This window comes from Platalea leucorodia (assembly GCF_965183815.1).
Source record: "Platalea leucorodia genome assembly, chromosome: 9".
Lineage (NCBI taxonomy): Eukaryota > Metazoa > Chordata > Aves > Pelecaniformes > Threskiornithidae > Platalea > Platalea leucorodia.
This window is the reverse complement of record NC_138831.1, coordinates 49306719-49364209: the sequence shown is the minus strand read 5'-3', so window position 1 is coordinate 49364209 and position 57491 is coordinate 49306719. Positions and strand designations below refer to the sequence as shown.

The following is a 57491-nucleotide window of genomic DNA, read 5'->3' as shown; positions in this document are numbered from 1 at the left end:
CTGCTGTAGCTCCTGGGAACGGCCAGGTTTGGCCGCACACTTTTCACACGTTAACGCGATGATGGCTTTATGTCAGCACATTTCTGTGACGTTCTGACTTGCGTCGCTATGACTTGGGGCGCTCTAGGTTTTTGTCATTACGTTATTTTAGTGAACCTAAAAATATAACCAAGAAACTTATTTTCCAGGAGCTCTCGATCATGTTTTGGCATACAAAAGCAAGAATGTATGGCTGAGAAAGCATGATTTATAAAATAAATTTAAAAAAATCAATGTTGTGTACAGGGACTGTACTTTACGAACCCTCACTGCTTCTTTAACAGTTTTAAGGTTAGACATAGAAGTTCTGAACTATTAGCGAGCAAGGCTGTGCCCCCACACCATGGAAAGAACAGTCCATTCTGGGGAGAAAAACACCAATATAAATACGAGCTTAAAATTTCAGAGAACAAAAGCCACCTTACTGCTGAAAAAAGCTCCCACGTTGGGATTTACACTGATCGCTGCCTTGCTTTAACATCCACTTGCTTCCACCCGTCTATAAAGTACTGATTTTTCAGAAAATGAGTCTGCCACGCGATACCAGAGGACGTGTGAACCACACCATTAAGAGCGATGGGAGCAGAGGGACCCCACTGGAGAACCGGTGGCAAACTGGCGGGGTGACGATGTCCTGGGACGGCTCAGTTGGCCCTGGCCGGCTGAAACAGCGCTGGTCAGTCAGCCAGAAACACCAGCAGCCCCTGACCAACCGGGGCCGGCTCACGGGCCAGCGGTGCGCGTCACCCCCCGGTAAGCACAACCGAACGGCCTTGCTCCAGTCCCGCGGTGGTCTCTTCTGGGGTAGGCAACACGGCTTTAACAGTAATACCTACCCTTGGCTTCAGTCGGTAGCCGTTGGTCCTCCACACCAGTTCTCTTTCCAAGAGGGAGAATTTAAATTTAAAGATTCCTGTTATTTATTTGTAGATCTTAGGGGGAAAAATAGAAAATCAGAGTACTTCCAATGGCCCTATTTGGATCAACAAAGCCAACTTGGATATTACACGTGTGCAGTGCTTAAAACTATGACATTCCTATGCTAATCGTACGATAAGATTCAGGAGATAAAAGGAGTTACATGTATTTGCCTTTTCTGAACAGAGTGACAATACAATCCTGCCTCTACTGCCGAGATGCTGTAAACAAGTTTGGTAAAATTTGTGCTTCTTTGGAAGATTAATTCCTCATGTTCTGAATCCAGCAGAAGACGAAAACTCTTTTAGGGCCTGTACCCCGAGAAGCTATCTGTTAACAAGGGCTTGCAGATTCCTTCTGCTTCCTGACACAGCTGAGAAATTCTTTCCATTGCTGCTGTAAGTTTTTGTACTGTCAACAAATGCGACACATCTAGAAGAAAAGACTGCACGGTGACTCGTAAATTTGCTTAAGCGGTAATTGAAATCTCTCACGGACACCGGTGAGCCAAGAGCTGAAGCAGCACCGGATGACGAAGGTGCGAAGGTGGTGGTTAGTGGCTTGGTACTGGGTAGAAGAGTGAAAAATCAGTTTCTTTGGCAGTTCCAGCACTGACCACTGCAACCGGTGTTCTGTTTCTGTGCTTTTTGTCTTTTGCCTGAGAAGAAAAAGATCAATGCCTAGAAATGCCTTTCTTCCTTGCTAGGCAGCTGCTCCCGCGGTAGCTTCAGCACCGTCTGTGTGTCTCCAGGCGGGGAGCGGGAACTGCTCGCGAGCTCCGGCTGCGTGCAGCGGCCTGTAACAAACACGGCGCCCGTGGCTGCGGTGCAAAGGCAGTGACCTCCATCTTGTGAGGCGGGTCTCTGTCACGTGCTCTTTATCACTCATTCCATAAAACACGTTTTTTTGCTGAGGTTCCCTAACTTTTGAAGCAATACGGTCTTTTTCATATATAATGCAGACATATGAATACATCACTTGAATTAATAACTTCTTTGCAACTGTGGACAGGTTTTATACTCCAATGAGTTGATTCAGCCACAAATGAAAATATAAGAAATCGGGATTTATATAGTTATTGGAGAAATTTTAATTATATTGTTTTATCGTACTGTTGTTTAATTATATTGTTGTTTTCCTTTCTATTTTGCCACAGGATTAAGGCGCTACAGCACAACTGAATGACTAGCATTTCCAGTAACTCATGAAGTATCAATGCTATCAATGCTTTCTATGCTAAAATCAGACTTTTTTTCTGAAGAAGACATTGAGTTGCAGCTGGTTCTTTTTCTCTTTACACAGCCGTGTGTGAGGAAACGCAAGGACTCCTTTGGCTGAAACACTGAACTCCTTTGCAGAGAAGATGCAAAGATTCGACAAGTACTGAATGCACAATTATTATATATGCCCCCTATAATTGCAGTTGGACTACGCTGTAATTGCCCACATGGGTAATGCAATTATAGTTATTCTACTGTGTTGCAAAGTATGGCCTCTTTTTCTCTGAAAAGATTATTGCAAGGAAGTTTTTACTTTCTTTTAAATATTTGGACTGAACAAAGAAGAATTTTAGTTGTGAATTCTGAATTTTCATCTAGAGTTTGAATTATTTTTCTCCTTGTAACATTTTTTTTCCCCAGCAGAAAAAAAGCCTACACAAACAGATGAATGACTGGACATATCTACTGGGTTTGGTATGCAGAATTTTTGAAACACAGCAATAAAGTGTAGAACACAGTGATTGACTCAGCTGACAGTAACAGTGCAGAGTATATTCCATAACAAAACTTACATTGTCAATACTTTGTATAAAGAACCACTCTGAATTCCTTATGTTTTAATTTTCTGTGGTTTGCGAAAGTAAAATAGTATTTTTAATCAAAGTAGTCATTAATGCTTTCATAGAAACTGAAATTATGAACAAACTTCCCTATATATTATGCAAAAATGCTATATCATTCTTAATATCTTAGCCATTTCTAAAGTAGAAAAGATTAAATTACTATTTTCACAGCTTTGCCGTTCAAAGACACGCTTCCTCCATCCCATTCCAGCTATTAAGAGACAGCTCCCTCCTCTGGAGCACTTCATACTTGCATGCCAAACGCGTGGAATCTTTGAAAAATTACTGAATTCTCTTACCTGTTTTAAAGTCCCTTTGACCTATAGCACGAAAACAAAGACATTTTGAATAGACTGAATATAGAAATAAAGTCACGGGCGTATGGATTGATGCCACCGCAGGCATCATTTCTGTGTAACTGCTGCTGCTGCCGCCGCCGTACCCGGGAACCTTGGAGAGACCCAGGAGCTGGGTGGCCTCTGGGCTTTGCTCAAAGCGTCATAAAACACCTTATTTGGGGTTTTTTTTGTTGTTGATTTTTTATAATGGTTGCCACAGTGATCTATATAGGCATACTGAATGACCAGTTTTCTTTTATATGATTATATAGCACATTTATAATGTTTCAAGAGTGTTGTAGGGTGGTTTGAACCTCTGTAAAACAAACAGATTTCACTTCAGTGTATTTGCAACTGAAAATTAAGCATGTTTCCCTAGCCAAAAAAAACCCCTGTGTTTTGGGAATTTGAACATTCTTGGGGGAAGGAACTGCATTTTGCTTTACAAATAGGTGTTTCTGAAGGTGAATCACAGAGGAAAAGATAAAAAAAAAAAAAAAAAAAAAAGGTAGTGTAATCTCTGTTAAAGACTTCTGAGCAGGGTGATTTTCTGATTTTTTGATTCCACCACTGCTTGGAAAAAGAGACCAGAAATATGTCCCTGTAAATAGAAATGTATCGAAGAAGCTTGTCTTCATTACCACTTTTTTACCTTATGGAAGCCCAAATTTTATCTAGTTTCTTGCATGAAAAGGAAAACATGATTACTAGATACATTAATTGCATCACTAAATTAGCCCAACTTTTAAAACTTGATTGCCACATAAAGCTGCATATTCTCCTGCCAAAACATGTGCACACAAAATTTCATTTTTAACATTTAATACTGCTTAATCTATTTAGTGTTTAACAGAGGAATTTAAGGAAATAATTAGTACCGTATAAAAAGCCTGATTGAAGTTTGATTGAAATTGGCCAACAGGATCAAAAATTATTAGAAGGGGGCTGACAGACAAACTGACTTTCAAACAGCCAGAGATCACAAGCTTTCTTGCACATCTTGTTTTCTGCAAGAAGCAGGGATTGAAAAGAACACTGTGGATCAGATGACAATCTTAATTGTTTAGTAATATACTAAAAGCTTAGAAATTAATGTTTAAGATGAATGTATAATATAAAACTTAGATTAGATTAGCAAGGTATAAACACAAATAGCTGAAGTTTGCTAAAACCCTAAGATGTGATCTCCCACTAACCCAGCTACAAAGGTACCAGTTTTGCCTGGGGTTTATTGCATGAAGAGCTCTGCCAACATAATACTTAGAGGGTTTTTGCAGAACAAGTATTACTCCCATAGGAGTAAAACCCTTCAAATCTGGAAGTAGCCAATTATCCATTTTACCCACTTTTTATTCGCCATATATTACGTGTAACGTAACACAGGAAATGAGACTGAAATATAAAATAAGGTGCTAATTTTCTGCAGTTTTTCTATTGAAATGGCACTATTCAATACAGAAACAAACAAGTAATATCTCCATTTCACCTAAACTAGAAACCAGAAGTGTTTTCTAGAATAGAGGCAAGCTACGGGTTTGTTTTTTTCTCCTGACTTATTATTTTATCAGCAGGTGGCTGGTTATTCATTTCCTGAGGAAAAAACAATAATCAATGCCTGCCAGCATATGCTTTTCATTTAATTAGGAACATAGGACTGGAAAGAACCACCTAGGTCATCAAGTCTAGTCTCTAATTAAACACTCTTCAAAAATATTGATTAATCAAAGTTGCATAAATATGGTCGGTTTTATAACACTGTACTCCTCTGCAGAGATTCTAAGTGATCTCCTGCTTTAATCTTTGTATAGTGTTTTTTAGACCTGTCCAGCACTGTTTTCATATCTGTTACCTACCTCTTCTGGCAAAGACAAAACACCACAGGACAGAGCTCTGCTTATGCAGACCAGTTGACCTGGGTATACGGAGACGGGCCAGCCACGTCAATTAATACTACCTTCTCCCTGCCTTTGCTCTCAGAGAACCCTACTACGTTATTTCTTTTCTACTTACCAGCTGATTTTGCATAAAATATACAGGGACTTAAGGGAATTTTGAAAGCTTGAGCTTTCTAGTAAGTTCAGGTGACATTAGCTAAGTGTTTAAAATGCAATCACTTCACAAAAAAAAAAAAGGCATTAAAAGTTAAGGAAAAAAATCTAAGTGAAAAGATGTATTACACTAATAGTCATGAATCAGATATTCAGCCTACAGCCAAATCCTAATTCATTTGTTTGTAAAGATTTTTTAATATAAAGAGTGACTATTATTTTCAATGCAAAGAGCTCACGATCTAGACATTTGATTTTCAGTAATTCTATGAGATACAAATCTTTACAGTGTTTTGAGCTGGAAATTAGAAGCACTTGATCTACATTAGTATATCTTTGTGTTTATTTTCATACTTCATGTGCCTCAGGCAATTGAAGAAATTGGCCATATCTAAAAAGTTAAGATAAATGGATTCAATGCTAACAAATCCATTAATGCGTCCTCCCTTGTATTCTTGACTATAAAAGATGCTGCTGCATTTGGGAATACACATTTTAAACATTAACTGTTAAAATAATTTTGACTAAAGGATAGCACTTTTTTTTTTTAATTGGAAAGTAGCTGCCACTGATTTTCTTTGTCATATTAGAAGGAATACATTAAATTACCATAAACATTATACATCAAATTTGAATTTATAGAGAAACAAGGAAAACCAATTCATTTAATGTATTAATATTTGACATGAATTTCTCTCATTTTGCTTAAACAAAGAGGCTATAATTCAAGTCAGATACACTTCTATGGACTGACCTGTAAAAATAGGAGAACAGAATTTTTCAGATGCAACAGCAGTGCAGACCATAGCATGGAGCTTCTCTCCCATTGCTCCTGCAGTCTAAGTCCTTAAATAGCATTTTATGCACACAGCCGCCAAATCTCAGAGGGCTTAGTGTGCTTATTACACCCTAGACAACTGCAAACTGTTTCGTTTTAAATTACCAGAAGGCTCTAGCTGGTATCCGTATGGAGAAAAGCTTGGGATCACTACCTGTCCTCGAAGTCCTTTCCTCAGAGGTAGGACAGCGCGAAAGGGCTCAACATCTGCCATTTTAAATCCTGTTTCTGGAGCTGGTTCATCGTTGGGCCTAGCGACCTTAGGTGCTTCGAAGAAAACTCTCATCCCCAGCACCCTTTACCTGAAGAGGCGACGCTGAATAAAGCTCACCGGGAGACCGGGGAGGGAAGCGCCCGCCTCAGCAGCCCCACCCCGCCCACCGCCTTTTGGCGCCAAAAGCGCCGCCGCCGCCCTGCCGCGCATGCGCCCTGGCGCGGAGCCGCCGCCGCTGCCGCTCTCCTCAGCCGGCCGGCCCGGGAGCTCGCGAGACCCGCCGTTCTCGCGGCTCCTCCCCGCCGCGCTGCCCGCCCGCCGCCGCCGCCGTTCGCCGGGGCAGGACGCGGAGGCGGCCGGGAGAGCCGCTCGCTCGGGTGTGCGCGGAGCTGTTTGCCCTGAGAAGGCAGGCGGGAAGCCCTCTCCGCCTCTCCTTCCCGCCGGTGTGAGGGGGAGAGCTCCCCCTCGGTGCCTGCACGCCTCGGGGCCGCTCTGGCGGTGCGAGGGGAGCGGGGCCTCCGCGGCGCCCGGCAGGCTGCAGCTCGGGGGGTCTGGCCCCGGAGGACCCTGGCGAGCTCCGTCACTGCCCTCGCTCGAGTCCCTCCACCTCCGGCTCCGTGAGGGTTTCGCAGCCCGGAGGCAGGGATCTCCCGTCGAAGGTCGGTGGAGACGGGGCTGCCTGGGGTGTCCCCTCCTTACCAAAACTGAGGGACAGCTTTCCCTTAAAAAGAAGAGCTGTTGCTGAAGCCTCGGGAACGCAGCCGCGGTGAGACCGGGTCACCCTAAACCCGGTTGTGCTGATGTGCGAAGGTCTCTGGAATTAGCTTTGCTTAAGGAGCCGGAAAAGGGGAATCCTCCTCCAGGCTGCCTTTCGGAGCGGGTAAGCTGTAAATCGGAGGAATTATCACTCAACCCCCCCGTAGTCTTTGATAATCGAGGATGTGAGTGGCAAACAGCTGTCTTGATGAGCGCTTTGCTTAGAAATCCATTTCTTTTGTTTTATTCCTGCGACCCGTACCTACCACGCCCAAGTCACTTTGATGAGTTGGAAGATGACAAACCCGTAGTTCATTTGGCCTAGTGAGGCTGGATTGTGTCATCCATCTGTATGGTATCTTGCTTCATTTGTATGAGGCTTTTTTTTTTCTGGTTGGCAAATCTTTTTCTGGAAAAGCTGTAGGCCTATTGTGTATATAACTGATGTTTAGCTGCCTTTTCTTCTCGCTGCTTCTCTTTAAATGCATTTGGTATTTCCTGCAGGAGGGGGAAAAAAGTTTATCTGTGGCAATGATAGATCCTTTAGAGAACAACTTGTTTGATCTTCCCGATTATGAGAATACAGAAGATGAAACGTTCCCACCTCTTCCACCTCCTGCCTCCCCAGGAAGAGACGACGTCGAATGGGCTCAAGCTAATGGAGGTGAGCAACTGTGACCCCGAAAGATCCTATTTTGCGGTATAGACAATGAAACGCTGTGAAATCAATATTATTGGTGTTGAACTTCACTGCATAAAACTAGTCTTGTGTGGATAAGAAAGCAATTCGTAAATTTAAATTGTTACTGATTCTGTGCTTCTGAGCTTGTGGGAGAAGTTTATTTTTGTAGATTCCATGAAAATATGCACACAAATGAATCTTTATAAAATTCAAGCTCTTCTGACAAAATGTTGCTCAAGATAATTATACAGTGGTGATCTATAGTTACCCTTTATGACTTGGATTTCAGAAGAGGTAAGAGTGTTGAAGGTAGTCTTCCAGGGAGATGTTGGAAGATTTTGTAGAGCATATGGCCTAGGAAAAACCCAAGACACTTCAGGACAGTAGAACTTAATTATTTGTATTTGAAAAGATCTTACTGTGTACTGAACAAGCTATTAGAAAGTATAAAGATTTTATTTTAACCATTGTTTACTGCTACTCATATTTGCCTATGGTGTTAAACGTACGTTTTCCTTGATCCCTGTTTTGTCTGCTCCCTAGAAAATAGGATTTTGGATAGATTTAATTCCTTGATACGTGTAAAGGAGAACTTCTGAATTCCTGATGTTCAAAGTAACAAAAAGTAAGCCAAGAAATCAGTATGATAATTAACTGCTACCTCTGAGATGAGATGGGCAGCGGTGCCTTGTCTGTTGCAGTCAAATAATATGTACTGGCCCTGATCAAAAAGTATATGGACTTTGGGTCTTAAAAGATATGTTGATTGTGGTCACACATTGCTTCTTTCTCTGTTTTTTGAAGGCAATGCTGGTGGCTTAGGTCTGTCTGTCAGATCTATCAGTGGAAATTTCTGGATACGCCTATCAAATAATGTTTATTGATAGTTTGAGTTTCTTAACTTTTAGAAGCAGCATCTACTCTCAATACACTTCTCATCAGAAATACAATATAGAAGTTCTAAAATTAGGAAGTTTCCCTTTCAAGGAACCTACTTTGCTAGAAAAGTTGATTCCTCGGCATAGTTTGAAGAGATGGATTTATTTCCAATCTGTCTTGTGGTAGAAGTTAGGTGAAACATGCAGACGTTGCATTGTAGTACTGTGCCTGCAATGGAATACTTGTGATGCTGCCTTTTTGATGGGGTAGAAACTTAAAATTTACAGGATGCAATTCTAGTTGATGTCAGTTGCGTTATATCCTTAAAGTCTGTTGTTTTCTTCATTGGAACCAGATGGAAACCAGCAGTCACAAGCAAAAGATTCTGCCGTACCTACACGGAAAGCAGTTAAAAGACCAATGCCTAAACTAGATGCCCAGAGGTAACTTTTCACAGAATATTTCTCTCTGTGATGAATTTGGTATATGGCTGGGGGGGAATGATTTAAGGTTCCTGTGATCCCTGCTTGGTCATAGCCAAGTCAAAGATCAAGAGTTCTGGGGATGAAAGTGCCTCTCGCGTGCTGTATATCAGCCTTTTTATTCCTTGCTTACCTGTGTGCTCCTGTTACTAGTCTAACTTTCTTGAAGTCTCTTTGGGACATAGTACATGACTAATAATTTAAGATATATTTATTATTCATACATAGGACTCTTCCAGCTGAATCTTTTCTGCAGACGTAATACTATAGATTTCTTTCTTTAATAAAAGCGTGCTTAAAAATAAAACCTCAATATAATGGTGACTGTAAGGTACTACTTAAAGTACACTTACACCTGGCTTACGTACAAGCTGGATAAACTCTGTATAAAGATAAAGGATTTTAATATTTTCTTTGCTGTTATCGCTAAAACTGGTTTAAGTTGTTTATAAGCAATGGAAAGAATCTGAGCTTTCAGTTTCTTCTGTTTTAAGTATACTGAGGAAGTTAGTGATGCCACAGGCGGATGCTCTGGTCATGCGTCTAACTGGTTTTACTGGCCAATAGAGATACAAGAACTGACTTTCCACGTAATCAGAATAAAAAAGCTCCTTGGACTAGGAATATATGTATGGTGAATTTTCCAAATAAGTCTTTGGTCTTACAGAGTCTTTATGCTATTTTGTGTGTTTTCTTAGCGACTTCTAATTCTGTACCTCTTTCAAACAGAGCTCTGTAGCTTTAGGCCATTTAAAGGAATGTGAGGTGGTTCATGGGGTTTTTTTTGTTGGTTTTTTTGTTTGTTTTAATTAGAAAAAGTATGGGTTTCAAATAACTTCACCCATTTCCTATTAACAGGTTAACTTCAGAAAGAGGACTTCCAGCCCTGAGACACATGTTTGACAACGTGAAGTTCAAGGGTAAGGGGCACGAGGTAAGACATAGTGAGCTTTTGTTTTGTTTCCTGGGGCGTTGATGATTGCTGCCCATCTGATATGGGGAGAATTGATATTACGCTCCGGTTAGCCAGCTTTCTAACAGTATTTGAACATACCCTGATGGGGTTTGTAGTTGCAAATTTAAAAACAAACAAACAAACATGAATGTTTTAACAAAATCCATGTTTTGATCTTAAAACTGTTTTCCTCTACTTCAAAACTAGAATATCATGCCTGTGACTCTCGCTATTGTCCATAGAAAGGGTTTTTTTAACTTGGCTTATAATACTGCCTGCTGCATCTGGAACGCCTTTACCATATCATTTCATGATCCGTTTCCTCTGTTAGTGAAAATCTTCTGGCTTTTGTGACACCTCTATCCCGAAGCTTTTAATATTGAAGAAAAGTGTGGCGTACCACTTAAGCAAAGAGAAAGCAGTATTTTCTCTACAGACTGTCTCATTGTCTTGGATACACTTAAACATACAAAGCTCATTTTTCTTTAGTATCATTAGACTGTTGGCACGCTTGCAAGGATGCCTGTGCACCTCTGCTTTACAGAGAATATTGAAGATTAGATTTTCCCTTTACAACTGGAGGCAGTTGTAACTGAAGAACTCGGCAATACTGCTGATCTGAGTAAAAATCTTTACTAGACAAGGTTATTTAGGTGTACATTTTTCTGTGTGTTCTAAACATCAAAATAAATGCCAGCTGTGCCCGTATGGATTTTTGTTTTTTCAGTCTGGGTTCAGACCTAGGTTGTTTAAGGGCAACTTCTCAGACGCCTGTCAGGTGTTTTACAGCATATGCAAATGCTTTTCCTGAACTCTGATCGCTGTTCTTCTGATAGCTTGAAATTGCACTTACAGACTTGACTGTGGGAGGAAAGGCTACCCACGCATTCAGATTACTTAAATTTTCAAGAGACTTTCAAGCTGCAGATGCTTAATATTTTCAGAAATGTTACTGTGATGTTTCCCTCTGCAGTCTATGGACTTAGTCAACTTTTACTAGCTGGATCTCTTCTTCTGTGCTCTAGGCAGAAGACCTGAAGACACTCATACGACACATGGAGCACTGGGCTCATAGACTATTTCCAAAACTGCAATTTGAGGATTTTATTGACAGAGTAGAGTCTTTGGGAAACAAAAAGGAAGTCCAGGTACGTGGTGTTCTTGTCGGTTTCTTTGCATGCAGTACTGAAGAGTGTAAGAGGGAGGTTGAGGAGAGCAGTTATGCAACCAAAGAAGACTGAATCTGTGCATAGTGCTAAGGAGTATAATGTTATTTAAATTAACTTCTCTCTTTAAAAAACAAACAAACAAACTCTTTCCAGTATTTGAAGTATTTAAGTTTACATTTAGATATAACATTTCTTTAGAGAATTGGCTTCAACTTTTTCAGGACATCTTTAACCAAAGTAATTTGCTTAAAAGTGCTGGAACTGGTTGATTTTTCAGGTTTTGTTTGTTTTTTAATGTTTGAACCTGCAAAAGAAGATTTATGAAGAATGCAGCTTCATCTGGCTGGTGATAGATGAAGGACTAGGAAAACTATCCACAGCGTTAAAAGTTGTGGGTCAAACAGACGTATAGTGAAAGGAATATTTTTTTTTCAGAGTAATAAAGTGTATAGAGAAATTGGGAGTAGTATTAAAAACATAGCAATGTTGCAGAAAAGATTTTGTTACAGATGAAATATTTGTATTTTAATCTCTCATTTGCAGACCTGCCTAAAGCGGATTAGACTTGATCTTCCTATTTTACATGAAGACTTTGCAAGTAATGAAGGTATGCTCATCATGCTGTTCGTTCAGTAGTTCAATGCTTAAAATTACTTTACTTCCCCTCCTTCTGGCCAGAAACTAATGCTCATGATACATTTTTTTCTAATGTAGAAGACATTGTTGAGTGGTCCTCTGTTTTAAAACCAAGCTTCTGTGAGACTTACGATTACAAAACTGAACTGGTACTTGGAGTAAACATATATATAAAAAAATAAATAAGTGTGTGGTATGCTGAAAGGAAATGGAAAATGGGTATTATTACCAGCATTGTTAGAAATGTTCTTCCAAAAAAACGCCCAAACTGCAATTATTAAGTGAACATCCTGGCTTGTATTGTTCTCTTAGGAGCGGGCAGTCTGAAGAGCTCTTGGAACTTACTAATGCAGAAATCAAAGACTCGTTACACTGTTCGTACTGCTGGCTGCTGCAGCGCACTCGGGGCGTAGTGTCCTTTAGAGGGAAAGTACTCACTCGTGCTCCTGGGCGCTGTTAGGTCTGTTTGTCAGTCCTGGCGGATAGCTGCTATGGAGTATTTCTTCCTCCAGTATCAAAATCCAGCCACTTAACAAGTTGGTAATTCAAGAGTCTCTTCCCATCAGATGATGTTTTTAGATAGATTAGAAATAATTTTTTTTTAATAAAAAGAGGGAGTGGAGTTCAGCTGGTAGTTTGAAAGAAGCTTTATTAGCAGAAATGAGAGAATCTCATAGCCGTTCCTAAGGTCCTCTGCGGGTGTTCACACTTTCACTGTGAGTCTCTCCTGAAACAATTCCCTACCCGTTGTCCAGTTTGGCTGGAGGCTGGGGCTCATGTGAAGACAAGGCAGAGCTTGGGGAGGGTGTTCTGGCGGGTGAGGTAACCGATGGTAAAGCCTTGCCTCACCGGTGGGGACGACCTTTGGGCAGTTGGTGACCTGTGGCTGTCTTCGCTGTTGGCTGCATTTGCTAGAAATGGAATGCAACCGTAAGCAGCCACAAACAGTAAAGCAAATGGTTCCTGCCGACAGGGTCTGCAGAGCTATCAGATTTTTCTGTGCGATGGTTCCATACATTTGTATTTAAATGCGGTGCTGATCTGTTCTTGAACTGTGTTAGTGAGTGTCCTGCTAAAATTGGTCAGTCTTCGGTTGAAAAATGCGTAGGTATCTTACAGTTTTGAAATAAAAACTGCAGCTAGAGTATTGTATTAAAAATGAAAACCTTGTTGTCAGCTAACTTCTCTGTTCACAGGCTTAAAGTGGTGCAGAGGCACAAGCATACTTGGCCTTAGGCACTCTTGAAAGAGTGCTCTGCTTCTCTGTTGGTGGGTGAAGTTTGTCTAACAGAGTTGGACTGCCTGCATTTTGCATGTGTTAATGTTGGCAAAGGAGTAAATATTCCATAGTAGTAGCACACTGAAGTCAAAACTGGCTGCTCCATGGCTGTGTTCGACCCTCTGGCTGATTCCCATAACTAGTCCTGCCGCTTCCCAAAGGACAGTGTCGTATTCGTAGGGGTGGGAAGAAAATTATCTGGCCTTTCAGTAAGGATTGCCTGAATTTACTGTCTCCTTTTAACTGTCAAGCTCAGCTCGTGATTGCTAACTTAGTACACAGAGCTGTGCCTCAAAGTTCAGGTATTTGTTATTGTTGTGGTTTGGCATCTCTGATTAGCATTTGTTGTATACTTTGAATATCAGGTATGTGGGCCTAGGCAGAAAATTGCCCATTAAAACTAAATTACAGAATGATCTTCAGCTGTCAATACAACTGTAAAATGTAGAACATAGAAACGCTTTTAAAATGTTCTCGTGACAGATATTTAGCAGTAGATACCTCTGGGTTCAAACTGTTGATTTCTACCCTCTTCCCCCTTCCACCCCCTCATTTTTAACCAGACGGTGGAGGGGAAAGCAATGGACTGGATACAGCCACCGAAGATGCGCATTCCTCCTCTGCAAATGTAGAACAACTCGGTTCTCTGTCTGGTACAACCCTCACGGAAGAGCAACAACAGCGAATCAAGAAGAACAGGCAGCTGGCCTTGGAACGGAGGCAAGCCAAGATGCAGGGTGACAGCCAGGCCCAACACAATGGTAAGCAGCCCTACCTGAAGGGTCACTGTTGAGGTCAGTAGCCTGAGAAGCTTGTACAGCTGAGCTGCTGAGTCGGTTAAAGGAAACGGTAGCGATTTGCTTTTTCTAGTAAGTAGCAAAATGTGCAACTCTGAAACTTCAACTGTGCTCCTGTAGTCAGACTCCTCTGAAGCTAAGTCAGAGCTGCTCTCCCTACTTGCCACGCCAGGCTGTGATAGCTTTGTCCGATGATATGAAACTCGCTGGCCATCTCTGGAGTTGGCTTTCCTGCAGACTGTGATTCTGGTGATAGAAACAGCAGTTAAACACACAGCAACAGTGTTTTCTCATGGTAGGAAATTGATTTTGGTTTTATTTTCCAGCAGAGCTCTCTGCTACTTACTCGGAAGAGGAGTTTAATACCACAGTTGCTCAGGATCCCGCTGACCTTATTGAAGACACTCAAGCTCCCGCAACCCAGGCTGCTGTTACAGAAGCTGAAGATGGAGATACAGAATTGGAATGTACCGGTGAAAAGCAGTAACCGTTCCCTGTGCTTCAAATGACTTTCTTAAAACATCGGGGGCTTTCTGTTAGGTACTATCATTCTATTGAAATGTTGCTGGCTCTTTGCACTCTGGCTCCAGAGGCTTCATGGAAGTCTTCACCGTGACACCTGTACAGCTGGACAGAACTCCTCTCTCGAAGCTGCAGATGAGCAGCTCCGTACACCGGAGAACAGAACAGAGTTCTTCATCTGCAGCTGAGACCTCTAGGCAATGTTAATGAGTTTTTCAACGTACTTTCCATTTTGTTTACAATTGATGTCAAACTGAACTAACTGGGCTATTGACAGGTGAAGTTTCTATTAAAGTTGTTGTTCTGGGTTTTTTAATAGAGGGTATCTATAATAGTGGATAGTGCTATGTCTGAACAGGTGTGCTGGATTTTTTTAAACTTGCTTATTAAGTACCTGTATCTTGTTCTTATAAAATGGAAGCTATTAAATTTCAGAAGTCAAACCTGAAATTCTTGTATGAGGCTGTTGAACTACAGCCCCTCCAACCCTCCACAGCCCTTGTGCTAGGCAGACACCTCTTCAGACACGGACATCCCCTTGGGGAGCACACCTTGGCTTTGACCAGGGTAGTTACCCTCCTTCGGCTGAGTCTGTTCTCTGTCTGGAAGCTCTGTTTCGTCATCTTCCTCCAGCCTTGTTTGGTAAAGCCCTGAGCCTGCCCTCTCCAGTGGCGCAGGGTAGACTGGTGTGTGTAAGAGAAACTGAATTTCTAGAAACAATGAAGAGCACACTTAGAGCAGATGAAATAAGTTCATGTCAACAGGCGTTATTTTACGCCAGATGGGCAGCTGAGGGATTTCAATAAACCAAGATTCTGTGTTCTAGATTAGTGCAAAGGAGTTTGCTTTTTATATCCTTGTTGCTATGAGTTAAACTCACTGAACTGTAGTGGAAGATAGCCAACAGCTGTAGGGAATATTTGGGTTTTAAGAACTTAATTTCCCACCTTGTCCATAAATTAACTTCTTGAATGGTAGTTAAAAGAATTCACCATGCTGTCTTTAGTCTGGAAGATGAGATTTATCATGTATAAAATCTTTTAAAAACTCATATGCATTCATAATCAGATAAAAATAATTCTTATTTAAAATAGACATTTAGTTTCTTATTAAAAGGACTCCTGAGTATTTAAATAGACTGCTTTTTTAAAACACCCCAATCGTACAAAGTGAATAGGAGCAGAACATCAGCAAGCGGCTGTTGCTGGGTTATAGTTCAAGTTCTAATGTCAGCGGAAACATCCAATAGTGCCAAATCCCTGATCTCCTCCAGCAGCTGGTACAAGCTTGCCCCCTTGCTCTGGCAGTACTCCTGATAGTCTTCATCAATTACTTCAACTCTTGCTTTTTCCTGGGCGTGCTGGGCCGCTTCTGCAGACTGACTGACTTCTTTGACTAAGTCAGATTTCACCACATGAAAATTCTTGTGGGAAACCTCTGTGGCTGAAGTCTGGTATGGTGCGTTCCTGGTTATTTCGAGCTTGATCGTGTCAGCATGGCAGCGGGAAGTCTGCACAAGTATTTTCACCTTAAAAGTAATAAGCAAATAATTTTATTTCTGATGGTGCTATTTCCCTTTACTTCCTTCAGATTAAATACTCACTGTAATATGATCAAAAAGGCTTAAGGTAACCGATTCCCCCGTAGTTGTAGTGGATGTAATTTTATTCTGAAAGCGATGAAGTGACCCAGGTTTCCACTCGCAACGCCTATCCCCTTGACAAGAGATGACTAAGCCTTCTTTGTTTTTCATATATGCAGCACCTTTAATTCCATATCTACAAAAAAAGGAGATGAGCAGCCAGAAGCTGTTCTAACAATTTGCACCCTTAATTTTGAGACCAACAGAAGGCTAGCTAAGATTATATAAAAGCAATATAAAGGGGCAAAGACTGTAGCCTGATAATCCTGCTTCAGGGATGCTGATGTGCGTGGTCAAAGAAACCCCGAGAGTACATAAAAACAGCACAAAGATGGCAACTTAAGTGTTTCAAGAGCAGCGAAGCAAAAGTAAAATACAGCGAGCGATCCATTATCTTACATCTTGGGCGGAGCCTGGAATGGCCCAATAATGGATGAAAAGCAGCACTGCAGGTTATTCCAGGGAGCAGGGTGAGGAAACAGTTCTCCATTAAAAAAAAGTTACTTAAAGACCAGCAGCGTGTTTGCACTGGGTTGTCTGGAAGGAGCCTTTTGTGGCTGGGCAGGTTCTGGCTGTCCGGCCGCGCATCCAAAGCAAGCCCTCTGGAACGCCGTCAGGCCCACACCGAGCTGGTTTATATCCAAGCTCAGCCTCGGGATCAAGCAGCCCCTGGCTGTATTCACAGAAGTCCAGGGTATTCATGTAATGGTTTGCTTTACCTGACATGCCTGTAGAATGTTCTTTGCGTTTTGTTTCTTTCTTTTTTTTAAAGGAGAGTTCTTATACCTACATTTCTTGCAGCTGGTAGCTAGCTGGGCAGACAGTGTTGCCACCAGTAACGCACAAACATGAAGATCATTAATCCAGACTGTCGAGAGGCAGCGAGGGAAAGGAAGGGTTGAGGAGCTGGCCAGGCTTATGAGAGCCGCTGCTCTCCAGTTCTATGGTGACTAGCGCCTTCTTACATCGTTCACTAGTCAATTTATAACATAAGCAGAATGCATTTAGTATACTTTAAAATACAGATTTGAAAGTTCAGAAATCAAAATGTAAAGTTAGCTTCATGCAAAAAGTTGCTTTCTACCTGGATAAATCAAGGGCTGAGCTGAGATACAGGCACTGACAAGAGCCCAGTTACTATAAACAGCATCGTGTAAACACTGCTTTTACGCTTCCCTGCTGCCTAGGAGGAGGAGCTGTGCAAAAGCTGCTCCCAGCCTGCATAAGCTACCGTCTGTAGTGAAGGAAAAGAGCGCTGAGGAATGCGTGGCTTTGTGATTTGGAAATTTAAAACTGCCCTTTCTTTAACTAATCACTTTCTATGGTTAAAAAAAAGGCAAAAAATATTCCAGTCATTGTTCTGCCCTAGCAGCTGCTTTTAATGTTTTGAAATAAATACAAGCTGTGCAGCACAGTCTTACCTTGTCCTCATAGGAACTCCTTTTCATAGTTCACAGAACAGCACTGCTTATGGTTTACAACAACAATCTAAAACGCAGTCACCAGTCAATACCAGGCCACACTGTAAACGCTTCCTTTCTCAAGGACCAGAGGTGTCCTCACGGCATTCTAGTAACACTTAAGTCTTATTTTTAAGCTTAGTCCAACCTCTGATCAACTCACCTTGGTACAAAAACAAGCACACCGTTTGTTCGAATTGAGTAAATGACACCATCTGCTATGCAGCGCTCATCTGTTTCTGGGGTTTTGTCTTTGAAGTACATGCACTGGAAGAGTTCGGTAGACTGTTTCTGAGCACGCTGAGCTGCCTGCAAGCACCCCCCATAAAAAGAGAAGACAAAACAACCTAAATAAATAGTTCAGCGAGCTTGTTTGGCTTTGATTTGCAGAGTTTCTTTTTCCCATTATCTGTCCCGAGAAAAATTACATCTAAAAGGAAATCCTACGTGTAGTACAGGTGAAGTGTGAAGTCACTTTTACTACCGCTCTCAGAAGAAAACTGATATTTAAGTAAAAAAACCCCAAAGCATTATAAATAAAAATGAAGAGATACTATGTCGTTGTAGTATCCAAAAGCCGCAGTCGGGATGGTATCCCATTCCGTTGGGCAGCCTACAAACGTAGGGAGACACGCACAATGACCATCTTACCCGGTTTCTGTTATTAATGTGTCTGCACAATTCCTCAAGATCCTTATTACTGAATGCATAATCCTTAACATCTCCTTTTGTTTCCTTCAGAGTCGCTGCCATCAAGAGTCTGTGGACAACAATATCAGCATATCTTCTAATCGGAGAAGTGAAATGAGTGTACTTATCCAAGGCAAGTCCTACAAATACAAAAGGAAGCGGTGAGAAGCGATCAATCAACTGCCTCCCCCCAACAGTTCAGAAATAATAACAGGAATAGCATAAAAAATAAAGTGATGAGATACCATAATGATGAAACTCTTCCTCAGGACAAGAGCCGGTTGAGAAGTACAAGGCATTAGACATCGCGTGAGTGGCCATAGACCGCAACAGCGTATTTACAATTGGATCCAATGGGTCATTTGCTTTATCCAGGGACTCGGCCAATGCTTTGTTAGACCTGTCAAAAAAGTGTTAACTCTGAAGAAAATGATACTCTCCCTGATCATGATAGCCTATAGCTACAAAGAGCATACAAAAGCACATAAAAATTTATTAATCATTATTAATATAAAAATATGAATGGCAAGCAGAATGATATTAAAACTTCCAACACAGTTTAATAACAGCTCTGCGCTAGAAAAATGTTTAGAAAAAAACCCCAGTTTTCACCAAGAGCCCTGTCCTCCGCAGCCTGGAGAACCGAGAAGGACTGGAGCAAAACCCACTTCTGTGCAGCACAGAAAGGACGGTGAGCTGGTCCAAAGCCTGTGCTGTACAGGAGAGCACAAATGGTGACATCCAAACGAAATGTCTGCTACTACTGCTGCCCTTCACACTCTGTGATGTCCAGAAATGATGCCTCCCAATGGGATGAAGCTCACAGCCTTCTCGGAGTATCTTGACAAAGTAATTCTGAATTATTTTGAGTCATTTAAAATGACCATACTGCACAGAATTAACTTGATTTAAACAAGTACTCTCTTACACTACTATTACAGGAAATATGGTGCAAGCAAGGCAATTACAGAACTTAACCACTACGTACTGACTGAACAAATTCTTTTTGGAGATGTCTAGAATTACTCAGATACTGCCATTTTCAGTCCAGCCAGCAGAATGCAGGCAGCCTCTCTTGTTTAGAACATCATCTCCTGCTTGCAGAAAGGTTATGGTAAATTGTTTTTAAGAATTGCTATACAGTGGCTATTAACATTGATACTGAGAACTGTAATGCTTTGTGATGATAACATAGCCAAACAGTTAATTGCTTAACTTTAATTAAAGCATTTAAATAAGTAATAAAAGATACCGTGTGTCTATTGAGAAACCTTTGGCACTGGCACATTCTCGAAGTTCGGTAAAAAATTCCTGTCGTGGTGGAGGGTGTTGACGCAACAAAGCCTGATGGGGAAAACTTTCTGAAATCTTTTTTGCCACCCAGTGGTTGGCAAGAATCATGCATTCTGCTACAGTCTCATGCACCTCCAGCGGCTGCTTGGGGATGAGATCATGGATATTATTTTTATCATCCAGTTGCACTCGGATTTCTACCCCTTCAAGTTCCAGAGCACCACAGCTGTCCCGCTTAGCTCTAACGTGTCGTGCTATATCTGTGAGTTTTGATATTGCCCAAACCAGTTCATCCAGCTTCTTCTGTCTAGTTCTTTCATCCAAGTTTTCCAGTTCCGGGATATCACCAACACCACTTGTGTCTCCATCTAATAATGCCTGTGCTGCTTCATAAACCAGCTTGTACGCAGATCGAATGATGGTTTTGTTGTAGCAGACTCGCAGCATTTCATATGATTCTTTTTCTAGTTCCCACAAGACACTGACAGCATACCTTAAAGAGAAGATCACAATTCTATAAGTAGTTCTGGCCAACTTAAACTATCATTTCAAGCACATCCAACTGTTACAAATGTACGTGTTTCATTCTGGTTTTTTTTTTTACTGGAAACATCTTTTTCTTCATGAAACAAACCAGTGCTCATCAATGCCACTAATTAATGAACTTGCCTTTCAGTCTTGTGTATCACAGCTTAATAAATGAGGACCAACTACGTCAGCACCTGTTGAGGCAGAGCACCCCTAAGATATAAGGCCACATCTATTTTAAAGCACAGCTACGTTGCAATAGTTATTTTTATTTTTATTTTATTAGTCAGATGCATCCACAACGAACATACCTACACCCTGAATACCCTCATGCCAGCCAGCCAGCTAACCCTGTGAACTGTAATAAAATGGGGTAGCGGCATGTTTGAGGAATAGGACAATAGTAAAAAACGTCACCACTCATATGGGTGCATGCACTCCAGAGCGAGACGCGTGTGAAAAAACAAGTGAAGAACAAAGATGCCTTCACCTTTAGGCTGCTGTTTAAATACAAAGCAAATTGCTAAGGGTATGGGTAAACACTGGAGGACGAGATAGTCGTTGTGTAATACCGTATTTCAGCTTTTTGTGACTCCCTACTACTTCGCTTACAAATAGTAACAAATAATTCAAAGAGCAAGTGCATAAGCCGTTACCACACAAAATCTTACCTATCAACTCCGCTGAGAAGAGAGCATATGTCAGCACTCAAGACGGAGGGCAGCATGTCATAACGACGATCCGCTAAATAATAAGTTGTTGCCCTGAGGAATAAAATACATTTACTATTCTTCTCACAAGGACTCATTGGTGTGTATCTCCCAAGCAGTCTGTGGTATAAGCATAGCATCAGCAAAACAAGACACATTGTAGCATGATTTTAAAAGGTTATTTTTACAGAACACACACATGTGCAATACCAAAGTCAAATTATTTAAGTAACTATTTGATAGTACAAGCCTAAGTTTGCCTTCCTTGGTGTCTTCAACTGCCATTAAGGCCGGAGCTAGGGCTGTACAAAATATGCTCAGCTAAGAAGAGGTCATTTAATGGCTATACCACACATCTCTGCTGGCTACACAGTTTACATTTCTTTCCATCTACAAAGAATACATCTCATAAAGTGATTCAGCAGTTTAAGTTCAAAACAGTGGCAATAAAAGAAAAAAAAAGCATGGAATATTTGGCATATTGAAACACAAGATGGAATATTAAAACATAAGCCTGCCAAATACCTCTGGAATTAAATTTATGTAAGACTTAACTCCATTTTTTGGGTGTTCTGTGTAAGATTCATCCCCCTTGGAATGCCAACAAGTGGTTTGTAAATACTTTAAATCACAAATGTTAAAGTAGACTATAAAGCAAACACCAGTGATTAGGAAAAGATAAACTTAAACCATAACTTTGTGGAAAAGAGCAATTTCATAGTAAAAGAGTGAAGCAGTAGGTCCGAAAGCAGTTTCTTCCCCAGCAGGCCTATTTTATCCAAATAAAAGCAGAATACCATTAGTTACATATTAGTTTTAATAAGCTGTTTCCATGACACAAAAGAAGAAAGAATGTTTCCTTCCTTCCAGTGTTTCTCAATGTTTCCTTAGGGTAGCATGACACACTTCTAAGCTCCATAAATTTTCTAATTTTTAGAAAATAATTTACCTTGCTCTGGCCTCAACGTCAGTGTAAGAATTTGCTGCCACAAAATGGGTTACATCTGCAATGTGGACACCTAACTCTAGATTCCCATTAGGCAGAGTTCTAACGGAGAGCGCGTCATCCACATCCTCGCAGCCTTTTGGGTCAATGCTGAATATCAAGTGTGTATCTCTCAAGTCGAGCCGTTTTTTTTCCTCCTCTGGATTCACTTTCCATGGATTCTTTGGCATTTCACTCATCTGTACAAAAACATTATGGATGAACATACAATTATATCTTTTCTACAAAAAGAAGCCAACAAATTAGATTTAGTTAGCTTTTCCTTTTCTACTCCGTTAACTGTTCTGTGTACTTTTTCATCCTAGACAAATTCTTCTTTCCTTGCCTTTTCCAAGTCAGTCTATTACATTTACTTCACAGAAAGTATGAAACAGAATTGAAAAGAATGCTACGCATATTATTAACAACTGATATTATTGTGGTGATATTGCAGCTCTGGCAAACATCACCACTGTATATTGGTTTTTTACCTTTTTTTTTTTTTTCAATTAATTGGAGGTATAATTAAAATACTTATCTATGAGTGCTGGTTCCTCTCCTGGTTGAAGAAAAAAGGATTTAAGACTATGATTTCAGTAGGTCCGCGCCTCTAGGATCAGTACCATAAACGCATTTTAAAGAAGTAACATCTTAAAAGCCTACCTCCAATTACAATTAAGAGTCTGTAATCTTCTCCTCATAGCAAACGTATTGTTTTAAAATCACTCTTGACTTGAAAATTCATAGTATCTATAGAACCACTGATCCAAAAATAATTCCAGAAAAATAACCCATAAATAGTTTTCAGCTTTCAAAAACCTGTTGGCAACTAAGACATTCAGCTGTAAGAGGGTCCCCCTCTTTCAGAAACAAGAGCCTGGAAATCAACAGAAAATAATGTATCTAATCACAAAGACTAACCTGGATTTCTGAGAAAGGGGCAACACAGATGCTGTTCTCCACCAGAATAGCTGCAATTTCCCCCTCAAGATCTCCAATTCTTCCTAGAACTCTCACGAAGTGTCCATTTGGATATACAGAAGTTGATTCCCAAGAATCAATACGCACGACAACTCTATACTCCTGTAGCAAGACAATTCTGTTAGAACAGCAATCTGCTCCTGACAAGCAATCAATATAAATACTCCTTCGGGGCAAATAATGCTATCCAAAGAGACTGGCAACTCTAAGAACTTTATAGAAAGGACAAAGAAACCCACAATGAGAAGCATACAAAAAAATACTGAGAATTACATTTCTTTCCTGAGCAAAGACCCACTTGGGGTCATTATATGGAGAATCTCTATCTTGAAGTATAAAAAATAAAAGCAAAACCAATATGTACACAAATATTCTTAAACCAGGAAAAAAAGGCAATTGGAATTTACTTCTTGGCTATGAAGAAGTACTTAACATTATAACGTAAAAGCAGCTAGGAATGAACAAAACCATGTTTCTTCTCTCTACAGCAATGGCAGGCTAATCATCATAATTTATTATCAATTTGTTGAAAAGCTCTCATTATTTTCATCAAAGTTATATATAGTCATAGATCCAGTAAAGCCACAAGGGCTATTACAATTTATACCCCTGATGTGACCTTTAATTTATCAGAAAAAACCAAAGCAGGTAGTATATAAATGCTCAGGGTACCTGGACTGTGGCCCAAATTCAGAACTCAAATAAGCTTTATTACGTGAAGCTGACGCAGTTTTGACAGGAATTGAACACATTGCTTCGAGGCAGAAATTGAACTGCTCTCACAGACTTAACTTTATTAATAGTTTTACCCATGTTTTTGCCAAGGAAAACATCATTAGAGCACATAACACCCACACGATTTTGTAGGAACACAGAACAGAGAAACGCTTCCATCAAATTACCTGTAATGCTTCAGCTTGCTGGGTACTGATCCGGATTTTGGGAATTCGGTAGTCCCAAGGTGTAACAAGGATTTTCTGAGCGTTTCTGCCCTGGGACTGGCTCTCTTCTTTAGAGGGGAAAGTGACCACATAATCCCTCCAGTTCTTTTGAATGATTCCAACAACTTTACCTTTTAATAAGGAACATTGTTGGCTGTACATTAAAGAGTTAAACAGGAACATGAAAGCAAATATGTGGGAGGTACAGAAGATTCATTGCTTTGTAGTATGAACTAACGTGTCCACAAATCCGTATTACAATTGCTAACAACATACGGTATGCAGACAACAATACAAGTTTGTTATAAATTACTGTTGGGACAGCCAGATTTTAATGAGCTTTTATTTATGTGGAGACTAACTCATTGTATAGATTTCAATTGATACAGTACATAAATTATTCAGAGAGATTCCCACTACTAATGAAATGTGGCCAGTTCCAGTAAAAAATACAGAAAATTTTTAATAGCAAAGATCAAAATCAAACAGCATTTTCTTGCAGGAAGAGAATTAACCACCTAAAACTTTTAACTCTGACCTCAGCAAACTTTTAAGATGTAGCTATACCCACACAGTAATATTTTCAAACAAGGCTCTAAGTTCCCATGGTACACAGGCACGTCACATTGTAATGGGAGCTGGATACTTCTGCACCTAACAAAAAAATTTTTCATCTTGAGAATTATTTGTCATCAAGGAATTAAAAGGATGCCGCTATCTTTCTGTATAATCAACAGTGATAGCGAAGGACTTGAGTACACGCTCTGGTAAACTGGTCTGTATTAGAATGGCAGTTCGTCTCTCGTAGAGCCGTGAAGAGCAACAGCATGCGTTTGGGTAGCAAAGTATTCCAAACTCAATATTTTAGGAAGATAACTACAACAATCCAGCTATTTCTGAGAATGAAATTAAAGAAAAAAAAGGAGGGGGTTTTGCACATAGAAAGAGTCTAGTGGCCTTCTTGTTGGGATAAGTTAGAATGCTTTAATTTGGGATAATCACTTCAAATTTACCGTGGTGCAAAAAATGTGACAATCACAGAAATTGAGGGGAGAGACTCTATAATGAAGAGCACAACACCGCTTGGACCAAGGAAGTGAGGTAATCTTAACAAAACATTGTATCGCGCTATCCACTTTACCTGTGGGCATAGGGTCACCAGTGGTGTCTGCAGGTGCTTTATCCTCAGTCTCATTTTCACAAAGGGCAACAGTCCTTCCTTTCCATTCAGGCAAAGGTAGTAACTCAACAGCTACCACATCCCCGTGGATTGCACGATTTCGAGCTCTGGCCCCATAAATAAGGATGTCACTCTGAAGTTCTAAATTTAAAATAAAAATAAATAGAACTATAAACTGCTAAAAAATTCAAATCCCTCCACTCTTGGCAGCATTCTGCTGAAATAACAGAAAATGACATTTGCAAGATGATTTCTTCCCGAAAGGACTACTGGCAAGAAAATTAAAATCTTTTCCTTTTTTTTTTTTTTTTAAAGGGGATATTAAGCAATTCTGTAAGTGAAATCTTCGATAAAAAGCAGCATAGGCTAGCATGAGATCATTGTTCTTAGGCAGCAGCTTTAAAAGCACACAACACAGTTAAATTGTGGAAACCACTGCCACAGGATTCTGGGCAGGGTCCAGAATAAAACACGTTTTTAAAAAACGGTTAGTATATTGAACACTGGTTTGACTGCAGGGTCTGTCACAGGAACATTGGAAAGTACTTATTAGTGAAAGCTGGGACAATATATCTGCGCAAGGACAATGGGCTGTTCCTTCCAAGGTATTTATGACTAACTCAGAGCAGAAAGACAATACTGGTCTTCCGATCCGATTCAAAAGGCATCTTTCCTATTTCTCCTATTTCCTCTTCCAATGACCAGCTTCCTAATCCTGCCAACATCTACGCAAACACTTATTTCAGTCAAATGAGTGGTCATCTGAAGTTAGAGCAAAGCACAGAGGTAACAATTTGCATCAGTATTCAACTTCAGAAAAGGTTTAGGGAAACCTGTTAGTAGGACAAGAGTCCAAAACACAGCCAAAGGTACTAAGAAAGAGGACAGCGGACATAAAGGGCATTGCTTTCTCATGAGGCCCTCCCTCTGGGTTAATCCTCAGCCTCCTTTCTGGCCCACGAAAATAACCCACGCATTGGAGTATCTTAGCTTTCATCTTGTTTAATAACTGAACAGCTACATACATACGCCTACATGGCTTCATGTAAAAAGTGCAGTGTCAAAAAGGCACTGAGTAAATCCTCTCATTGTCTTTTCACCTGTTTCTTTGCTGCCAAATCCCTGAAGTCGAACAAAAGCTTCCAGTTGTGCTCTATGCTTATTGACATTCAGTGTACCCTGAAAAAAAATAACAAGCCAATAAATAGAATGAAACAGTCAAACATCTAAATAGCCAACTTTAAAGTATAAAATGTTAGGTTTTACAATTATGTTTACCAAAACTAGTAGTTTTTATTGATATGTAGGTTATTTTGAACACAACTGCTCTCTTTATAGGGGGAGAATGTATGATGCAGAACTTTTAAGTACTCACTTCTGGAAAAGAATGTAAGTTCTTTTAAATGCTCAATTTAATTGTAAGATGGCAAAGGTCCTTTTATTGAAAGCACAGGCAGTGTAGGATTACTTTTGCTGGCTGCCTTAATATGGAATCAGGAGTTATTCCTACAAGAAAGTAAAACCTCAGTCTTTCTGTTCATCTTCTATTCTCACCTCGCTGCTGAAATTGTCAAGAAAGGAACAAATTACTACCTCTAATTCTTTAAATTATTTTTAAGAGAAGGACACTTGTCCACCAACAATCCATATTAAGGCCCTGAACAGTCATAAAACCATAAATTAATTTCACTGACTAAGAGATCTCTGTGCAAATGAAGTAAGAAATGCTGTCCTCGTGCAGCATTATTTATATTTAAGAATGAGATCTAGCTGCTTCCTATCACACCTAGTTTCTCAGTTTACAGGTATATCACATATCAACCTGAAGAAAAATCCATAGCAAATTTAAGATCCTCGATAACAAATTCTCATTTTAACTTCTCCAAGAGAGAAAAACCTCACGTGTTCACAAGACAAAGTAGGGGAAATATATTGAGACTCCTAATCCCTTCCATCCTCTTACTCTTGCTTGTTTGTTTTCTTTCCCTCTTCCCTCTATAGCACTATTTCTTCATCTAATCAGTCTAATTCAGGCAACTAAAGGGACCAAGCACAGTGTAGGTTCTCTATACAGCAAATTACCTGTATATATCTTCCAGATTTGATCCCAGCCTCCAATATTTCCAGAGGTAAGTGCTCAGGATATTCTTTTCCATTGTTTTCTTGGCTTTCACTCTCCCGTTCACGCCGAGCTTGAAGTATAGAGTCGAAGAGTTCATGGGCAGCCTTTAAGTCAGGCCAAAAGTTATCCAAGTAATTCTGTATGCACATATATAAACAAATATGAAAGTATTTAGAGGTCTCTGTTCTTTTAATAATGCATTTGGAAAGCCCATAATGGACAAGAGCTGTCTCATATGCTATACCCAAATAGCACTGCCAAGTGGTAACGATGTGCCTGCTCTAAACAACACAGATTTGTTCCAGATTCAACTAACTCATGTGTTAAATACATCAACGGCGGCATGACTGTTAAGACAGCATCCTAGACTAGCGATTCACAAACTTTTACTACCAATATACCCCATCCAGGCTACATACTTCTTGTAAAGTGCCACAGCAGAAAAATCAAACTGGCAACCCACTATGATTTTTACACTTTTTATATGATTTTATACACTACATTTGGGCCACTTCCCATTGCCTCATAGCAATTAAAGAAAAAAAAAAAGCATCATCAAATCTGTTTGGTCCTGTTTTTACTCAACATCCTTTCACAGCTAAACATAAACATCCCATCCACATATCCTGCTGAATACAAGCGGTATCAGAGATCAACAACTCAACGAAGAATGATCTTCTCATGCATCACTGTATCCTAAGTAGTCAAGGCTAAAGTAAACTGGCAGAATAATGCTGATGGATATTTTGGCTACAGCTGTTTATGGACTGCTTGCACTACAGATCCAGACAGCTGGCTGAGGTAACTGATCATTGTTCATCAATGTCAAATTCTTTAAAAGCAAGGAAAACAATGAAAAGGGCTCATAAGAAAGATGACCTCTATCTTTAGAGCTGCTGTTTTTCTTTTCAGTTCCCTGCTTTTCTCACTGCCACCATTTTTTATGACATTCCCATGACTGACATCTTTGCTTTCTTTGACAAATGAAGACATGAGTTAGCATCATAGTTTTATTAAACGTAAACTTTGAAATGATTTGCACTATACATCGGGCTTTAATGCACTTGCTTCATCATTTTGATGCAGCATAAATGAAACCTTCTACTATTTTTCTGGCATGTTACCTTGAATGAAATCACAAACACTCCTTCTGTTTCACTTCCGTACTGCCTGATAGCATCTTCATCTTCTGTTACCATAACAACTGGCATCTGACCCAGGCAGTGATTATAATACCAGACTGCTGCATTGTAAATACTCCTACAAAGGCAAAGTTTGAAATAAGATTTCTGGCATATCTCATTTGCTACTTCCAAGACATTTGCAGGCTTTGTATAAACAAGATTTTGGTTTAACACGCATACTTTTGAGATATATACACCAAGCTACATAAACTCTGTATCTGTAAAAATTTTTATGTGCCATACATAAGCACCAAGAGAGCAGAGGAAAGTAAAATGTTTCTTCCCCAATACATCCACTTGTGCCCCAGCTGCAACATAACATATTGCTCCTCTGAGTGAAAGCTTGTAAAAAGCAAATCGGAACGGCCAGGACTCCAATACTACGGTGTTTGCAGGCTATCAAACACTATCTAACAGTCCAATAAGGCATGTGTGATCTATTTATTATGCTAAAGCATTCTTTAAAATGGCTGTGTAATTTTAAAACGATCCAGCTTTTTTTTTAGCATTATTGCATTTAATTAAGTACATTTTTGTCTACATTCCTAAGAAAACAATGTTGACACTTTCTTAATCACAAAAGGACAATCTAGACTTTGAGTTATTGTGAACTGTTCCAGAGCTAAGCAAAGCAAGAGAATGAACTCTTACATACCCAACGCACGCTAACAGTCCTAAATACAATGTCATGATGTTGTCCAGCGCAGTACTACGTAAGTTAAAACAAACCTGGTCTGCCATTTCTCCATGGATTCTCCCTTCTCTCTCGGCAAGTAAGAATGCTGGTGGAATTCATTAGCAAACACAATACAGTCATGACGGGCATCCTTTACTAGATTTCGTAACTTGTTGTACTGTCTGGAATACAAAAAAGATATATAGAGTCTTGTGCTTTCTTTTGATAATACTATTTTAACTCCAGATGAAAATACAGCTGAAAAACTCAAGGAAAAATACTGTCATACACAAAGAAATGCATTCATTAAATTACACCATTGATGATGAAACCTAAACCATCATCTGTAAGCAAGCTTTTCTAATTTCCATTGTGAATGCTTCTGATTCTCAAACATATTTGTTTTCCAATGAGCCCCGCAAAACATCGTAAGTGTTCAGGAACTTATTTTGTCACTTCTGGGACAAGAGCTATTTCTTCAAAGGCGTTTGTGCTTTAGAAATATAGGAAGACTTTGATAGCAAATTGCACTCTTACATGCTATGGTAATACATAGGTTAATGTCTGGTAAGGTAAGTACCATACAATAGTATTAATTGCTCCCCAAAGACAAGTGCTCAGTCTTTAATACGGCAAACAAAAATCATGTCCATAATCTAGCTGTGGGACATGATATATCGCTACTGCAAGGTCTCCTTAATTCCTGTCGCAAGCCATCTGATTAGTTAATAATACTACAGGTTTAATATCGCTCCTATCAAGTGAAAACTATGACGGGCATTGATGTCCATGGATCACAAAGGATCACAGTTCTTTCCCTTCTGTAAAATTACATTAAGACACTCCAAAGACCTAAAAACAAATTAAGCACAGTGTATTTGCTGACTTTGGGATACTGCGCTTAGATATACGTTTTACAAAGTTAGTATATTTACTTCAATCTAAATTAAAAATAAGTTATTATAGGATAAGTACCTGCGTCCTTTTTGATGTTGCACAGCTTGACATGCTGTTTGCATGAAAATAATACCTTTCAGCTCTGGAAACTCGAGAATCTCAAGGTAATCTTGAACAACCTTGCAGTCAGGGACAACATAATGTGTAACATCATCCGATAACAATTTGCCATCTAAAATATAATTCAGAGTTTAAAGGTTTAAACTTTGAGTTGCAATACTGGTTTCTTAAAAATACTTTCAGATGTCAGGAAATTAGAGTTGTGTATCCTCAAAGGTATACAAATCTCTTCTTCTGATGAACAAGACTATGACTACTATGGTACAATTCCGTGGCACAATCTCTAAAATTTGTGACAGAACCCTTTCACATCCACTGATGACAAAATTTAGTGCAAATTCTACCCAAATGAGTGAAAAAGATCCACTTTCATTATGAAAAGGATGTAACTTAAAGAGCGCAGGTAACAGTCCTTTTTTCTCTACTTCCGTATGAAAAAAGAGACTATACATCTGCCACAGAAAATCTTTTCACGGAATTTTCAAAGGGTGTAGAATTATGGGTACTTCTGTTGTTACACTGCTTCCACAGATCTCTCTATTCAACACTATCCATTTACAGCAGGCTCTTTTTCTGTATCTTCACATAAAAGAATACAGATAAGGGTACACGTGGAGAAAAGCAACGCTACTGCAAAGAGATGTTCTTCAATCTAAACTATTAACCATCACTGCTAATTTTCTCAAGAGACTCCATCCCTCGGGAATATGCCATCAAAATACCACAACCAACTCATCACAGATGACATCTCAAAGTGTACCTCAAAATTAATGAGTTTAATTGTTTTAGATATTTTAAAGATTACCCAATTAACTTTTGGGGGGGGGGGATCTCCACCATATTTTCTCTCAATGCCTATTTATGCCTTATGATATTATAAACAGTGAACTGCTGAACTTACTGTAGTGCAGGCAAATTATATATAATAAAAGTATCTAGATCTTGACAAGTCAGGTTATTTTCATGTATTTCTTAGAAGCTGACACAGGACAATCTGTCTATTAACCGTGATCACTAGAAGCGTGAATCCAGTAGCCACAATTCTGCGTACAGTAACACGGCTACATCTCACACTGAAGGCATATAATGGATGATGGCAGAATGCATACAAGAAAGCTAATATTCATTAATAACTCAGAAGAGCATTAAAAGTGAAGTCACTTGAAGATTTATGTAATCTGCCCACATTAAGCTATCCTTGCCTAACCTATACATCTAGATCAGAATAACTTCTAAGCACGCACAGCATAGCATTACAAGTATCTGTAGATGTGATTTACGCAGGCAGTCTCTCACAGTGCATGAAATAAGTTTGCTCAGCACACTGTGAAAAGTCAGGAATGAAAACAAATGTTCACCTCACCTCTGAGTTACCCAGAATAGGTACATATTCTGAATAGGGACATATTCTGACACTCATCTACAGCACAATTTACATTTAAGTCCAGAACAGGGGAAGTTAAGCATGGTGGGAGAGGTAAGATTTTTTTCTCGTATGTGCCTTATCCTTAAGGAATTCATAACCAAATACAATACATTAGGGAGCAGTAACTATCACTAGTCCTGACATCCTAGATAGCAATAATATAGTACACTACCTTCTGCCCTCAATTGCAACAGGCACCTAAACCAAAAGTGACATCTGTATCAATTACAGTTCAGAGGAAAAAAAAAAAAAAAAGTTAAAATTCTCAACCTTTTCTTTTAGGTAAACAAATATAGGTCGATATAAATAGGTTGGATATTATGTTAGTTATTTGCCAGTCAGTTTCTTGAGCCAAATAAATTGTGCCATTTAACAACAAAACCCCCTGAAATATCAACCAAAGGTCACATGATGATCTATGATGCACATAATACCACCACAAGATGTAAAAACAACAACAAATCTTGACATCATAGAGGCTGGCAGTCTTCCCGTGTCTGAAGTCGCCCGATATAACACTGGCAATTACATTTAATTAACAGAAATAACTGCTGATGCAGAATTACAATCGCTTCAAGATAACGGCTTGGCCCCATTGTAAGAATACTTAACAGGTACGTATAGAATTTATCTCATGATATAAACCACCACCCCGCAGAAAGTAATGCATTTTAAAAGATTTTTTAAAAAAGGGAAGTATGAAACTTGCATAAATAAGCCTTTTATCACTGTCTGTAAACTCTTCACAGTTAAATCCTGTAACAATCAACTTCTCAATTCCTTTTTCTCTCTTCTTAACACCTCGTTTATTTCTGAAAGATTTTGCTTTGAAGGAGTACTTTTGCTATAGCCTTGATTTGGTACCGTTTGGTTTTTCCACCAGGTTGTACGCTGCTGTTCAGCACCGTCCATGCCCGGCTCGGGAGGGCAGAGGAGAGCTCTGGGACGAAGCCCCCGGCGCCCGCACACCACACCGGCCCCCGCCCCAGCTCTCTCCCCGCTCTCTCCTGCTGTTATTCCTCTTTTATTCACCGCTGCTCCCCTGCGCTGCTCTCCGCGCCAGGTCCCGCCGGGTCCTGTCAGGCCTCCGCCCCCGCCTCTCAAGGCCGTGTGGATCACCTCTGCCCGGGGATCACCCTCTGCACCCCGCTTTGGCCTACGTGAGCTAAGACACGACGGCCCCCGGGGGCAAGCTGCCCCCCGCCCCCGGGCGATCCCGGGTCTGGCAGTCCGGGTTCCCCTGCCTCTCCCCCCAGGAGCCCCGACCCCCGGCCCCCCGCCATCAGCCCCCTCACCGCGAGGACAGGCGGCCCGGCACAGGGCGCTGCGGCACGGCACGTCGGGGCGGAGGTAGTGCTCCCGCACGACGCGCACCGAGCGGCCCTGCTGGCCCCGCAGCTGCAGCACTTTCTCCGTACGGAGCATTGGGACGGCGGGAAGCTGCGGCCCCTTGGCCAGGCCCGCCGCTCCCAGGGCGCTTGCGCGTGGCGCGGGGGGCGGTGCAGCCGTACGAGGCAGGGCCTCAGTGGAGGGGCGGGAAAGATCGGGATGGGCTGGAGCGAGGGAACCGGGGCGGCAGCTGAGGGGAAGCTGTGAGGGAGCTGGGGCCGCAGCTGAGGGGAGGCTGTGAGGGGCAGGCGGGAGCGAGCTGAGGGAACCGGAGCGGCTGCTGAGGGGAGGCTGTGAGGGGCAGGCGGGAGCGAGCTGAGGGAACCGGGGCGGCAGCTGAGGGGCAGGTGGGAAGGAGCTGAGGGAACCGGGGCAGCAGCTGAGGGGCAGGCGGGAGGGAGCTGAGGGGAGGCTCTGAGGGGCAGGCGGGAGGGAGCTGAGGGGAGGCTCTGAGGGGCAGGCGGGAGCGAGCTGAGGGAACCGGGGCGACAGCTGAGGGGCAGGCGGGAAGGAGCTGAGGGGAGGCTGTGAGGGGCAGGCGGGAGGGAGCTGAGGGAACCGGGGCTTCGGCTGAGGGGCAGGCGAGAAGGAGCTGAGGGGAGGCGCTGAGGGGCAGGCGGGAAGGAGTTGAGGGAGGCTGTGAAGGGCAGGCGGGAGCGAGCTGAGGGAGGCTGTGAAGGGCAGGCGGGAGCGAGCTGAGGGGAGGCTGTGAGGGGCAGGCGGGAGGGAGCTGAGGGAAGCTGTGAGGGGCAGGCGGGAAGGAGCTGAGGGGAGGCTGTGAGGGGCAGGCGGGAGCGAGCTGAGGGAACCGGGGCAGCAGCTGAGGGGCAGGCGGGAAGGAGCTGAGGGGAGGCTGTGAGGGGCAGGCGGGAGCGAGCTGAGGGAACCGGGGCGGCAGCTGAGGGGCAGGCGGGAAGGAGCTGAGGGAGGCTGTGAAGGGCAGGCGGGAGCGAGCTGAGGGAACCGGGGCTTCGGCTGAGGGGCAGGCGGGAAGGAGCTGAGGGAGGCTGTGAAGGGCAGGCGGGAGCGAGCTGAGGGAACCGGGGCTTCGGCTGAGGGGCAGGCGGGAAGGAGCTGAGGGAACCGGGGCGGCAGCTGAGGGGCAGGCGGGAAGGAGCTGAGGGGAAGCTCTGAGGGGCAGGCGGGAGCGAGCTATGGGGAGGCGCTGAGGGCAGGCTGTGAAGGGCAGGCGGGAGCGAGCTGAGAGAACCGGGGCGGCAGCTGAGGGGCAGGCGGGAAGGAGCTGAGGGGAAGCTCTGAGGGGCAGGCGGGAGCGAGCTGAGGGGAGGCTGTGAGGGGCAGGCGGGAAGGAGCTGAGGGGAGGCTCTGAGGGAACCGGGGCGGCAGCTGAGGGGAAGCTGTGAGGGAGCTGGGGCCGCAGCTGAGGGGAGGCTGTGAGGGGCAGGCGGGAAGGAGCTGAGGGAACCAGGGCGTCAGCTGAGGGGCAGGCGGGAAGGAGCTGAGGGGAGGCTGTGAGGGGCAGGCGGGAGCGAGCTATGGGGAGGCGCTGAGGGAACCGGGGCTTCGGCTGAGGGGCAGGCTCGAAGGAGTTGAGGGGAGGCTGTGAAGGGCAGGCGGGAAGGAGCTGAGGGGAGGCGCTGCGGGGCAGGTGGGAAGGAGCTGAGGGAGGCTCTGAGGGGCAGGCGGGAAGGAGCTGAGGGAACCGGGGCGGCAGCTCAGGGGAGGCGCTGAGGGAACCGGGGCCGCAACAGAGACGAGACTGAGGGGCTGGGACTGTGTGGGGGCTAAGGGGGACACCGGCCATCATCAGATTCTGAGTCCTGGGAGAGCCCTAGGTTGTGTGGCTGGGTGAGCAGAGAGGACAGCGTCCCCTTCAGTGAGGAAAACTAAGAGGTTTGGGGGACAACGGAGAAAATGCTGAAAAAGCAGCTGGGGTGTCCGTGGAAGGCAAATGACAAGAACCTGTTAGACTCTGTTAGGCTGCAGTGGCATTAGGCTGGGGTGGTCGTGGCGAAGATACATGCGGGGTTTTTCTGTTTGTTTTTAGGTTTCCTATTACAAAGGCACTGATGTGTTTTTTTTGGTGTTGGAGGCACTGGAGGATTGAAAAGGGTCCAGGGAAGAATGAGAACAGAACAAGGCTGTCTTGCTGTGCCTAAGCTGTAGTCCTGCATAAATGCATGTGTGTGAACCTCCATGGTCTTTCATGGCATCTTCCAGGAGAAATCCCAGGTCCGTTCCTCAGATCGTCTGGTTTTGTGTAATCACCTGCCAGCAGTCAGTGAGTCGAGGCGGGGAAAGGGGCTAGGGTGTGTGAGGAGTGCAGGCAAGCCCTAATGTCGGCTAATTTACAGTAGGTACCAATATTCTTCACATTTACGGAGGGGAAGATAAAGGCACTGAAAGATTAAGTCTTGCTTGAGATCAAACAGAAAAGCAGTGGAAGGTCATGAGTCCAATGCGGTGTTTCTGGATCTGAGTCAGTGCTCTGTGAATAAGGCTGTAATGCTGCTAGCATGGCATTTGGGGGATGGTTATTTTGACTATTAAAAAAACATTAATACTTTCTCAATATTAATTAATTGCCTACATCATAACCTCACTTGAACACAAATACATGGTGCAAACTATCTAGTATTTGTCCTTATGCGGAAAAAAGACTGGGAAAGAGCCAAGGCAGTATGTCACTGTATGTTCCTGTTTATTCTACTTTCTTATTTTTCACATGTTTTATAAAATGTGTATCTCCAATGACTAATACTTCTAAGTAACCAATTGGTGCCAGTAAATGGAAGTACCATCTGTAAGAAACTGATTTGCAGAAGCCAAGTTCTCAAACATATGAGGAGGAGGAGGTGTTATAACTTAGTGAGAGACGACCGAAATGTAGACTTGGTTTTGGTAGTCAAGATGATTTTAGACATATTATGTAAGCACGATGTGAGAGGAAAGGGGAAATGGAGACCAAAATGATGGAGCTCTTGTTCAGTAGGTACGAAGATGAAATAACCAGTGGTGATGGGAAGGGGAAGAAAGCCACAACATTTGGGAGAAAAGACATTTAATTCAGTTTGAAATGTAGTGGATGCTGATTGCTGACGCAGTGAAGAACACAGACCAGTGTGCTTACTCAGTGTCATTCAATGACTGCAGTAAAGTGAAGGTTAATTAAATAAAAGTGACTGAGACCACTGCTCTTATTTGTTCACTGTTTCACAGAGAAAAATATAAGATCTTTGGGCTAAGTTAATGCATTACTGATACTGTTGAGTAGCTGCATGCTTACTTCTATATCCTAGTCAGAAAACTTTTAAAATTCTCAGTTTTCCCCCTCCCTTCCTTCCTGTCTTGGAGAGCAACCTCATATGAGTAAAAGTCAAAGGCTGAGTCACTAAAGCCAAAGAGAACTCTTCACACTTTATCTAACAACTGAGTTTCTCCCAATGAGATCAGAGACAAACTTTTGTGCTCATCTGCTCATTCATGCTTTATACCTGGCAAGAAGTTTGTGCAGGGAGAGCCAAAACTAACGGGATAACAAGAGCATCTTCCATTGTTTTAAAATAAAAGCTGCAAAAATGTTCTTAAGTATCAGAAGATCTCATTAAATGCTGAAGAATGACGGTGGAGTGCAGCAGAATGATGGGACATGCATTTCTTCATGCAGTTTTCCTTCATTAAGCGCTTGAGAAACAAAACATGGCAGAACAGACAGAAAGCAGTACAAATATTCTTTTCATAGAGTGTTCCTTACTTCATACAGTGCTCCCTTGGATAACACCAGTGAGTGCTAGAGAAGCTTTTATTTTAAATGAGTGAGAGGAGTCTCTTTAAAGTTCAATTATGTGTTTGTTCTTGCCTATGCTGGGAAGAGTGAGCCTCTCAGGAGGTCTCCCTGCTTGGAAAAACATGTCAGGAGATGCAGTACAGAATTTCAATGCAGCACCTTTTGCTAGAAGTTGCTCGATATTTTGGCAAAGAAATGTTTCAGGTCGCTGGAGAATACCAGCTTTTGGCTCAAGTTTCCAAAGCTTGAAACCTGACTCATCTGACAAATGCCTGAAAAGAGTATGACCTCAGAGACTCATTTTGAATGCAGAAGTGAAAGTTTATTATGTAGGTTATTAGGCATCTATAAGTGGAAATGAAATGTGCACGAGGCAAAAGCAGGTATTCAAATATAGGCGTGATACCGTGTTGACCATTTAATGTTCACCTGCTCACCAGTATTTGTCGGTTGGCACCATGCAGATGCATCTTTTGATACACCTCACTTCTGCCCTGGCAAAGCAACTGCTGGGTTTTCTTCTTGCAAAGGGATTTCTTCCTTGCATTTGTAAAGCCTGTTACTATACCCTCCTCCCTCCCTCCTGTTGTGAGGTGGGCTGCATAGCTAAATTGGGCTTCATTAGCCAAGCTTAAGATGGTGACAGAAAAATAAATAGAAATGTATATTGCAAATTATCTTCTGGTCGGCTACTGTGCTTATAAACAACTCTGCAGTAGACAGCCTGAAGATGGGGTTGTGTAAGCTATGAGGTCTGATACAGGCTGGCTGAAGAAAAAAAAGATGGAGTAACACAAACAAGAGACAGAATATTAAAGTCTGGGATGCACACAGTTGTGGAGTCAATAGAAATTGTATCTGCATTTGAAAAAAGCTCTTTTTTTTTTTTTTTCCTCCAAGAACTCCATCACGGAGGTAGAGGATGGAAGATTTGATTATCTTATAGCATATATTTGAGGTTGGTTCTTCCATTCTTAAAGCAATTTTGAAGCAACTGGCAGTTCAGCATCTGCTTCTAACTCATACATAACTGAATAAATGCTGTCTTTTCTCTTGGAGATTCCTTCTCCTGGATTGCTGGCTCAGTAAAAGCCAAATATTGTAAAAATAGTACCCACATCTAGAGTGGTCTCAGGATTAATATGCCATTCCTTGCACTCGTAAAAAAGTGTAATGCACAGTTCTTGCCCAGTTGCGCTCTGGATGCCAATACTCAGTGTCCTTTAGAGATTTAGTCTCCTTCCTACTATGCAGCCGAGATACGCAGCTGCGAAGGGAAGCTGCCTGTATTTTCTGAACGAAAGAATGTAAGATCAAGATCAGTATCCATGGCTCCATTACAGGTAGCTGCATTTCTGGAGTAGAATTCTTTGCCTTCCTTTGTGAGAAAGCCTATAAAAACTCCCTGCATTTGTTAGCAGGAGTGACAAAATATATGGTGATGTCATAGCTGAAGGTCCAGGAATTTTATTCCATTAGGTCAGAACGGTCAGCTTGTCCATGAAGCTCTGCTTAACTGATGTAGCACATGCTTTTATATTATTCTGTTTATCAGCAATAATCCCTGTTGGAAATCTTTTCCTACTTAAAGGAGCCGTACCAAGGTTAATTATGTTTATTGTTGGAACAAACTGACTTCATTTCTAGTCTGAATTTGCTAACTTGGGTTTTGCCTCATGAGGTATTTGTAAAACTGGAAAGCTCTCTCCCATCAAATCTGTTTTCTTCTGCTTTTACACTGTCGTCTAATGACTTCTTTTGCTTTTTCTTTGATAACTTAAACAGGTCGAACTCTTCATTTTTCGTGTTTTGCAACTCTTTTGTGTTTTATTTCTGAAGAGAATGCCATTGCTTAAAATCCTCATTGCGTCGTGTATACTAGAACTGAAAACTGCACTATGGCCTGAAACAGATACTATGCAAAAATCTTCCTACTCCTCTTTCTCCTGTATATGCATCTTAGAATTAGACTTTTTTCTTCTTTTTCATATTAGCATTGTGCTGAGGGTTCAGGTTCAGTTATTCATCTATCACTATTTTCAAATATTCTTAAGCGTCAGTACTTCCTAACCAGGATCCCTGCTATGTAAGCATGGCTTATATTCTTTGTTGCTTGAAGCTTAAACTTTAACTTCATTTGTATCTATATATGTTATTTGCGGGATACAGTTTATGAAGTGATCTAGGTCAGTGGCCTGGCCTCTGCCTGGTGTGCCAGTCACAAAAATATGCAAAAGATATCTCCGTAATGACCCTAGTAGGAAACCTGAAAATAACATTTAGTTACAAGATCTATTAGTTAAACTTTCCTTAGTCAATTTAATATATGCCATGCTGATTTGCAGCTTTCAAAAAAGCTGCATACATGCTGACAAACAGCTAGTTTTCCGAAAGCTTTAAATTCCTAGCAGAATTATTATTGCAGTGGCAATATTGCTTTTACTCAACAAACCTATAGTCTTATCAAAGAAAGATATAAAATTATTTTAACAAAGTCTATTTAATTCTATGTCAACTGACATTAATTATATCACCCTCCTTTAATTATTTTTGTCGAATCTCATATTAATTAAACTTTCTGTTATTTTGCTTGGGATTGCACTTTGACTGACAGGCCTATAATTACCTGGATTATCCCATCTATCCTTTAAAATTATTTTATATAGCATTACAAAGAACATGCTAATGTTCTTTTTATTTTATTGAAAAGAAAATTATTTTGTATTCGTGCATTGTTAGGCTTCCGATTTTTCTCCCTGGATTTCAGTTAGTCATAAACCATCTCATTACTTTTAAGTTTGCAATACCGGTTATTACCACTGGGAGCCACTATTTAATTGATTTTGGGTTGAAATGGTAACTTTTGCTGCCATTACCGTGTCTAATAGGCTAAAATTCAACCTTTCAGCTTCTATGAACAAACTGCTTTGAGTTGCTTATAACATAACTAGACAAATTTCTTCTCCAAAATAAACTAGAAACTGATGCTGTTCTGTAATACAAAAAAAAAAAAAAAAAAAGGCTCGCAGATCTGTTCAAGCATGGCAGGAATATGAAACTACAAGATGTTTACAATTATTGGAAGCATAAAAGCAGTTTATTTATCACAATACCTGGTTTTTACTATGGTATGCATTTGATTTTCCTCCCACCACCCTTTTTCTCCTTGGATGCAGTTAAGAAGTTTACTACATCAGTGAATTGCAAAGTTGTATACTATTTTGTTTCACTTATTTTCTGTACCTTTACTTTGTTTATTCCATGTTTTTTACTATATTTACTGATGAGAGATCTCAACATTATTTAAAGGAAAAGAGCCTTTATACTAACATCATTAGAGCGTTAAGCTTTAGCTAATTAAGGAGCTTTAGGTTATTTGTAGATGGTAATCATTTTGTGGATTCCAGTATTTCTGCTTTCATAAAATACGTTTATATTCATTATACTAGAAATTATAAAAACAATTTAGATAGATCAAAGGAGGACTCCACCATACTGATCTTTTTGTTATCAAAATGCATTTGATTTGGTTGGAGCCTTAACATTGAAATGATGCTCTGTGGTGCCTCGACCTCTGGAGTAGCTCCTGCATGGGTTCAAAGGATAATCGTGGTTAGAGATGGAAAGACCTAACAGGTCACCTTTTCCACCCACTACCAAATTGGGATTGCTCCCTGTAGTATATCTAGCTCAAGTTTGGGGTCAGTGCTGCACAATATCATGCTCCAAGGTTTATTTATTTATATGCCGCAGTAAATAGAAAACAGATTTGCAAGGGTGACTTTTTTTACCCCTGCTTTCAAAATCACAAGGAGAAGTTTCTGGGTGAAACTGATTAATTTCCTCTTAGGCTTCTATCATAAGAAATTAAATGGGGTTGACCTATGGGGAACTCTGCTGTTGTGATTTGCTCTACAAATGAGATAAAAAAGGTTTTCCTTGACAGCTCGGAGATGTATAATGAAACTAAAGGAAAATATATCATACTGTATTTCTGGTCTGCAGTTGTGCATCTTAGGTGCTTTATATTTTTCTCACTACAAAGCTATGAGTAAAGATTTTGTACTGATAACTGCTCTATCCTCTGGCAAATCTTATTGCCCAGCAGGGCTGGGTAAATAACAGTTTATATATTTTTTTTTTAAATTGTTTACAAAGAAAAAAATGCAAAAAATTAAAAATACATTCTTTTGTCATAATTATTGTCAAGAACTAAGCCTTAGCCAACAAATCATTCAGGTATACCTAATTGTATATAGTAATGCTTTAAACTATGCTGCTGGGTTCTGTATGTAATGATATTGTTTGTGTTTCCTTACTGCAAGTGTGTGAAAACTGACCGACAGTGAATATTTTGAATTTAGCGTAAAAGTCATAAAATGACATATGTACTGCTAACCATCGATTGTGCAATTTGAGGTTTTAATTTGGCAAATGTTCAAGCTTAAAATGTGTTTTTCATGATTATTCCCCTTATTAAAGCTCATTTGCTATTCATGGAAAGTGAGCACAAAAGGGATGTGAACAGTCAAAAGAAATCCATTTAAAAATTCAAATGAATATCCAAGGGAAATGGATTGCAGTATTTGCCCAACTCTAGTGGGTATACTCTGCAGCTGAATGTCTTATTAATAGGTGCCTTTGTCATTGTCCTTAAGGCTTTCATCACAAATGTTAGGTAGTTTTGTTATGACTTCATATTGCAGTCATTATGCAAAATTTGTTCTTGATATTGCTAAAATGGTTCTGTTAGAGCGATGCTAGGTGAGAGCGTGTTCACCATGTGGCTGCTTCTTTTTCAAATTAGTTAAGAACTTATTTGTTGTGAAGCTAACTTCTGAGTTTAAATGTGGTGGAGTCAAAGAAACTCAGATCATTATCCCTTGCTAAAAGCTGAGACATTACTTCCAATGGCCTTGCTCATACTAGCCTCAGGGACTCCCGTTATCCCTCTGTAACTGCCTATGTAGGAGAAACACTTACCTAGTGACGGGAAGAATCTGGATCATCAACTGTGAGCGCAAAAAGCAGTACCTGCTGTTTATTTTCTACTTACGCTGAGCTCCTGCATGCTAAGTTGCACTTTTTTTCTTTGTTTGCTTTCATGGGAGCAGGATATGTATTTAAGGTTCTCTTCTTTCATCTACGAGGTCTAATTGAAGTAAAAGATGATCAGTAACTGTACTCTAAGTCCCAAGTACTTTATACAACTGCCAAAGTGCTACTTGTTAATACTTCACAAAATGGTCTGACACCTCCTCTGATCACATTTCAATCATAGTTGGCAACGTGATGGGGTAATAACTGTGGCTAAGGTGTCAGATTCTGCAGCTTAATATATACCAGTGTTGTCTTCAATACCAGTGTTGCCTGGCCCTCCGTGAGCTGAATCATGGAACAGCTGAGGGTAGGAGGGACCTCAGGAGGTCTCTAGACCCTCCTCATTGAGCAGGTTGACTAGGACGATGTCCAGTTGGGTTTCAAATATCTCCAAGGATGGAGGCTCCACAGCCTCTCTTGGAAACCTCTTCATGCCTGACCACCCTCGCAATAAAAGAGTTTTTTCTTAGTTTTAAGTGGAATTTTCTGTTTTTCAGTTTCTGCCCATTGCTTTTCATCCTGTCACTGGGCACCACTGAGAAGAGTCTGGGTCTGTCTTCTTTACTGCCTCCCATCTGAGGGACTATATACACACTGATAAATTCCCCCTTGAGCTTTCTCTTCTCAAGACTAAACAGTCCTAGCTACTCTGTTATTATACGTTCAGCTACCTCCTAGAACTTTCTGGAGGGATGGACTTAAAATGAAATTGAGAAAAGACATTTTTAGGTTTTGTTTTCCTGGATGGCAGTTAGGAATTATTTTCATTACAGATCAGTATAAATCTAGAAAAAAAAATTATCTGAAGCCCAATGGTAAAGAATAGTATAAGTATTTGCTCTTTTTTCTTTTTTTTTTTTAATAAAGCAAGTTGCAATAGCCTTTATGTGAGCCTACAGTAGTACTCTTTCCTTACTGTAATTTCTGAATGAAGTGCTATAGTTAAATAGTGCAACATTTATGTGTCATAATTCCCTATTTTGTTGGAGAGTTAAAGTTATGTGTGCAATTGCGTGGTTTCTAGGGGCAGATAACTGAAAAAGAATTTGCTGCATCATTCAGCCTGAGGGTTTGGAGGTGCCTTTACTCATGCAAGCTGAGGTCAAAGGCTAGTACTTTTCAGAAAGGTCTTGCTTCTTAGCCAAATTTATAACTGCTTGAACTAAAACAAAGAAGATCAAATTATTTGCATGGGGTCACATGCCAACTGAGAGGCTCAGCCAGGATTTGAGCCAAAGATCCATTCTCTTGGTTCATCACCCTTGACTGTAAATAGTAGATTTCATTCTGGATTATGAAGATATTAGGCAGGCAGCATAATGTTTTAGAAGTTTCTGAAAGAGCCTGAGCTGCCATTACAATGAGGAAATAGTCTAATGGGCTAATAAAAACTTAAGAAAAAGCAAGATATAAAAGATATTCTCAGAGGAAGAAATTAAACCTTGGATCAGTAGTTTACTTTTCTGTTAAATAGTCTGGACCAGGATACAGGGTTTCCCTGGGGATACCAGTATTTGTTGCACAATCGGGCAGTCTGTCACCTCTGGCTGTCCCCATGACCTCCAAAGGGAAAATCTACCATGGATATTGTAAGATACATCACTTAACTTCAACACTTCAGGTAGATATCTAAAGTTAAGGAGGTAGGCTGACCTAGCTTCTTTCTAGTGAACAAGGAGAAAGACTTTTGTGCTTAGAAATGGGTGACATGAATACTCTCACAGCACTGCCCACTCTGTAATGATCTTCCTTCTTCCCCCCCCGAGTTCAGTCCAGACCTGTAGAACTGGCAATGTAAACAGATTGCCAAACACATTGCATGCCCTTCCTTTACAGGTCACAGGGAGGAAAGTGGCTGCTGCTATGCATGCTCCAAACAGAACCATCTGAGCTTGTGCTCTCCTGGTGTAAAGAGGCTGCCACAGGTTGCCTAAGATATTATAAACAGATCAGTGATAGGACAACGTTTCAACGCATCCTATTCAGAAAACTGCGTTTAGCTCTAGAAATGGAGCTTCTTTATGTGGCAGCTGATATGATGTGGAACTTTCTGGGGACATGAAGGACATGAGAATGCCCATCAAATACCAAGACGCTCATTTAATCTAGTGAGAGACTGCCTGATTTTTTATATTTTTCATACTGATGCTTATTTTAGATATTTTTTCCACTCTTTCTCTAGTCCTGATTCCACATTCCAGTATACAGTGTGTGCTACTGAGGAAATGCAAAGCACCAGTGTGAGGAGGTGTCCCACATGTTGGACTAGCGAGTGCAGCTGCAGGTAAGAGAAAGTTTTTCTGCTGGTGCAAACTGAAGGCAAAAGAGCAGACCCAATTCTGTGGCAGAACAGTTCTGTATTTAGAGTCAGATGACATGAACACTCTTTCAGATATGACAGTTTATACCTTTAGAAGCATATAAGAAGATGGAGGGACAATCTTGGATTATTTGAATCTAATATTTTTGCTTAAAATTGAGTTCAGCGTGTTATTTTCCAGCTTATCTCGCTACCCCTCCTTTTTTTTTTCTTCTGGTATGTCCCGTTCCTTCAGTTTCATTTTTGGAATTTAATATCTCCTGTTGATTTCTGTTCCTTATCTTCCCTTGATCCATTTCTGCTTCTCTGTTAGGTTCTGTCCCCTTGAGTCTCCAATTCATGTCTCCCTATATGTCAGGTTAAAAAAAAAAAAAAATCACAAGATATTAGGCTGTGAAAGGAACTAGAGAATGTTTATGTGGTTGCAGCAGACTGACCATTAAAATGACTTTATTTCTACAGCATTTCAGATGCTGGGCTTGACACTTCAATTTCCAAAACTATTTATACTCACAAAAGTCCATAACAGCATTTCCATTATTTTCTTATATGCTTTTTTTTTTTGCCTATATTTTATCAAGTTAGCTGTTTCTATTCAGTCCTGATTTCAGACAATAGGAATACAAAGTGGAAAAATCCTTTCTAAAAGAGACTGTAGCTTCTTATCTGTTAAAGTATCTTTCTGTGTCCCAACACGTTGTTATCTCAATCTACGTTTCAGCTTCTCCTGTTTATTTGATCCAATGGTATGACATGCAGGGGAGACTTAGACGAAATTTTCACCTGAAGAGTTTGCATGCTTATAGCTGAGGAGGCTTACTAAAGCTGCCTTCCTCATTATGCACCAAAGTCCTCTTGCTGTTCCAGATACTGCTTCCAGAGCATGCCATATTAAAGCAAAGGCTAACTATAACAGTTCCTTCGCTTTGAAAATGTAGAGGGAGTCGTTATTTTACTAATTTAGTACCAGTGGACATCACAATAGGCTAGGATGAAGAAGAATGATTGATTTCATTTGCTTGCTTTTCTAAATATTATGCTGTCCAAGCATTTATATGTGTGATGTTCCATTTTTCTTCTACTTCATTAAAAGGAAAAAAAAAACCCAACAACCCACAATTTGCAGTTTTGAGAAGGAAACGACAGCTAACATTAAATATTCTTGAACATCATGATTGTATTAAGTTCTGACACGGTTTGAATAAAGAGATTGTGGAATATCATTCACTGGAAGTTTATAAGAACAAGTTAAACAAATGTCTGTTAGGAGTAGTCTAGGTGTAACTTGCTCCTTGCCACAGTAATCAAATCAGTGATTCCCAGGCTTTCTAGTCTAGCAAAGCATTGTCAGCTCTCAGGACCTCTCCACAGACCACCAGACCCCCTTAGTATCAGTCGTTGTTGAAAACGTAATAAAGACAACACTCGCTATGATTTCACGGATTACAGTTGGGAAACCGCTAGACACAATGACAGCTTTGGTTCCCTCCAGCTTTATACTTCTGTGGTTCTGTACTGTTGCCATAATCCCAGGGCAATGGTAGAATAAGTTTGCGATGATATATGATAATAACAACTGTCTGAGCTACAGCCCTTACTACAATCTCATTTGCTTGCCTCAGAGAGACTGCTTGCCCAGGAAGGTCAGCAGGTTGTTTGCTTCCTGTTGAGCTAATTGGCAGGGTGACAACCACTGCCTGCCAAGCAAATGCATTTGTTTAATCTCTGCTGGTTGTGGATAAAAACCGCCAATAGACAAGAGAGGCCTTTTTTAAAGAGCAAATTTAGAGCTGGGTGGAGATGGGTTCTCCCTCTAAACCCCAAAGTATCACTATTAACTGCTGTAGATGTATACAAACAATATACATCCAAGCTCAGTTTGGATCCCTTTATTTACCTGCCAGTGCAGTAGTAGCAGAGGGGAAGTATTGATCTCGGTATAACATGAGAATTTTACCAGAACCAGATAGGTTTGACATCCATTGTCACGTACCTAAACGCTGATGCCAATTGTAAGTGCAAGATTGAAATGGGTTATAGGAGAGATGAGGAGCTTCCTGAATTGATTTAAGGGAGGGAGTCAGCACAAAGATTCTCGTTAACGTTCATGGGCTTTTGATCAAGTCCTAAAGACAGACTCAAGACTTAAGATGTTTTGACTTTGAAACAAAGGCTCTGGTACAATTATATCATTTCTATTATTTTCATTTAAACTGATGTGTGTTATTCATCATGCTGATCAGAACGTGCTTTGCATCGCTGTACTATTTCTGGTTTGATGATTGTGATAAACTTAGTAACCTTTTTCAGCCTGTGAAGTTGTACACTTCCTTCAGATCTTTCATTTAGCTTGTGAAAGCGCTTTTTAAGGACAAAATTTATGTTTGTTTTTGTCAATTAGAGATTACTGGGGACTAATGGTATTCTAAAAATACAGGAATGCTTTTAGTACTGCTTCATCTTTGCCTCTCTCAGAGATTTCCATACTCTCCATTTGTATGTAATGTGCCTGTTGTTGCCATCTCCCTATAATAGAGGGCTATCTCTTTGGTATCCTTAGGATTTGCAGGTTTTAATTATAATGGATTTATGTTGATTAGAGTTGATGGGATTGAAATGCCATGTAGTTATTAATTTCCTAGTTTTAATTTTGCTATTTAGTCATATGTTACCAAAAATATCTTAGAAATACATTTTTTTCCCTTGTAAAGTGGCAAAACAGAGAAATAAATGCATTGCGGCATGCTGTCATTTTGCGAATAAACTTCTGGCAGATCCTGACTTTTTAAATTCTCTGAATGGCTATTGAGCTGGACGAAAAATGAAAAGAAAATTTTGCAGCTAAGTTTTCTTAGATTTTCTTTGAAAACTGAACTAAAACTTGTGGGAATTTGTGTTAGGATTTGCTTGTTTACTTTTTACATTTAAAATGTCAATGAACATAATTCCTTGAAATTTGAAAATCTGAAAATGTCCATTATAATTGTCATATCTCTAGCCTATGCAGTACAGACCTAGGTTCTCTACAGAATTTAATACTAATCAGCACAGGGAATGCTGTTTCCGTTTTTGCAGGTAGGAAAGTGAGGCATAAAATAATCTGTGATCCAGTCCAAAAGTCATTACAATCAGTCTAAAGGTGTATCTCTAGATCTCACTGTAACAGGACAAGGTCTTATGCAGAATGGACTAGCTCTGTAGGCCGCTCATCTCTGCAATGATGAATAAAAGCAGTAACAAAAAATCCCAGAGCAGATAAAAATTCAAATTATCCTTTTTCCAAAAGTCCCATGCTGAGCGCATTGAAGATGAAGATAGTAGGCCACAGCACTGAGATACACAAGTCCAATTGGCAGAGTTTTGGACTAGGAATCAGAACTCCCACGTTCTATTCTCTGCTTTGTCATTGCAGCTGTAGGCAGTTGCTTTTCTTCTATTTTGCCTTCACTCTTGCTTGCATTATTTTTTTGAGATTGTATATTACTGTGAATATATGGGAATCAAATGAAGTCCTGGTCTTGATTAAGAACTGTGGGTGCTGCCTTTATGCAAATAAATTATAATGGATAAAGATAAATACGGTCGTAGAAACGGGGTACAGTTACGAGAATGTTTATATTCAGTGTTCACATTCAGCTAGTTCTTAAAACCTCAGGGTAAAAATTCATGCAGAAATCTATCATAAAGATAAATTCACAGCTTCTTTCAGCTTGTCTCTTCTTTCTGTAATAAAACCCCTTCCTCACTGAATACAAGACCAGCGAACTCAAAATTTCTTTTGATACAAACATAGCAGAGCAATGTGCGTTCCACAGTGTGTCCAAATAAAGCCAATTTCTGTAACAGTACATTTCATACAGATTTAAGTTCTGTCCTTAATATGATGTCTATCTGGAGACAGCTGTTTGAAGAAAACTGGCTAAGCTTGATGATAAATTTGCCCCAGCGCATTTACAAGTACTTGTAAATAAGCTATAAATGAAGTTATCATATGGACTTGTTTCAGAGTGCCAACCACATGAATTTCTATCATCTGCTTCAGTCTTTATTTTAACTTTATTATCTGGTTTGCTATCACTTGGAATTCTGGTCAGCTTTCTCCAGAGGGGAATTTTCTAAGGGAGAGCAGTCTCTTCGGTTTCTGTGTGAAGGAGCAGATCTTCGGGGGACCTCACTGTATTGGTGCAGGCAGATGAAGTGAATCAGCATTCTTCTTTAGCTGCTGATTCTATGCCCCTTTTTTGGTCTGTGCTTGCTCATGGCTGTTCTAGCCTTTGGGTTTCAGTGAAGGAGAAATTCTGGTGCTTAAAATCACTACGTTTCTTCACAGAAGACCTCTTGCAGTATTACTGCTTCACATCAGTGCCAGCAGGTTTCCAATTTGGTCCAACCTCAGTTTAAGGAAATGTAGATGTATGGTCTTTAAATAATGGCTCTCGGAATGATTGGACAAACTCAAGAGGCTGGTAATAGGCTATGCAGCTTTTAACCCAATTACAAATACAGCTGATAATGTTCAACCTGTAGATGCCTGTTTGGTGGTGTGAAGTTGGGAATCAGTTACATTCCTCCCATATCCTTGATTCTACCTCAGTCAGTGCTAAGAGGAATGTCCTGTAGACACGCAGGAGCCTGACATGAATTGTCCTTTAATCTCAAAAACAGAAGGTGAAGATGTGGTTGGAAGCAATGGGTTTCTTCCTTCAGTTGCAGTTTGTCTTTTCTTGATAGAAAAAAAATCTAGTCTTTGAGGCTATCCGCATAGGATTTTTCGCTAGAAAGACAATAGTTGCTGTTGACCTATATGACATTGCTATTAATTATGCATTATATATGCTGCTTTTCATATTTTTTTCCATTGTGAGGGAGCTCTTAGCTTCTCAGTTCATATGCATAACTCTCATTAACATTAATAAGAATTCAGGTGTTGCAGAGTGACTATCAATCTATTTTGATATCCTTCTCCAATACTTGCCAGTATCCTGTGATTCGAATAAAGGCAGAATGTCATTCTTGTTGCCAGCATGTACTTGGGGATCCTGATATGTTTCATATAGAATTACACACTGAAACTGTTCTGCTTTGCTCTGGATAGCAAACCATTTACGATATGAAGCTTAGAGACTGTAATATACCCAAGCTATTTTCACTGCTTAGGCTATTCTGATTCATCAAAATAGTTGATCTTTTTATACAACAAAGCTGTCACAGCTATCCTGCAGCAGGGAATTCCACTCGTAAATTTGGTGAAAGACTGGTCTTTTATCCAGTTCCTTTATAATAAAAGGAATAATGGCTGTGTACAACTGACTTTCTTTTGCAATTTTTGTTACTGGATCCAGTTTCTCCCTGAAGTAATCGGCTATAGTTCAGTTGAATGAATGCTATTCTTCCATTTGCATCATTGCATAATTATTTTCTTCAGCCTTACCAAATTCTTTTTTTATTTTTAAATTTACATCATACTAAACAAAGAATAATTTCATGCCCCGGTCCAGTGCAGATGCCTTGATTAAGAAAAATAGCAGTTACTAAGAATGATGGTCATACACACATGATTGAGAGCAGAATTTGACCTCATATAGGATAAGATTTACAGAAAACTTCTAGTCACTGGCCAGTTCTTAACTCATTTTGAGTGCCCTTTATATTGTATATGGGGAACAGACTTAAAAGCTGTGTTAATGGAAAAACCAATTGACATGATTGAATCGGGCCCTATGTGCTTAGTGTCTCTTTGAATTAGATTAATAGCTTCTATATATTTTTGCTAGTGTTATGCAGGATTAATGTTTTCTGATTTTTTTTCATTACCCATTCGTTAAGAGTACTGGGACAATTTGAGTGCACCTTCGTATTTGGGAGAATGGGTCCGTGATATGAAAAAAGGTAAATTAATGTTGTCTCTGGAGCGGACCCAAACTCTGAAGGATATCTAAGCTTTTTCACCCTTTGGGCTGTCAGTTTATTGACATAGGATAAAGTGAAATGCAAATCCTATGAATGCAGGAGTTACCTTTCTAAATGAGAGTAAATTCTTGCAATCATTATTTGGATGGGTCAGGGAAATCAAACCAAACATATGTAGAACTGGCTCTAGTTAAGACTGTACTTTCTACGCTGCCTACAACTAATATGTTTGTATTTGATTTGGACACTTTGTATTGGTAGAAGGGAGTCATGCATAAATGAGGCCAACGCTATTATTCAGTATTATTAATGATGTTGTCTACTCTTAGTTTCTCAAAAACTAGAAAACTAATAAATTTTACATATTGGAAAAAAAATCACAGATAAATCAAACAAATAGATAAATTCTTTAAAGTATTTAATATGTGTTAAGAGGACAGAATGATGAATTCAATATTGAAAACCAATATCAAGTTTACAATTATGTACCATTTATCATCACTGATTGCACAGACAGCATATTATTGCAGGCAACAGAATGATGCATAAACTAAAGCCCTGATTGGTTTTATAAAAAACAAGTTAAAATTCATGTTATGTCTGAAAAGCTTTGTTTTTCTTCTTCAAGCATTATTTTCAATAATAATTTGAAATATTATTTTGCATTATTTATTTATTTAATTTCTTGAGCTTCAATATTAAATGTGTAATAATTTGAGAGTGTTGAAAACTGATGCTTTTACAAACAATAACATGATTCAGTATGCTGTTATTTTCTGAGGCCCAAATCGCCCTTTAAGAAAAAAGAACATATGGAGAATGAAAAAGTGGATAGAAACTAGTTTTGAATTGGACATGTAGAAGCAAGGAAAAAGAAGCAGTAAAAATGCTCTTGAAAGGCGATTTGACTCTGAAGAGAAAGCAGGTATAAGTGGCGGTATCTTACTCAGCGGATTTTCTCCCGGGGTAAAATTTTGCCACCCCACAAGTCAATGGCAAAGCTCCTGGTGACTTCAGTGTTTTCAAACTTCCATTGTCTGTCTGCACTGAAGGACATACCTGCTTGCCTTTATGAAAGAGCTGCACTTCTTTAAACTTCTGTCAGCCCAGCTGAGCTCTGGGAGAGGGAAATGAATTCTTCTCTAGCTCACACTCTATCAGCAGAATTATTAAGCAGTTTTCTGTTGCAGAGTCACTCTTGTAATGCACTCTTGTTTGGGTTTTTTTTCCCCAAATTCTTTTCTCAGTTTCATGTTGGTGCTCAGGTTGCATGGGGATAACCAAAGATATCATTTCATCAAACTGAGGCTGTGCACCCATAACTGAGAGTTATTTTGTCCTTCAGAATTTCAACAACTCATTCTGATTTATGAAAGTATCTAGCTAAGCTTGAAGATTCAGCTTGAGTTTACAGAGTTATAACTCTAGGCTAGACTCATTGAATCAACAATAACAAGAAAAAAGCCAAACCATCTTTTTATATCTTTATTTGTAAACTGTGCATTTTAAAAACAGAACCAGTGAACTAGAATCAGTGTGATGCAATCTAGTGCTGTTTTTTTTACTGAATATCTTTTTAGAGGGGGGTTGCATTTAAATAGAAATCAATAATAAATGAGTATTAGTCACCCTCAAATGTAAAAGGCAACCATAGTCAGATTCATTGACATTTACTAATGTCTACTACCCTTCAGGTAGACAACCATATCCCAGAGAATACCAGAGCTATACTTTCCAAATGAAATTATTGAGCTGGATGGGATTTTACGTGAGAAAGAAGAGCAGGGCTGAATGCTTTGTCTCAAACATCTGTAAACATTCATACAACGGTGTAATATCTTGGTTTTTTTTGATGTGCAGGGCAGTCATAGTTTGACAGAACACTTCTTTGGAAAGTTTTAGAGAGAATTCTGAAAAACAAAAAAAACATGTAAAAAAAAATTGTAGTAGCAAGCTGGCCTAACTTATTTTAAGCAGACTGGTTTTGTCTCCATGCATTTCAGACAGCATCTTACCTTTTAAAAAGAAAAATCAGGGAGGCTAAATAGTTCCCCAGCAGGAAACTGGTGACAAAACTGAGTCATAAACAATGCCATCAGTGTAGAGCAACTGGTGTTTTTAATATTCTTATGCAAACAACAAAACCTAATTATCTTTATTTATTCAATAAATGTAGTTCAAATTTGATCTGCTAAATTTTATTAAATATTGAAAATAATTTAATAAATAAACATGATTGCTAATTTATTATTGATATTAATTATTAGGAGGTTTGTAAAAATAATTAAAAACAGGTCGGGAAAGATGGGGATGAATTCACCTCAGGCACCAGCAGTGCTGCGGCTCCTGGTTAGGTTGCCTTAACCATAGCTAATGAAGAAAAATGGCCTTCTGGAGCTAGTGAGAGAGCGCAGAGAGCCGGGTTTGCAAAAAAGAGGTGGGGAAGCCAGCAGTCGCGCCAGCACACATGCGTTCTCCGCTGCCCCCTTCTCTTGGTTTGGGTGGCTGGTGCAAGATCCTGGGAAGGCTGCAAGCCAGGACAAAGCAAGGGGAAGTCTGGGAACCTAGAAGCATGGAAGCAGTGGTGGGAGTGGAGAAGTTTTTTGGGAGGCTGGAAGATTGCAGGGAGTCCGTTATGGAAGCAGTGTACCAATTCTGGCCCAAACTATCTTTATCCATTTTGAAACTCTGCCATCACCTGCGGTCATGTACTGGCGTGTTGCCAAGAAACACACAGTGCAGGACAAAGGATTTTGGCAGCCTCATATGTACATAAAATATTGCACCATGTGGGGATTCATTGTGTGGCTACAATGACGAAAAAGTTCTGTTAGCCATTTTGGTACATTATCAAAAAGGGACTTTGTCTTATGTTTCTTACATACTGAAATGATAAAAAAGCAGGAACTCGGTCAGTTTTATTATTATAATTAGAAAATAATCAGTAATAGTACATAACACAGAGTATTTCATCTTGAAAAGACTGTGCAAGCATAAGATTGCTGGCTAAGAGCTTAGTTAGTGCAGTTGTTCAAATCACCTGTCATAAGCATTTTGGTCTAGTGATTTTTATCATCATACATTTGTAACTTCCGATACGTCTTTCAGGAAGAAAATGACAACCATGGGACACAATTCGTTGCCTGTCTGATACCTCTCTGAGCATCCAGTGGCACTGAGCCACCCTACAAAGCAGCAGTGTTGCAGTCGATTTGACAATACAAGGGCAGATGCTCTGGACGGTAGAGGATGCTAGAGAAGAGGTAAATTTTCCGTCGCGCTTTTCTCTATTAGCATCCCCTCAGTCTTCCCTGATATCAGCTCTAGCCAGCTTCTCTCCATTCAGGGGCTGCTTTAGGCAGTCAGAGCTGCGTGTGTTTGCCTATGTCTGCATGCCCCTAGAACGGCGGGCATGCATGTGTGTAGTTGCAAACCGAGGCACCTTGAAATGGGTCCAGAAGTTTGCATGGTCTCCTGCTAAGCACATCTGTGGAGTTTGATAGGTCTGTGCTCTGGAGATCCCGTTCTTTCAGCTGCAGGAGGCAGGGAGCCGTGGTTTTTTCCCATCTCCTACCCTCTGCTGAGCCGCCGAGTGTTTCTGCCTCAGCTACAGAGTTTGCTTCCTCATTCCCACATGCACAGTTCTCGGGCGGCAACCTTGGGATGCCGGGGTGTCGGTCTGATTCTTTGTCCTTTTAGTCTATTTAAGGTATTTTAACTGAACCGGGTGGAGAAAAAAACCCAAAACACATACACAAACCCCAAGGCTTCAGGACTAGATCCCCGTCCCCCCAAACAACAAATGGTTAAATAAATAACGAGATGCCAAACCAACCATCACCAAACGAATAAGCCAAAAACCAGCGTCAGCGCCGCAGGAAACGGGAAAGTTTCTGCGCCCTGAAGCTGCCCCCGCGGTACCGCGCGTAAATGTAAGAATCCAGGGGTAGCGGAGCGCGCCCCCAGCCCGGCGTCTGCGGGAGCCGGGGCCGCACCGGTGTGCCCAGCCCTGCATCCCGGAGCGACAGCCCGAGAGATGCTGCTGTGACTTCGTTCAGCGCTGGGAAATGAACGGCTGCGAGCCCCCACCCCCGTCTCCTCCCTCCCTCCTCCTCCTCCTTCCCCCTCCCCCGGGTCCTGCGGGGAGGCGGGTTTAAGGTGGGTCGTGTGGCCGCGGTAACTTTCCTAACAGAGCCAAAGAGGCGCCCGGAGTCCCCCGCAGCAGCATCGCCTCCCCGTCCTGGGCAGCGGCACCCGCGCGGTGCACCCGTGCGAGCGGCCCCGGCTCGGCCCTTGCAGCCCGGGCTGCCGCTCGCCGCCTCCCGCCGCCGCCTCTCGCAGCGTTGCGCTGCCGCCGCCGCAGCGCCACGGATCCAGCCCCGACGGCGAGGCTCCGGCGCCGGGTCCCGCCGAGGTAGGTGCGAGCCGGGACGGGCTGGGCGCTGCGGGGGACGCGGCGCCGGAGCCCCTGCGTCTGCAGCTGCGGCCCCCCACGCCCCGTTTGTTCCTGGTGCTGCTGCTGCGGGGCAAGGAGCTTCGTCTGCACCCTCGGGCTGCAAGGGAGGAAGCCCCCTTCCCTGCTCCTGCTGGAACGGCCCAGGCACCCAGGACGAGCCGGGGGGAGGCAGTCTCTCTCCAGCCTCCCGTTTGCGTCCCTTCCCTCGATCTTTCTTTGGGTTCTCGTTGGTGATTTTGGAAGTGCTGATCCAGGAGATGTGTGCGTGGGTGAGATCTTACGGCTTTATTAGGACTCTCCCCTATCAGTGCTTCTCTCAGAAGCCGCCCCCCCACCGCATGGTTTCCTGGGGCGTTGTGTCGGCACGAACTTTCTTTGGTTGCGGGAGGCAGATTTGGTCCCCGCGTGTCCCCGTCCTCGGGCTGCTGCTCTGCGCGGGCGAAGGGGCTCGCTGCTCAGGTCGTAGCGGCTTCCCTCGTCTGAACAGGGCTCCTGAGGAAGAGGGTCTTTGGGGTAGGGAGAGGCGCAAGCGAGAAGTTGTAGGATGGAGTGTGTAAGTGATGCCTGTTTCTGGAGGCTGGGGAGCTGGTGGAATCTCACTCTCGCTGGTGCTACTCGCTGCTGCCAAATATTCGCTTCTTTTGCCTAGGAAGGACTCTGGCCCCCCTGCCAGATGGCTCTTAACAAAGAGAGAGAAGTTTGGGAGTGTCAGGATATCAGCTCCCAAATTCAATGCTCAGCTGAGATCCTCAGGTGACAGCGCAGAGTTCTGATGCCTGTGTTTATTAATATTCGTCTGCAAGCACTGGGCATCTGGTTGGCCCAGAGAGGTGGGAAAGGGATCAATATTTTGTGAAACCAAGGCAGCCATCTCTCAAAGTATCACAGGGGCTGGAGATTTAAATAAACCCTGTGACCACTAAATACTGTGAAGCACATTAGCCTCTGCTCCCCCCCCCGCAGGAAGAAAGTCCAGAGTTAACTAAAAGGACGTCTACAGAATCTTTATGACCTCCTGGTTTAGAACATAAATATGTAACATATGAATTACCTAGAATGTAGCAGCCTGTCTACCTTCCATATCCTGTCAGATGGGGGAGACCCTTGCCCCCCAGTCATGCTCAGTCCTGTATTTTGGTAATAGAAATCTCAAGTCAGGTGATTGGATGTTACATCTCTTAATTTCATGTTGTGGGGCTGATTAATTCTGTGGAGATTTCTTCTGGGATATCCAAGTCTCAGTCTGAATCCTTCCCGTTCTGTTAGACTTCTCTTAGAGTGCAGCCAGAGCTTTTTTGTGCCTCTCTCTGTTTGGACCTTCCTGACATGTCCACTTTGTTATTAAATTCCACAAGTTTTCCTTCCCAGAAAAATGTGTGATGGATGGATTCTTTTAGGTGTATTGCCTTGCTAAACCAACTAAACAGTCTCACCTTAGGATTTGATTTTATGTGATCTTTTACAGACTGAGGATCTGGTCTTGTAAAAGCTTATAAACAAGTTTACATTCATGGGACCTGGTCTGGAGTCTCTTAAAGTTAGTGTGAGGCACCTGCATTGGCTTTGCATTAGGACAATAACTACTAATAAGCACATGTGTTTGAGGATAATGTTTGCAAAATTTGTTTCAATGCAAGTGCATGAGTTCTTATTTATCAGTAACAACCTCTGGGGGCTTCTTCAATGTTCAAACTGTTGAACTTAGTTTTCGTTCTGCTTCTTGTTAATATCCGAGTAAATTTGTTACAGAATTGTAAAAGTTTTATGGTGAAAGTGTTTCAGTGTTTCAACATATGAAACATTGAAAATGGTCGAGTGGTCAGTATTTATTTTTCAAAATAAAATTTCAGTGTTGTCTTTCTCTCCAGTCACCCAGTCATCTACTTTATAAAATTTTGTAATCTTAGTTTAAAAAAAAAAAACAAACTGGCTGAGGTAAAATATACAATATTAGGAATGCATAATGTTGCTCCTGATTTTTACTTATTAAAAAAGAACTAATTTGATCTCTTGTTTTTCCAATTAAAAACACATTAATAGTCAGAAGTATCAAATAGAAGCCGGTGTTCTCTTTTAATAAGTTGCATGTCTGTAAGCATATTTACTATGAATGGGGCATTCAGCCATTTTTACTTTGGATAATCCATCGTGCTTTAAACGCTAGGCAGCAGAATTAATATTTAAGCAAATGCATACAGCAAAACTATAAATCTCTGAAAACAGTTAATTATATTGGAGCCATGAATGTACCTTCAAGTACAGCCTGTATAAACTATTTCTCTGTAGCGTGATCACAATTCTTGCAAACCTTTTATCCTTGTCTGTGAAATCATTTCTACTTCTGTGCTCCTACAAAGCATGTGCTTGGTTATTGTTTTCAAAACCATGTGGTTTGAGCTACTATTTAAATATAATATTTATGATACTACTTTGGTTGTTCAGCTTAAAAAGAGAAGTGCTGCATACCATTGCATACTAAAAAGCTTCTATATAATTACTACTTTTCGCAGTACTGCTGTGCAAATCTCTGGGGCGGGAATTTAAATGGAGACTTTATACAGTTCACAGTTACTTTATATAAAAGCTATAAGCTCTTTTTCTTGAAACATGGGGGCTGCGGGCATTGGGGAGTGTGGAAGTACGGTGCCTGCAGTAGTTTTTACAGTTTAATTATTGCAACATATATGCTTGCCATTGGCCTTTCTGTACTTCCAGGTGCGTAGGGAGTGTGTGGTGGGTTCCCACAAACTATCCATCTGTACCACTTTGGGTCTGAATTACCTATTTACCCACTTCGTTCTTATTCCCATTTTATGCAAATATGTCAATTCTGGTTGCCTCTCGCAGAGGAGTGCTGGAAGGCATGAGGTTACTTACACTGCCCCTCTCTCCCTTGCATATCTGTGCGAAGGAAACTGTGACACTGCAAGAGTCAGAGCCTAGTTCCAATTCAAAGCCAAAGCCACTGGGAATTTCTCCACTGATGGTGACGGACTTTAGACCGTGCTGTAGCTGCGGGTCTACAGCAGCTGTAGACCTGAATCTCGCAGGTCTCGCAGTCATCTTAGGTTCTCCAGGGTATCCTACCTGGCCTCTAGATGCTGTTCCACCAGCATTCAGTTGTCCCGTGAGCCATATGTCATATCCAGTGCTCTATGTGGATATCTTGGTTTTCCTAGGGTGTCTCAAATAGCACTTGGCATCCATGTTTGGGCAACTGAGTCATTCCCTGACTGTCTCACACATTACTAAAAATGACTAATATGTAAAACTTGGGATCAAGGAAATAGTTACAGTTACCATTGTGAATAAATGAGTTACCCCTAGAAAGGGTTGTT

The 57491-nt window shown here is 41.1% G+C and overlaps 2 protein-coding genes across 3 annotated transcripts; one reads left to right on the top strand and one right to left on the bottom strand.

The window, feature by feature from the left end:
* Positions 1 to 6578: 6578 nt before the first annotated feature.
* TIPIN (TIMELESS interacting protein) lies at positions 6579 to 14999 on the top strand. Of its 2 annotated transcripts, none has more exons than XM_082321329.1 (8): positions 6579 to 7118; positions 7499 to 7658; positions 8911 to 8998; positions 9896 to 9971; positions 11018 to 11140; positions 11705 to 11768; positions 13640 to 13837; positions 14203 to 14999. In XM_082321329.1, the coding sequence occupies exons 2-8, from the start codon at positions 7526 to 7528 to the stop codon at positions 14358 to 14360; spliced, it is 840 nt and encodes a 279-aa protein (XP_082177455.1). In that variant the 5' UTR covers positions 6579 to 7118; positions 7499 to 7525; the 3' UTR covers positions 14361 to 14999. The 2 variants fall into 2 exon arrangements, with proteins under 2 accessions (XP_082177455.1, XP_082177454.1); XM_082321328.1 differs by having other exon boundaries at positions 14200 to 14999.
* A 471-nt stretch (positions 15000 to 15470) lies between these two features.
* DIS3L (DIS3 like exosome 3'-5' exoribonuclease) lies at positions 15471 to 32653 on the bottom strand. Its single transcript, XM_082321330.1, has 17 exons — positions 32526 to 32653; positions 29763 to 29916; positions 28841 to 28969; positions 28052 to 28187; positions 26888 to 27064; positions 25906 to 25984; positions 24767 to 24946; positions 23587 to 23756; positions 22625 to 22786; positions 21668 to 21903; positions 20680 to 20772; positions 19440 to 19973; positions 18433 to 18587; positions 18149 to 18327; positions 17661 to 17806; positions 15999 to 16173; positions 15471 to 15923 (listed from the first exon to the last, which is right to left on the bottom strand). The coding sequence occupies exons 2-17, from the start codon at positions 29804 to 29806 to the stop codon at positions 15612 to 15614; spliced, it is 2907 nt and encodes a 968-aa protein (XP_082177456.1). The 5' UTR covers positions 29807 to 29916; positions 32526 to 32653; the 3' UTR covers positions 15471 to 15611.
* Positions 32654 to 57491: the final 24838 nt, after the last annotated feature.

Bases quoted from the DNA above. Each gene is read 5' to 3' on its own strand.
- TIPIN (XM_082321328.1), top strand. From the start codon at position 7,526: ATGATAGATCCTTTAGAGAACAACTTGTTTGATCTTCCCGATTATGAG. The intron at 11,141-11,704 runs GTACGTGGTGTT...TCTCATTTGCAG, and splicing joins GAAACAAAAAGGAAGTCCAG to ACCTGCCTAAAGCGGATTAG. The intron at 11,769-13,639 runs GTATGCTCATCA...ATTTTTAACCAG, and splicing joins AGACTTTGCAAGTAATGAAG to ACGGTGGAGGGGAAAGCAAT.
- DIS3L (XM_082321330.1), bottom strand. From the start codon at position 29,806: ATGCAAACAGCATGTCAAGCTGTGCAACATCAAAAAGGACGCAG. The intron at 25,985-26,887 runs GTAATTTGCTGT...ATTTTTTTTCAG, and splicing joins AATCTGGAAGATATATACAG to GGTACACTGAATGTCAATAA. The intron at 21,904-22,624 runs GTTAGTCTTTGT...GTTTTTGTACAG, and splicing joins CCCCTTTCTCAGAAATCCAG to ATGAGTGAAATGCCAAAGAA.